The following is a 72089-nucleotide window of genomic DNA, read 5'->3' as shown; positions in this document are numbered from 1 at the left end:
AGCAGTGGCTGTTTATGTACTTCCATACTTTTTACGTGAATTTCGTGATTGCGAACATGGCAGATATGCATTCAAGAATTAAGCGTAATGCTCACAGCCAGACCCAGAGTATTGCCATTTTGTCCGCGGACCGTGTACCTTGAGGCTCGCAACAAGCGGTGTATATATTGACCTTAGAATTATCGGAGTATTACAGCCACTGTTGGACACTTTTTATTTCCTCTGAAATCTTGAATAGATGCCCTTTCAGAGCACGTTCAGAGGAAATAGAACGATCAATGCCATTTGAAAAAAGTTCGCTGTTTCAGTGAAGTAATAGAAGAAAGGCCCTTTCGTCATTGCCAAGTTGAGTCAGTAGGATCAGAGGAACTGCAGCCTATTTCTGTCATAAACCCAATTGAATCCTCTTCCGTTTTCCTTACAAATCACCGAAGGATGACACGTTCGAGCTTTTCATCGAACTTTGTATTCAGTGAAGTTAAGCTCGTATGGAGAATATGAGGAAGGTTCTATTTTAGGCCGTAATTAACACGGAACTCGTGTTTGCAGACGATGAAAGTAATCGAATCTAATGTTACGCAGGACGCTGCGCGGACCGTGCAGAAACTATGACATCACGGCACAATGTCAACAGAACCGCTTGACTTGCTGTGCGTGTAATGCTGCGTCATCCCCGAGTCCGACTCGTCGATCAAGCCAATCCATGCGTTCAAATACCATGTACCCGTTCAGATATGTAGTGTAAAGTAAAAATACGGCAAGCCAAATCACTAAATTAATTAATCATCACGAAATCTGGAGACACCGATAAAGAGGTGGGGGTGGTGGTGGGGCGGGAGGAGGGGTGGGGCATGCCGCAATCCGACCTTGTCAACTGACGAGAAATGGCAACATGGCGTATCGGAGTTCTTGTTGTACTTTCCAGTTAGGGGAAAACGTGACCCACGGAAATATAATAGCCGAGTCAATATCAATTAATATTTGTCATGAATAAAAGAATTCTATATTTAGATTCAATTTGGTAGACGCCAGCGGCCGTGCCATATGCGTAAAATTAAACACTTCCCCACCCAAAGTACCAACAATTTTCTTTATGAGCCAGGAAGATATTTAAGTTTTCTCACTTTCATGACGTTGAAAACTCGAAGTTCGCGAAATCATGTTAAATATGTAGACGGGTTTTACCCACGTCGCCGGGGTTTGGCGCTTGAGTCACCGAAAACACTCATTTTGGTCATGAGAAATTGAGATCAGCCCCCCCCCCCCCCCCGCCAAATTCATGTGCTTCCGTTCAAATGCCTCTAGGAAGTGTGTCAGTTTATAGGCTGTTTCGAAATTTTTTTATTTTGTTTTGTTTTGTCTGTAGATGAGACCCATCACACCCGCGAATTTGGCTACACGTGTGATTTGTAAATGCGACAAATAGGTTAATGTTGTTAGGTTTTAAATGGTTTGGTCGGGTAACCGGGAACGCGCTGTTTTATGTGGCCTGGTGGAATAGTTTTATTGTATAAAATTAAATGATCGATGAAAAACAATCCAATAGTCGGCATCGAACGAAGCGAAGCAGCTTTCATGTCTCATTAGGCAGTTTCTCATTTCCTATTCTTTAATGGCACGTTTTCTACTCCCGGTGACATCTGGCGAACAGCCTCGTGATTACATGCTTTAATTTTCTTCAATGGAGTCGGGGATTTAGTAATATACGCTCATTGTGTGTAACCAGCTATTTTGACGTGCTAGACGTATATCAACATCAATTGCCCTTCAATCATAGACAATGGAGCGCTGTCTATGCTTGATATTGACGCTCCTACTGTCGTGTCAAATTCACCTTCACGGGATATCTATTTAATATACATTTCAATTTAGAACAACATGCTGACATAGTGTCAACGAGACCTTCACACATCCAATAAAGCGAGAACCGGGGATTTGGAAGGGCACCTTTAATGCCTCGGAGCAATTACCTTTACAAGGCTAATTTACTTGTAATAAGTGATATGTGTGCACAACACGTGCACTTGAAGTGGCTCATTTTCACAGGTGGTTGCACTCGCATTGCCCTATACGTGTTATTATCTTATGATCAGTTTTCATTTTTACTAGCTCCTATAATTAGATAAACATATTTACATAGATAAAAATCTTTTTGTGTATATGTATATATCTGTCTGCCTCAAAACTTCCTTTCTCAGAAACTGTTTAGCTGATAGCTTTTAAACTTGGTTCATTACTGTGGAGTGAGTTCATTCAGATTTGTCAAAATGACGATCACATTTGCATATATAATATTTTTAGTCAATTCTCTTCCTGTAGTGAAAATGTATTGTCCAAAATCGGCTGAGTGATAACCACACGGTGTATTTTACTTTGCGCATGCGCACCATTTAGATTTGTCAAAATGATGATCAAATTTGTATATATAATGTTTTTAGTCAATTCTCTTCCTGTGGTGAAAATGTATTGTCCAAAATCGGCTGAGTGATAGCCACACGGTATATTTTACTTTGCGCATGCGCACTAACATATTGAAAAGCTTCAGGCAGTTTCCCACTATTCAGACACACAAATAGGCTTTTGTCGGGAGCTAGCCTTGTGCCACAGTTGCTATGTACAGGCACCTCAGCGCGGAACACGCCACGGCAAAAGAAAGGCTCTCCAAAAAACGTCGTCTGGCGGTAGTACGCCATTGTGTGACGTGACTATGATCTTTGTGAAAAATCACAAAGCACCGAAAACAAAGCTGGGTTTGCCTTTAGGAAGAATTCGATCAATGTAAATGAATTTTATTTTTAAACTGGAAAAGTTTTCCTGTCACCGTGGTGCTGTATTTACTTCAGCTTTGTAATGCATTGCAATTTGTTTGAATACCATAGATCATTAGCCGTGGCCAATAAATCTTTCATGTCCTGCCAGGAGGGAATTCAAATCCAAATGTCGGTTCTCATGTGATCATTGACAGTGAACTTCATTGGCTTGCTCCGAAGTTGAACTGTGAAATGCGCCTCGCGGGGACAGACATTCGGACTCTCAAACTGTAACAAAATTCTTTAGATCTAACACTTGTAGGGTCACTTTTTCCAGCTTACGGCATTAGAAAAGTTTTTACCGGCTTATTTTTTGTGAAAATCAAAAATTTAACTTGACCCCTTCGACTAAACACAGGGATGGCGGCCATTTTGAATTTCAAAAATAGGTAGATATTGAGTATTTTGTTTCAGTCGTACCAAAGTTTGCACGGTGACCCTGATTTTGGTTCTTGATTTTGAAAGGGAATGTTTAAAGTTTTCTTACAGAAAGTTTGAGTAAACATTTTTCAATTTCCAGGACCAGTCGCTGCAAATTTTATTTTTTCATTTTATTTGAATTTCGACCATACTTTCTTGTACCGCAAGGCATGTTTACATACACACAGTTGTGCTTGTTATCTAAGTCTGTACATGCGTAAAGTGCATTGTTATTGATGACGAGTGAATTCCGGTCCGGACTATTATTCAGTGGAAACAACATGAATGCATAGACTGTGTATTGACAAGCTAAATAGAGTGTGGTTCGGTATGCTTTATGGTAGCACTCGAACATGCAATAGCCACTTCACAAAATACTGGAAAAATCACCACAAGTTACAGCTTATAGGTCCTTAACATCCCTCAGGGAACAGAGGAAGATAGATTTTGTCGATATACGGAGCAATTGTTAAAATGTCCACGCGAATAGCCCATACATTCAGACGGCTAAAACATAAACATGTGGTCACCATTTGTTTAAAACCTGTGTTGGGCACAAAAGTAATAAAATTACTTCCGCATATTTCATCCTTTTGCCGATTGCGAAACGAGGGCGCTCTTCATACATTTTACTTCATGTACACTTATATAATATAGATGACATCAAACATGGTCTATTTTTGTCACTATAAGATTTTATGCGCTGACACAATGTGTAAATTTCTTAGGGGCAACAAACAGTCATGAACTTTACGGACACTTGCCGAACGTTTTGTCGCCAATTTGCGCCGCAAAAGCTCGTCCCATTACCAAAGCGACTTTACTTTCAAATATAGGCCAGAACCGGTCGTCCGTGAACGTTATGACATATACAGTAGAGGGGAAGGCTGCCTGTAGTTGGGATAAAATTATGCTTAGCCAGTGACCCCGCTTTCGAATAGTTTAGCTTGCGGGTAGTGAGCTGCCACCGGCCGAACAAACACACGTCCTCTCAGATTCGCTCGCCCAAGTGGTTCGCTTTGCGCCAACACACTTGATTTGCCATTTTGTTTTCATTATCTTTTAACATAAATATGAAACCGTAAAGGTTCATAGCGGGAGAATAGTTGTCAGTTTCATAAATTTTCATGATTATTTGTGTCCAAGAAAACAAGTACTTGTTCTAGTTCTACAGCTGATATCGAAACAAAGCATCAGTGTTGACATCTGAACGCATGTTGTACAATACGAAGTGTTTTATATTGACAAGTGATTCTAGTTCGGTCTAAAATTTAGTTGTTGTCGTTGGACACTGCATTGTACACTGCAAACCTACAGGCAGTGTTAACGAGCTGAACACTAGGCATTTGGGCATCCTTCTTGAGTTGAACAACAAACTATGTTCCACAAACAGAACTAAACGAAACAATAATATCAAAAGTTATTCACACACCACATACTGCAAGCATATACGGATCTCTTGTACGTTTACATGAATAAAGCTGTAGGTAGATATTGTCCGGCCTATGCTAGAAGAAGAAATCATACCAGGTATTTGTTGTTTAGGGATTATTTCAGAGACAAGACAGACAAATGGAGAAAACTCAATCAAGGTGTCAAGTATTTGCATGGTGCATACTCAGTGAAAACTTTCACTACATAAAATTTGTGTATCTGGCCCGACAAAATCTATCGGCCTAGCTGGGCATGTATACTACGATAAAAATCTTTGACACAAACTTTTGAACATAAAATCACCTTTGCATATCCCAACATTTCTGGTGTTTTCCCTCCTTTAGACTGTTGACCTAGCAGAAGTAACAACTCAACCCACGGCTCCACCGCCACGCCAGCAGAGACCGAGCAAAGGGCGTCGCTGTTGCCTGACCGTGACCTTCATCCTCTTGGTGTTGGCAGCGTTGGCCGTTGGCGGCTGGCTGCTGCTCCAACACTACGGGGGAAATGTGAGTAGCATTGCTTGTCAGTCTCGTCCCCATTTCGCCACTATGTCGTTTGCTGTGAAATTTGCCCATGCATAAAAAGACTGATTATACTGTTTTCTACTATTTTTCTTTCGCTGAAGACTTTCAAGTGTGGCCTTAAGTATCGCGAGCCCCACCGAGGAGGACATCGTGGATCGTCGGTAAGTGTGAGAACCGTTGACAGTGTTTTGACCAGGGGAAGGGGAGTTATGATAGCGTTAATCAAGTAGGACAGTCTCGAAAGCATCCGAGTCTTCGTATAGACGGCAGGCGTTAATATTACATTGACAATGATGATGATGATGATGATGCCGATGATAATGATTTCGTTGGTGCGTGTGCGGTGATGATGATATCAACGACCTATAATACCTAAAAATGCCCAACCAGTTATTTCACATGAATTACTGTACCACGAGGTACAGTTTTGCTTTGCTAGGGAACTCTGTTCACATGTCCACACCAGCCAAAATATTGTAGAGAAATATACCTTCGGGTAGCGTTTTGGTCGCAATAACTGTCCATCGGGACAAAAACATTGGCTTGTACCTCGACAGTGATAGTTCAAAAGCTTTCAATTGCAGAAAGAGCTTCCCTCCAAATTCTTTTCGACCAGCGAAGCAACTTACAGTTGCCGATGTTTGAATTCAAAATGGCCGTCATTCTCTGCGTGAGCTCTATAAACACAATATTTTATTTTTTTTAAACCAAGATGATGGAAAGGCAATGTCCTCCAAAAGTTTCTAAAAGAGTCAAAACAAACTAGAGAACAACGAAGAATTGTATGATTTGTATGAGAATTCTGATATCAGTACCGAGATGTGCGTGCTATAGTGGATGATTGTTCGGTATTTCATTTCGCAGAGCAGCGAAAACTCTGAAGAACACGACATGAAAGAAGAGTTGGATATTGACCCCGAGAAGCTGTACGAGAGAATTGAACAGCCTGAAAATGATCAGTGTGAACGCATCACTATCATGCACGACTACAACATCAATGTGGTAAGTGTACAACACGATCGTGGACGTTGAATATATGCCTGTGCACCCTGGGACCTTTGATGTAGTGCGGCTCTGTGCTTGGGTCCACTGGGCCTAAGTCAATCGCAAGGTAGAGCGCGACCATACTGACAAATGCGCTCACGTACATATGTCTGATTTTTATCCACTTGAAGGAAAACACGTACATAACAAGAAATATTTGAAACTGCCATGATGTGCAGGCAGGTGTTTAGGAAAGAAATACAAGTTCACAGATGAAGCATATTTACACTCAAACTCTGCGCAACATACACCATACGTGTGTTCAACTCTACGGCACTCTCAGCGCCCTCGGCTTAAAAGTCAGCCATCAGCAAACATACACTTTCTGTACACCAAACACCAGTTCCACGAACACTCAGGGAAGATACCTGATAATTAAAGCTGTGCGCACGTTTTTATTTCCTCCACTGCTAGCAACTGTCAGCGTACAGGATGTGGTCCTCCGGTAGATGCTACGTGAAGAAACTGAACCAGACAACAAGCCTGAACCCACGGGAATTCTGGGAAAAACTGAGGGTGAGTAGTGGTAAGGAGGGAGGAGGTTTCGATGTGTAAAGTACGTTAGCACTCTTGTCGTCAACGTAATAGCACGGAAATACGAAATGTTTTGCTCAGCAATATCGCAATGGACGTGCCTAGGGTTAACATGAATTCCAAATTTTTGAATTCGATCTAAAAAATCCGAGTAAATAAATGCTCAATGCGACACGGTCTCCATGTTATAATCATTTCAGTATTCTTCAAAATGCTTTGCCTTGTTCTGGACCCACTATGCCGTCAAAGTGCACAAGATTTTAGGGGTGCACGTGGGGGCCCGGATGGGGTGGGATAGAGACTAGTTGGCTGCTTGTTTTCCGATTAGAAGTGTACTTTCGTCCCCAACGCATAATAGCATGTAAGACAGAATCGCGCATTTCGAGGCGTTGTTCCACCAATAGTTTGGAAAAGTACAATCGGAAATTGTTGGTTCTCTCAGTAGGGGCTTCTCAAGAACGGTGAGAAGCGTGTAATGATAGGATAGGGCACAGACAAGGAGCTGTGGATAGGGTTGTGAATCCCACGGATTGAATTTTGTTTCATCAACTAGAAGGTAAAGAGCAATACTAAATATTGCTGTTAATAATATTTCTTTATTCAGGACCCTGCTTTCTTCGACCAGCATTTCCAGACCTTAGTCGAAACTTACCGTGTCGTCCTTCCCCCACTTGATCATTTTGGCGGTCTGGGGACCTACATTCCGTTGCTGTGCCGGGGCGTGCCCACATACTGGCTAGAGAAAGTGCCCGAAGACCTGCTCGACAGCTGGCTGGACGAGGAAGAGGAGATCCTTGATATGGTTGAGGAATACATTGACGAGGTGATGGAAGAAGTGGACGAAATGATGGATGACGTCTTCGACGGCGACGAAAACCCGCTCGGTGATCTCCGTAAACGTCGTGGTAAGGGTTTGGGTCGACCGTTGCATTGTACATTTGCTGAAATTCACTTTTGTGATATCTCCTGATCTTATTTTCAACAAGTACGACCAAGTACCGTCCCCACCAAAATGTTTGTTATAGTACCAAGCCAGTTTGGCATTTTATCAAAACTGCAGAGGAAATTTATTTTCTAGAAGAGGTGATAGTTCACAAACACATGGTTAACCATAGACCATACTGCGTGGCTGATTGCAGGATACCGCATGTGTTGGGTGTAAGCGCTAGAGCCGCTTACGGTTGACAGCACTACTGCTTTCGTTTTTAGTTACCAGGTAGTTGTTGGGTTTGGACACTCTTTTCATCGTGGAGGGCGACAAAATTTCACGGGGTTACTTGTCATCAAGGGAGATTCCTAGCTAACCTCACATCATCACCTCACTCATTTCCCTGTTTCTCTCTCATCAGATGCAAAGACTAGCGACATCGTTGACAACGTCATCAATTGGACAGGCAAGACATTCATAGACATGGCAGTTGTCAAACCAGAGGCCACCAAGGCACTCCAGAAAATGGGAAAGCTTCAGCTAAAACTACCAGAGAAGACGTTCTAGACAGAGAAGCGCGGCCACACAAAGAAGCGCATTAGGGCAGCAATTGCATGCGTGTTCCTGTTTTGCACTTTTACCCTGAAACATGGCAACAGAATATCCAGTATATACTACGTGCGTTTTATACAAGTTTTTTTATAAATGTTGATGAAAATATTCGTAGACAATTTGTATTCAAGAAAAGTTAGTGGCTACATCACTTTTGCAAAATATGCAAATTGTCCCCTCAACAAGTTAAAAGTATTTTGTTACATTTGGTTGTTGATTTTACTTAGTTTTTGGCCGCATGTATGAAATTTTCGTATCAGCGCTTTTAAAAAAAATTCTTGCTCTACTAGCAAACTGCAAGATATGGTTAAAACTACTGGGGATGTAAGATATTCGCAACGCTTTCTGTTAGGCAAACTTCAAATCATTTACATAAAGTTATCTTTAGATAAATAATATCTCTTGATATATCGACGTATAGGTAAAATTTGTATACGGATTTTGACTATGCAAAATAATGGGCCTGGCCGAATTAGAGTGCACAAAGTGATATTTTCTGACCACGGGTGTTTGAGTCGCGAGTTTGTTCATAATCTCCAGGATGACGTGATTATCGTTGTATATATGGAGTTGTAATAGAAGACACAGAGTGCGTGTAGCATCGCTGAGATACGTGGTCGAGGGCGAGGAAGTCCGACAAACGAGTCCAGAGGCGATGACAGGGGTATCGCGAATCTACATCCAGCATCGCCAACGCCCGCTTCTCCCAGCAATGCTACTAGCGCCCGCTATCGGAAAGATTAGGCGAAAGTTCATCGATATTTCCGTCAGCCAAACATTGTCGCCAATATTTTTGCTCAAAACTGAAGTGGTTCTTAATATCACTTACAATGAATGAACCGTACAATCACCGTAGAATCTTATCAGTTTATCGTTGGTTTATAAGTTGTAAGAGATTATTATTTTCATTTCATTTGGTGACTGATAGCCAAGGTAAGGGCCTTTCCGGGATTGTCAATAATTATGTTTATATTATTCATACTATGTCAATAACAATAATAAAACGAAATGAAAAGGCGATTCGTTGTCTATATTAGTTGCAATCGGGTCATGATTGGGAAACATGGCGCTTGCGTCGTTACAGCTATTTGTTGTGAAGGCTAGGGTAGACTGACGAATGTACCTACGTGCCCGTATATAGTAATAGCCAGGTGTTTGTGTACGTATATTTGCCGAGGGCGTCCCGAAAGAAGAGGGTATACTCAAACGAGTCGTGACAGGACACGGGAAATTTTGACTGACCCCCTCTGCTACCGAAAGAAAGGAATATTCTAAGCTAAAGCTAGCTTTTTTGCCTTTGACCTTGTTTCCTGTGTATAATTGACAACCGCTTGACGAATAAATTCCATATAAGATCAACTTCGATCACTGGATTCATCAACGTTAAACATTAGGCCACAGGAGTAAAATCTCTGTTTTTCAGGGGGGAACCACAGGACATTTTTCGCACAATTGACCACTATTGGCGATATTCTGTCTCTCAGCCAAGCCGTGATTTTACATTGCTGCAAAGTACATCCAAAGTACATCCGACTATAACATTGAAGAATACCATGACATAAAACAGGTGCCTCCAGAATCATATAGGTAAAAGGAATGTGCGAATTGCACAAGATAACCGTCATTGAAATCAGGGGAATTATTTCGTCTTAATTTCTTGGTCTTTTTTACCCACCCACTGTTTTTGAATTTTGAATGGACCCAAAACACCCAAAACAAAGACTTTACTTACTTACACCCTTCAGCTGGGTACTACGTGACAGTAATCAGAGCCAGCCCTGCAGAACGATTCTACCATATGACGTAATTTATCCTACTGCTGATTGGTTCATTTATGCAGCACCTGCGACGTATTGTGATGACCTTTGTTTCGGTCATTGATTAACCAATCAGCAGTATGGTAGAATCGTTCTGCAGACCGTGTTTCACTATGTTTGGCCTCAAAACACGGCTGATTTCGTCAAGACGATGCAAGTAACACGTTCATCGCCGAGATGTACGAGAAGATGGTTGAACTTGTGATCCAACGAGGTATATGGGAGTGTAGTTTTGAATGTTTTGAGTGAGCGCACGCCCAGTCGAAAACCCGGGTCGCATGTTTTTTGAGTGGTTCTAATGCACACCTTGTGAGATATAGGTTGTAGTGGCGGGCATATCGACTATGGGATCGATAGCTCGAGCAGAAAATCGATCGATCTAGCAGATTACCGAGCTAATGAGCGTCTGTGGGTCAAACAGTATTGTAAGTTTTTAGAGTCCGGATATCTGTCCTCGAGGCGCACTCTACCGTAATGCCCTCCCTTCATAGGGGAGTGTCTTCTAAATATTCGCATAGGTTGGACAACACAGTTGTACTTTTCGTTAAACTATTGGTCTTGTACAGCAACTGGTACAGTTTACCTCGAGCTGAAATAATGTCTCTGACTTAAAGAGAGTGAGTTTGACCTTGTCTTTCTCACAACTCGTATCTCTTCCTGAATTTTCCTGAACTTTTAAAGTCCAAGGTCAGTGTTCAAATTCGATGTGATGGCGAACAATCGTTCAAGCGTATATTCTTCCATGACTGCCAGCGTCATGAAACTCTTGTAAAGAAGGGCTGGGGTGTGTGAGGGTGTTTGTAATGTCGAACACGATTTGAACTAATTTGGGATTATTGGATGATGAAGTAACGTCGGTTTAATCTGCAAATGTAAGCTCATTTGCTTTTCTTATTTAGTTATACCCTTGTTTTATGATTAATTTGTAATATTGCGACATTAAGATATATGGCACCTAAGACTTCTGAGAATTCTAAAAATATGAAGATCAAATTATCCTAAGTTAGTTCCAATCGTTATGAGCGTTATTAGGGAGTATGGGAAATCTGCCAAACCTGTAGCGTATGGGTTAGATTTAGAAGAACCGCCAAAATGGGGTAATTTATTTAACATGACCCGCACGTACCCGTCCTTGAAGGAATGCAGGCAGTCTACAGCGCCATCTTGCGCCCAGCACCATCTTGCGCGCAAGGGCGTTTTTTAGCTACTATAGACTATAGTCTATAGAAGCTATTGGGATGGGTATCCGTCCGGCGTCCGTCGTCAGTCTGTATGTATGTATGTATGTATGTATGTATGTATGTATGTATGTATGTATGTATGTATGTATGTATGTATGTATGTATGTATGTATGTCCGTTTGTGAGGCGTCCGTCCACTCAAATATCTTGAGAACCGCAGTACTTACTGATTTGATATTTGTTGTGTAGATGAAAAATATGATTTTGAGAAACTATTTTTTTTGATTTTTTGATATTGTTGAAAATAGGCAAATTAATGCCAAAAAAGGTGTTTTTGGTAAAAAATCTTCTTCTTCATAACCGCTGGTCAGACAGCTTTGTTATTTGGTATACAGGTCCCTAAGGATAACCCAACTTAGATTTGTTCAAATTGTGATGAAATATGCAAATGTGTATTTTTAAGGAATTTTTTTGTCATTTTTGGTTAAAGTTGACTTACATTGTATGTAATTCTTGTACTGTATAAACCCTATCAATTCACCCAGAAAAAAAAATATATATATGTTTTTAAATAATTGAATTAATTAGGAAATCATCAAAGCCAAAATAATTTTAGTGTGGAATTATCAGAAAGTTCAACTTTTTTCGACAGTTCATAGTGAATTGAGGATTAAAACATGTAAAGGCAACTTTCCTGAATCCCAACTTTGATATATTCTGAACCACCATTTATGTTATCTAAAAGAAATTGTTCATAATAGTTTGTCATGATAGGGTGGTCAAATAAATAGAGATAGAGAAAGTTCTAATTTCCATTTATGGTTGACTTGGTAAGGATAAAATAAGATTACTTTTTAAGGAAAAAATAGAGTGGTCCATTAAAAGAGTGGTCAAAGTGATAGGGTTTTTATGGTGAAACTGGGCTGTAAGATTCCTCATGTGCTATTTATAGCAATTATGCAATCTGTGTAAACAGTGCAATGAAAGTGTAACATGATTCCTTATGATGCTTTTGATGACCTTGAACTTCTTAAGTTTCAAACATTTGTCTCTTCAGTGTGCTTTCTCTGAGTACGTAAAGTCTCAACTTATTCAACAGAACTTACAATGTTAATTTGAAAGTTAAAATGTGCTTGGTTAATAGAATGAAAATACTGATATTAAAAGATAACCAGCTCAAGATTCTTTATAAACTGACAGATATGCTGTTTTTTTATGACGTAAATCTTGATTTAAGCAAGTCTTGTTTACTTTAATTAGAATGTAATTAACTCTCGTTTATTTGCTATTATAGACTAATATACTGGTATTCTGTTGAAATATGCAAGTCTGTATTTTTACGGAATTTTTTTCCATTTTTGGTCAGGTCATCCTGAAATGAGCTATCAAAGATATATCCACCTTCTTCATCAATACATGTGTCACAAAAGGTTACTCTCTACATAACACAGCAGAGCTCTGTCAACTGTTGAGTCGCTTGTTTTTTCAAAACCGCTGGTCAGACAGCTTTAATATTTGGTTTACATGTCCCTAGGAATACCTTAGTGAGATAATTTCATACAGACAGGAAATACTTAATTTTGTATCCATGTCTATAGTAGCTTCAGGGACTTTGGCCCTATGTTTATTTGGTCAACCAGAAGGAGAAAGAATCCTTTAAATCTGCTCCTTATCCTGCTACCCGCTTCTAATGAGCCATTTTAATGAATGTGAACGTGGTTGTGGAACATTTCGTTCAGGCACCGTCGGGTATCACGAGGTTAAAGAGACAGTATAGCTGTCATTCTTGGAGATCATTTAACTATTTTCGGTTCAAACGACGTCAACTTCAAGGTCTTGTTCTACTTTCAAAAGCAACATGAAGCACCAGCTGTTAAGTTTTTTCAAAACAGTGTATTGTATAGAATGCGCTGATATTGTTTGTATTTAAATTCTTGTCCGTACCGGAATTCAAAAGTTAGAAATAACAGTATAGTGTACACCGAACACTCGCTCATGTATTTTGGGTTTCGCTCGAGCTCATTTAGTTTCTCTCGAGCCATTTAACGTTGAAAAGAAAAATGACGTAAACGGTATATTTGCTTGACTTATTGATAAGTGTACCCCTCCTGCAAAATACTCGTTTTTATTCTTTTCTCTAATTATCAAATTTTGACCATGATGACAAGCAGAAACTAAATGAGAGAAACTAAAAATACATCGGCATATATTACCTGTGAAGTCTGAGTTGACAAGCTGGATACTATGTATATCTCAACATGCCCCGGAGTGGATAACAATCTGTAGTTGACATTAAAAACAAAAAACTGTGAAAACATCTTCAAAATTTACAGCGACTACCCATTATAAGGGTTGATCGAAGGACATCATGCTCGTCTGCATCACCTGAGACATATCTCTTCCTGTTCTTTGTTTCTCATTCCTGATACGTGAAGTTCATCCCTTTTGAAAATGGCAAAATAATAATACCGATATCCATAATCAAGCTACTCTTTAAAAAAACATCGTGCTACTTCGTGATGTTTTTGTCAACAGCGCAGTACCGAGAGTTTTAAATGACGAGTAGACGTTGCTATGACGATTGTCAGACATCTTTATACATAAACTACTCCATTAAAGGTATATTGTCACCTGTTCCAATTTTGCCACAGTTATCATGGAAAGAGAAAATCTAACCAATCACAGATTTTAAGCGGGTGGCCGCTTGTTAAAACAGCGCCCTCACATGGGTATTTTGGATACCAAGGAACGCCCCTTTGACCATATATGGGCATACTTAGATTACAGATGACTGTATAACTTTAATTGCAGTTATGACAGTAACCTTGCACGGGAACGGCGAATAAGAATGAGCATGGGTTAACGATCCAGTGGTGTTCGCCCACGTCCTCATAAAATTAGGGTGAAAGACCGCTTTGGTGATATTAACACCGTCAGACCGTCAAACCCACCACTTAAAATAAATGAAGTTGAGAAAAGAAAAGCATTAGGCGGAACAAGAGGGACGTAACACGTGATTTTGAGTGCATAAAATGTTCTCGCCCCCGATATGCTGTAAAAAATATGACACTTTTATTGGTTTGTCGTCATAGTCACTCAGGGACAGATATTTGAACTCTCAAATTATCTTTATAATAATTTTCTAGTCTGTCGTATGTTGGGACTCAGTTTTAAGCCCATGGAGTAATAAAGTTTCCATCGTCTCAGTTTGAGTTAACAGAGGGATGCCGGTCGTATTGAATACAAAATATCAGTAAATGTTGGATAATATTATTCTCCGAAACCATAATCTGCTCGTTGACCCCTGGTTTCTATATGGTTGAACGTTTTCTTGTGGAAACTTTGAATAAAACTTTCAGTTTGAAAGTTCGAGCAAAACTTTCACTTTCAAGGCGCGTGTACTACTTAAGTTACGGGAGAAGTAAAACCAAAGCCTTGTTATTTCCTTATCCGCTATCGAACTCATTTGGTTTGGCGCAGAATCGGGTAGTGTTTTGTCTTAGAATAAGATAGACAACGTTTGCGTCGTGAAAGACCTGTCCAGTAACATATCGAATTATCGAATAAATTAAAACGCTTCGTGGCAAACACCCAAATGCAATGTTAATTTCATGATTCTATTTCAATAACTACCGTCGGCAACATTCACGGATAGACTCTCTCGTAGTACAAAAATGTCGTCATGGTGTAAATGTTGCGTGATGGAGTGGCAACTTCTGAATTCGAATTAGGTGTTTTTGCCAGCTGATTTCAAATTTTCCCGACGGGTATTTAAAGGAGACAAGAACCGCTTATCATTTTGCAAAGTAGGGGCTTGCAAAGTGGAATTCTTCGATGTAAACCGATAAGAAGAAAATAAATATCTCAAAGAATTTCTGATTTTCCGCCGAAGAGGATTGCCACGGGTATACATAAAAAGGGGGGGAAAGAGAAGTGGATGTTGAGGTACGATTTGTATGAGATATAATGTATAATTGTTTTATTGTATGTAACAAATAGTTTGTACTCGCAAAGTCTACAAGTCCATATAAATACACATTTTACCGAAAATAATGAAATATATCTAATACTCAAGTAAGTTAATGCATGGGTGTTTGTACCCATCAAGCCCAAAAGTAAGAAAATGATCAATTATCTTTAAAAACCACCAGATTTGATTGATATTTTGCCTAATTATTGGAATTATTAAATTCTTTAAAAAAATGTCTGCCTAAATCTTGACGAGTTGAGTCACGTGACCAAATCTGATATTTTCCCGCCAAAATTTACGTCTTTATTAATTTTAATATTCCAACCGTAAACCGTTAAATTTTCTTGATTTTCTTTGCACTTTTGGAAACAACATCTATCACATTCTTTCAAAAATACATGGCACTCATGAAACTCTATCTATACTTCTTTCTGATATTCAAAATATTCATGTAAAACGTCAAAAATATTATATTTGTTGTTTTTTGTGAAGAAATAATATTCAAAATTCAATAATTTTGCATCTGCCACTAGTTCTAACACAAGTTCCCATCCCATTTTACATTAATTGGTCACAATATTTTAAATATTTTGATGTTTAGCGGTTGGAATATTCAGTTATTTGCTATATACAATTTTGGCGGGAAAATAACGGATTATGGTCACGTGACCTCACTTAGGTAATATATTATGATAAATTTCAACTTAATCAAATGCGAAACATATTTTTGGCAATTTTCACAATTTTCTGACCAGGTCTGATTAAAAAGTATGTTAAAACTGATTTTACATGTATGTAAGCCTATGCCCATGCATTAACATACCTGAGTAATCTTATCTTGTAATTCTTGGTCGGCACTTACTGATGAGACGTATAATAATGTTTAAGTGGCCAGAATAATGCGTGATTTTGAATTCTTACATGAATTTCGCTGAAAACGTTTGAGAGGGACGTAACAAGGTGTATGTCGGTCAGTTTGATGTTTGGTTCTTCGGTTTAGAAAACAATATTTTTGCGAATATTTTTCAAGTCACTTATCTGATATTTATAATATTAGCTTAAACAACAATGGACTAATGCAGAAATGCATGACCTGGTCCTGGGGAACAGAGTTATTTGCCGCCCTTTGCACTCTTAAGGCTATGAGAAAAACATCTCTCTTTAACGACCCTGTTTTAGTGGTTTGGTCAACTTTGAGTCAAGTATTATTTTCAACAATGGTCCGCGCAAATATCGTCTCGTAACTTTAATTACATCTGAAAATATGGGCAGCCTTATCATACACCCCCGTCCGTCGCTACCATATTAAATTTATCTTTTCACCACGAGCAAACTTTCCAAAGTTCTGCGATTCAAATCTAGAACCCCGTGAAATGAAGGAAGATATATTGTGTCAAAACATTGCAACCTTGGATTCACCTTGTCAGAAAGAACAGTCATTCGCAATCATAAAATGTTTGTGTATCATCATGCCATTGGTTTCTGGTAGGGTATCTTTGTGTTGTGCTCAGTCAAATGACATAAACATAACACCTCTTTAGTGACGAGCAACTTGGGCTAATATATGAAGTAGGCGTTGAGCTACGAGATAGGTCGACAGTCTGCCCAGGGATGTGGGGTCTGTATTTTGCTCGATGCAAAACACACAATGGTAGCATTTTGATTATAGTCAGCACAAAATCCCGAATAGTGGATTTGTTTAAAATGCAGTTCACTTTGAAGACACGTCGCAATGTGCGATATCGTACATACAATTTGAGTGTAGACATTTGACACATAAATGATACACGGCTAGAGGGGACTTAAGGTAGTATGCGCCTCGAAACTGAGATATTTAAACTATTGCTCAAACTTTCCTTAACGAATCTTTCAACCGTCCTCTTTCAAAATCAAGAATAAAAATCAGGGGTCACCGTGCAAACGCTAGTACTAGGGAAACAAATTACCCAGGAATTACCGATATTTGAAATCCAAAATGGCCACCATCCCTGTGTTAACTCTATGGAGAAAAATATAAAATTTTCGAATTTCGAGAAACTAAGCCGATGAAAAGTTTTCTTTCACCAAGAGTTTTAAAATGAACCCCCACATGTGGTATATCAGAAAAGAATTGTAAAAGTTTGAGAGTCCAAATATTTGTCCCCGAGGTGCGATCTACCTTAACGGGGCAAGCGGTGAGATGTTTTGGAGTTCGAGCAAAATTTCTGTCAGCACATGGCTGACAACGTTATAGGTTGCTTCACTCCTGTGGACAACAATGACGCACGGACAGCCGCTGTACTTAAAAAATAGGGCTTTATTGGAACACATGCTGCCAAACATGGAGTGACATCTTAGAACCCACCCATTCTTAGAACATGTGACTGAACTTGCGAACTCAAAGTTAAGGAAAAATTCACATAGCATAGGTGGTAAACGGATATTAATTGGAGTGTTGACCATGGGAGAGTGGAAAAGTCATTTTGGTATTTTCTACCCGGATATCGTAAACGAGATAGGGGTTATACATGCTTCAGGCTCGACTATAGTCACTCAGTACATCGCAGATATTAATACTGTAAAAACAGTCTTGTAATTCTAAGGCTGCGCATATCTGGCATCCGTCCCTTGGCCATCGTCGGTGTAAAGGCCGAGCTCACCAGCTTCAGCGGACCGTTTCCTGAGCCGATGTTTAATGCACTTAAAGACACAGCACGAGCGACACACGGGTTTGCAACACGGACCGCATCCTCTGACATACACGCAATTCGACTGGCGCCCTCTGCTCTCTCGTAGCTCATACGGGCTCCTTTTGTCTTCGGAGAAGTAGCCGTCTTCAAGTTCCGCTGATTCGTCGTCAAGTGCGTTGAGGGCGCTGCACTGCTGCAGGTCAACGATGACGACTGCCAGCACTATCGCAAGTGTGAGTATATGCAGAGTGATAGACATTTCGACCTGTAACAAAGGAAGTGATAATTAAAGTCATTAAACTGCATTTGACAAGAATAAGAGAAATGTGACTCGACCCGTAATAAGTAAATAATAGCGCACTGTCGCAAGGGCAAGATTACGATTTGTTGCCCGCCCAAGGGATGGATCTTAAGACAGTAATATTGATGATACAGGGAGTCATTTTACATCAAGTGGGTAATTCTCAGCCAATTACGATAATTGGATAAAACGTGAGGTGTAATAAATTGGAAATGGTGTTCATGACTTTGGCTCACCTACTCAAGGGGCGTCAGCTTGCACAATTTCACCTGTACACATTTAGATTTTATGACAACATAAATTGGGAAGAGAAGAAGAACAAGCGTGGGGTCTTCGCCAAGAACACTGGTTTGTAGATCTGCCTGACCCCTTTTTTTAAAATTTCAGTGTGACGCAGTGAAAATGACACCATTTCCTTAATGAACCCTCACTTGTTTGTCGATATCGACCCATCTTGAGGGCTCATAATCGTCGCGCTACTTTGGGAGGATCCACACTGTGGACGATTAGCCAGAAGGGAAAATATCGCTCTTGTTGTTACACACCGTTCTGTGAAAGGGTTATTGCGCTCAGAGAAGACTCGCATCTATCGGAAATAATTAAGATGGATTTGAGGATGGCTGTAGAGTTCATTAACATGGCAACGACTCGAATGAGTTGATGAAAAGGAGTGCCACGCCGCTTTGAGTAGCCGACACTGAAAGTGTTGCCGCACTTCGGCTGCAGTGTACATCTGACGTACATATGTGCTTGACACAGCATCATAACCGAGCAAGCTGTTGCAAAATTTGTGAATTCTGACGGACCCACGTCTCCCTTACGAGCAGTTTCAGTTTTTGCCCGTCTCTCAGTTTTTTTACTTCGTCTGTCTATATTAAAGCATGCTTCCGTGTCTTCAGCAGGATCCAGCACAGCGACCGCTTACAATGAGAAAAGGAAAAACTCAATTAAAGGTTTCCTATGTCTCTAAGAAGCGTCTTGAGTAGGGTGTTTGGAGTGCATGGAAACTTAGCAGAATAGTGAAAGTTATTAGACTGAATGTGGCCCACCTAAGTAGTATGTACGCAGTTTCCTTCGTCAATTGACTTCCTAATGACGCTTCAAGTACGTTCGTGAGGGGGCTGAAGAAAATTTTCTAAGATTTCTTTAAATGTTAAACGAGTGGACAACATGACTTAAGTGTTCTGTCAATGACGTCGTTTGAGCACGAATTCGTGCATGGCTTCTCTTCCCGAAAACGTTTCAATTGGCTTTGTTTGCGATGTGTCTGTGGCCCTACCGTGTGACATGAAAATGCATGTGTATGTATGTATATAGGTAGATTACAGTGACTTTTGATACTTTCATACCCTTGATCTGATCACACAGACAAGTTTGATACTTTCCTACAGGAAAAAAAGTGCAGCGCCGTGACAAATTATAGTTGTTCACACAGAGAGTATTAATGTTGAAGGCGGGAGTGCCAGAAGGAGGTACCCGGGGGTCGAAGTTATATCCTACAGCTTCAAAGCGGTTTGCCGAGACCACCTTCGTATGTCAAGGAAATTGACAGTCACTTTAGACGTATAAAGAGAGAGGAATCCGGAAATTTGTTAGTTTTTTATCGTTGTAAACTGAAGAGTTTGACATATAAGACGAGTTTGATATAAAAAGGGCAAGAGATTCAACGCTACTCGCATGCTGACAACATTCTTTACTGAAGCAATTCGTGGCAACTGCGCATGCGTCCTTCGGCACCCCGAGCACAAACTCTGATCTTAACTCACTCGTGGATAAACGTTATCTGATCATCGACGGTATAGTTACATTTCCCTGTCATCTCTTCATTAATTCAGGGCCGATCGTACGAAATGGCAAAAGTCGGAGCTGAGTTGAAAGGTTTTGAACACACTGAAAATGTTCAAATGGTAATGACCTTGAATATATCGTCTTATTTGCAAATCGTTGAGATGGGCATCAGTAACAAAATAAAGTAATAACGAGTCGCACACGGCTCTCACATTACTGACTCAATTTATGTAACTCAAGCATGCACGAACGGATTGATACAGTTGCTCTTGGTGTAATCGAGTGTGTAGCTTACACAATTGATTGGCAGTTATGCAAATTATGAAAATTTGCGTCATGGCGTTCTCCGCTGACAAGCTAAGGAAAGGCAACGCCACATTTCTTTCGCAATGTGCGGCCGTTACTATGAAGGCTTTGCATCGTGGTGAAGATTAATTGAAACAATCGTGGCGTAGACTGATAAGCTAATTCTATCCTGTAACAGAGCAACAAATAACCGAACATCCTCCATGAAATTGACAAGTCGATTGACCGCTGAAGAGAAAACGGTGCGACCGTTCCGGAACTTGGCGCCAAGTGTGCAGAGGTTCACGTCTGAAAATTAATAGCTAAACCAATAAAACAACAACATTATAGCAAGTGTTTCTTTTGCCAAGGTACATGCAAGATTGGGGACTGTTTTGTGAGGACAAGCTACATCACAACTCGATATAATAGCAAGGGTTATACTTGCCTTTAATTCATATGAGAGGATTGTTCAGAAAAACAAGTTACTACTAACGGCAGAGAGGACGAATTTCTTTATGTCCGCTCATGCGCGCCACACTACGAGCCAGGAAACGTTTCTAATTAAGAGACTCAGTACTCACCTATAACAAGCAATGTATTGCCAAAAAGATGTAACATATTACCCACCTCTTCTCAGCCATTACATAATTAATTATGAATTACCCAAAGATTCTTTCTCGTGCAATGGGTCACTCTAAAACCCCAACTAAGCATGGGATTATTGGAACATAACACTCAAAGGATGGGCGGGGGAGAGGGGAGGGGGAGGGGGGCGGGATCCGCACCAAAGCGTTATGACGTGAGTTCAGCCATCCGAGTAATTACTCTAAAAGGTTTCCGTGAGCGTAGAGGTCCCCCTACGAGTGTTAATTCTCCCAGGTTATTCCGCGGAGGACATGCAGATCAATTTCCCGCGAGAGGATGGTTGTTTTGAGATTGGTTGATACAGAGCTGACCGACCGAGGCGCAATTGTTGTGTAAGTATAGGTCACGGAAAACATGACAAGACTTCCCTTTTAATCAGGGGGGAGAGGCGACCGCGACCGCTTTGCAAAATTACAGGAGGTAATCATTATATTGCCCCAACATCTTTAGTGTATCATTAAATGCGAAAATCCATTAAAAATACATTTGTTTAATCAATAACCGTGTCGGCTGTGCCGTCGGACAGAGTCCATATTAGACCCAAGCAAGTTTGGCTGTAAAGGAGAGCTTCAATAGCACAGAATGCAAGATAATTTAGTGTTGACTTGAGTTGCCGTGGCAGACAGTTCACAATGAGGAATTTTTTGTAACATTTTCGTGTGTCCACAAAAGACATTGATGCCCTAACAAAGCTTTGAGAGTAGCTCATTTTATCGATAACAGATCGTCAGCTGCAATATCGCCCCAAACTCAACGATCGTTTTGTCGAGATATAAACCGGTCGTTCTCAAAGATTGTGTCGCAAATCGTTTTTCATCAATATATATGTCCTGTACTTGAACACCTTTCGAAGTAAGTATTTTGACCACGTATCCCAAACCATTTATAAACGATAAAATTATCGGTTAATTCCTCTGTCATTGATGCAAGTCAACTTGTAGTACGCTTTTTCTCTTTTGTTGTTGTTTTTGATGTTTTTGCGAGTAAAACTCAAAAAGAGGTTGCAGTTGCAACAAACCTTACATCTAGTCAAAAAGGGTTCTAGGTACCCTGAAAAGCAGCTGCTGTAAAGTTAATCGTGGCCGCTGTAGTAGTATTAGCGACTAGTCACACCCGTGGCGAGAACACGATGACAGTGGCTTACACGTTTTGCGGAGATTCAAATTTGCCACGCACCGACGACTGACGTCACACGTGGCAGTCACGCTGGCTTTGCATCGATGTTGGTTGGGACGAGGTGATGAAAACTTGAAATTCGATTCTGAAATGTTAATTTACGGTCTATGAGTCAAACAAAGTGATGGAGAGGTCACCCGTCAATGTTGATTTCGCACAAAAGTTAAACATTTCGGAAAATCACGATGTGAAAAAAAGTTCGTACTGGATAGCGAATAGCTCATATAGTATTCCACCATTACTGTTAAAATTGCACAAGATTAAAGTAAGGCTACACTCCCCTAGGGATTGCTGTAAAATTATTAATGTCGCTTTTACCTCCGCATTCGTATTGTATTCCTCAACATCTACGATCTCATTGTCGATACATCTGTTTATGGTAAGAAACTACAGCAATTCTACGACAGCAAAAGCCGGCACAGCTATTGCATGCATAACAGAAATGTGTTTACCTTATCATATTATACTGATGGCGAAAGTACAGCTGTCTATATTTGGAAATTAACAGTTTATTTATTTATTTATTTATTTATAATTTATTTATTTATTTATTTATTTATTTATTTATTTCAAGGAAGAGCAATGGGATCATTTCCCAATGACACGCTCCATAACAGTGCTATATCGTGATTTAGCACTATTGGAACACGCACGACCTCTCACTTCAAGAAAAATGCTCTTTTTTAAGTTTCATGCCAGAATTTAAATACACTGGCATGGCATAAAGGTGATAAACCACCCCGGGTAACGGGTACACTGATTCACTCGCCATCAATCGTACATATATGCAGTGTACTGGTCAAAAGCTCGTCGCACACCAGTCGCTGGGTTATGATTTATTTCTTAAGTAGATACATTACTATAATGACGGGAAGAGGTTAAGTGCAAAACATACGTATACGCACTGTGATCAAATTAGTCCGCCATGAAACCTTTTTAATTGAGAAATTGATAGACTATACGCGTCACTCCTTTTGAAAACAAAATTCTCTGCTGGTAGACGCAAGGAACCTATCAAGAAGCAGGATGTGAACTGTGAAACCGTTTTAGCGTAAGATTATGACGGATTCCCACATGGAAAATACATGTGTGTAAGTGTAGGCATAGTAGAAAGTGTTCTTTTAAGCTTTCCTTCGGAACAACGTATTAAGGTTTTCGGACGAGAAGATCTATGCCTTGGAAAGTGTGTGACAGACTTAAATATCAAAATAAGAACAATGAAGTTAAATATAAATAAAATTAAGGAATTATGGGTATATTATGAAAATCGTGAGGATTTATCACCTATTTGAAGAACATCAAAAAGTGACGTCAATATGATCAGCTGCAAAACATTTCGGATAAAAAATACTTTCTTGTTTCCGGTTTTTTTCCTAATCACAATATTTCACCGTAGACGCGGCACCCTGCTCATTGACAACTGAGGGCGAAATATGTCATCAACTCGAAATAACGGCGAACCTTGGGTGCCCACGCGCTTTATACAAAGTGTCATCCTCGACACACGATGGAACTCCTTAACAAGCGCGATGGATGTGCTATCAGCGCTTAGCCCCTTTGGCAAGAACTTGAAAGAGGCCATTCAAGAGGCATACTGAGTGGTATACTGCAAAATAACGCACGGCGCCTTAACACGTCGTTCTCCCTAAGTATCTCGGTGTAAAATATAACTGTTATGGATATAGAGAAATATGAGAAGGTCATATAAGCAGTGTGGATGATATACGCGCTATCTTTGTAGTTAATTTTACTTGTACCAGCCTCTGAAAGGACTAGCTATAATTTCCTTTTATAATATTAACACCACTTTTGTTCATGAGGACAAGTGCAGAATCTTCTTCCTTTCACAAAAAAATATGTCGAAATATAAGTTATTAGCCGCAACGCACTGTGTTTACAACATGGGATGCCATTATTGACATGAAATGAATTCCAGGTCGTCCTGAAATTAAGCTGTCAATAATAACATTGGACATAATGTCGACATACATACACGCTGTGTCGACCGATTGAACTCGAAGCGTTTCACATGATTTTTGGAGGAGAACATACAACTCTGTTTTAAGACAGAACAAAAACACGGGAAGTCACAGGCAGTGGAGCTTTAATTTACGTGGATGTATAGCAGACAATATACCGCGCATGCGTACCGATTATCCAATTCTTGGACACCTGAGCGGGTAGAAATCTCGTGTCGCAGCTTCTCAAGAGAAAAATCCTCTATTACATCACCTTCAACACTGCCACACTGTGTAACTCAGGCACAAGTAAAAAGTGGCGCCGCGCCCTCTTGTATTAGAATTGGTTCTTTTCAAAGAATGTCCAGAAACCTACCGAAACAATGTCAGACTGCAACGTAGCTCAGTATGGGCAAACAATGATTCTACAATCTTGCTAAAACGCTATTCATTCACCATTTGCAGTTTTGTTTTCTATAATAATAATTGCAGAAGAATGGACGTGCTCTGTCTGTGTGTGTTAACTTCGATGTATGCGCGTAATCTGCTGTGCGCAAAATAAATCATACTGGCCTAGTGGGCACGAATTCTGTTGATATTAATTATTGATGAGCACGCTGTCGAAAAAGATCTTCACGATGGTGTTTCGTCTTATATTTACCATCACGAATTCGTCAGTCAGATTTTGCACTTTTCTTATGATGTACAATGTATTGAATTTATTCATGAAGGGGAATGGAGTCGACGCAAATTCAGGGCATAACCTCTGTTATAGCTTTATATGAGCTGTGTTACTCATTTGCATAATTGCCTCCGAAAAATCGGGGTCATGTGTGCGGATTAGAGCTAGGCTGCGGTTTTGTGATCGCGTTCCACAGAACGACAAGTCGCGCCCACGCTCGGCCGCACGTCTGAAAACCACAGCCGGGAGTCAGGCTAACTTCAGCCGTAACCCGGCATTTGTTGCAATAGTTACTGCGCGGTAGCATTGTGTCATTCAGTGCTGCCTGTGTCTGGAAGATACTCTCGTGGGCAAGGGAGCTGGAATTGAAAAATTGTAATCAACCCACACACGGTACTTATATGATTCTGAGGAAAATTGACACAATATTAGGCGAGCATGAGATTGTTTTGAATATTTACACATCTAGTTCAGTCGTTATCCAAACTTGACTTGAATCATTCCTCGAGCATAAACAACTTCTATATTATTTTTTTATGTTGAAACTTTGGAAGTGTAATACACTTGGCCCGGTACTTCGTTTCTTACGAAAACGCCGGAGAGAATATGAGATGTTCACTTTTATGTACAACGACATGAAAACACATCCACATAGCCGTCAGCTAAAGATCGAAATTGAACATATGCTATTATAAGAGACCATTCTTACCGGTACACTCCCAAGTGTAGAGTCGCCGGACACATTTCGCAAAGCCCGCGGATTTATTAGAATTGTGGCTTTGTAAAGTTCCGAAAATGGTAATTTTAAACTACCCATACCGCAGATGTGTTAACACTGTGATATCTCATACTGAAACGGTGTCATTGGTTTTTCGTGCGATTACAAGAAAAAGAAATCATGATCATTTTACAGCTCCGCTGTGATGAAACTTTACTCATTTTGTTGTCTTGGCAACCAGATATTGTGCCTTTGTGGAAGGTGTAGAGATCTGAAGCTGTTTACAAGAAGATTGAGGGACAATGGCAAGAGGGCATCTGTTTTTTCAGTTACTGTTTTAAATTAAAGAGATCATCTTCGACGAATAAGCATTACTGAAAGTTCTCTTATTCTCGCTGGGTAGCTGATGTTACGGTAGCGACGGGTCCCATGCAGTGATTTATTACGACCAAGCACACGACATTTACGATGCTCCTCACTGTTCTTTCGACAAACGACAATCCGTCAGTTAAAAGTACTAAAACATAAAATTTGAGCCTTCGCATGTTATGGAATTGTGTAGAGATTGCTATTAGGCAGCAATTGTATTTTGATACGGAAATGCCGTGTTGATGAAAATTGTGAAGCGCCGTTCTTCAAAACAAAACTGACATTAATCTAGTAAATGAAATGAAAGATCAAAAAATGTCATACCAAACCCTCAGCATAATTTGACTAAATTCCTGATTTTAACAATCATTCCGTGGCACGGTGTTTTCAATAAGACTTTTTTTTTTAATTTCAAGATTCTCATCGTTTTAGCGTAAAATAGACATGCTTGCTAACTCTTCATCGAACCCTGGGATGAGACCATCCTCTATCCAAGATGTTGCTTCGTGAGATTTTACAATATGATGGACTGCTGAGGTCGATGTAGTAATTATCTGATCCGGCGTTTAATTGGTTGATTGACTGAATCATCGTTAGACGGAATGTTTCGATCTGGTTACTCGACCCCATAACAGCGATTCGATCATCGCCCTGTCGTGCACGATGGATATTCTACAGCTGACGCCAAAGTGGAGAGCGCATTTTGTGTTGTGTCAATCATCAGCTTCGTCAGTTAAAAATATGAGCATTCGTTTACGGAATAGCATGGAGACGCGATGAAGCACCAATCACGTTTTGAAAAGGAAATACAATGATCATCGTTGTTTCAGGGTTCGACTCTTTGAAATAAGCGCTATTCTTCAAAATAAAACAGGAATTCCACCAGGAAATGAAATCGAAATATTAAACATAGATGTCATAATAAAACGCTTTTGGTCGATTGTAACACCGTCCCTACGGTGATTGTAATAAACCTTTGTCATTTTCACTGAGATTTTTCTTAAATGTCAAGTGTCTAATCATTTTAGTGCTAAACAGATGAAGAGCAGATATGCTGGGTAACTCTCCATCTAACCATTAAACAGATTGACACCATCCTCTTCAAAAATGTTGCTTCGTGAGATCTCACAATATGGCGGACCACTCAGGCCAATATCGTCATTAACTGACCAGCAATTTAATTGGTCGACTGACTGAGACATTGTTTGAATGATTGATAGGCTCGCCACGCTGCCGTGCACGATGCCATTTGACTGCGATCGACGAACTCGAGGGGGCGTTTCGAAAGTGTCAATCAGGAAGTGAATTGATCGTTTCTAATTGCTCTGATAAGCTTATGTCTTCTGCGGCTGTCCTTGGGGATCATACATGAGATGGCATACAGAGTAGGCAATTGCTAAAGAGGCACGTTCATCAATAGAACAAGACTCTTTTTGTTCGACTGATTTCCGCATTGCTTTAAAACTTAATTAGCAGTAGCTTTTGATATAGCGTATTTGTACCCAACATCATTAGATAACTTTTTGTTTTTGTGTATTCAAGTATTTTTTGTTCTGTCATGGAAAACAGAACTTGTTATGTTCCAAAAATCGTGACCAAATGCCGCGTGTTCAATTGACGATACAGGCTGTGTAGATTAGACAAGACAGACAATTATTGAGCTAAACTGTAGTACAATTCAACATCAGCTTAGGGAGTATGCTGGTATTTATTTACTGTTCAAGGGAGCCCATGACGAGCTCTGATTTCAAGTGACCATTTTAAGCTTATGAAAGATATGACTCAGAGTAAACAGTTCTAACGGTGTTAACAGGTGGTATGGGCTGTGAAAGTGAAAAACAAACTTTTGATAAAACTTTCCTCAATGAAACTTTCAACCATCATCTTACAAAATCAAGAATAAAAGTCAGGGGTCACTTTGCAAAGTTTTGTACTCGAGAAACAAATTACCTAACATTTCACGACATTTAAAAATCAAATAGCGGTCATCGCCGTGTTAACTCTATGGGGAAAATAACGTTTCCTGTTTTCAAAACACTACGCCGGTGAATTTTTTTCTTACTCCAAGAGCTTTAAAATGAGCGCCTACAAATGGTAATTTAGAAAAGTATTGGAAAAATTCGAGTGCCTGAATATCTGTCCCCGAGGGGGCGTTGTATTACAGGTAGGGATCATCGGAACCAAAGGTCGTATGAGACCCATGCGACCGAAGTAAACACTGTATCCAAGGTACGTTGGCGATTGATGAAAGTAAAAATATAGTTTTCGTAAAACTTTAATGTATCGGCTATGTTGACTTGATGCATCAGACAACGCGCAAGAAAGAAATTGTTTGCCGCGCAGTTTCGACGACCCCCTCGCTAGAGGGATACATAACTCTTGACGTGATACCAGCCCCGATGTGTATACGACATAACTCACCCTTTGCAAATATTTTCTTGAATTTCAAACGGGTTACAACAGTTTGCTTTTTCTTATATTTCATCCGTCAGTAAGCTTCTCTTAAAGTGTGCCCATTGTGTGTACAACACCCGCTCATGTATTTGGGTTTCGCCCACTTGGTGTTTGCCGATTCATCACAGTCAAACTTCGATCATTAGAGGAAAAGAATAAAGAAATTTACTGCAGTACGTGTACACCTACCAATAAGTCAAGCAAATATACCGCTAGAACGTTATTTTACACTATTTTTTCTGTTTTAATTCTGACTTTTACGTTCAATGCCTCAGCAAAGACTATATTAGCGAAAGACAACATTCACGAGCGGGTGTGCGGTATTAAAAGTTCTCGTTGACAAGTGAATTTCATTTCTCAACGATAGCACACTGTATATTGTATATAATGCGTTTTGTCGGCAAGGCTGACGGTAGCACAAGAAATACAAGCAGGATCAAAAGCTCAGTATTTAACCCTTTCAACTTGGGTGGTATTTCAAGTCTTCCATTATGTATACACTCAGCACGACATCATTAAGATGGAGAACCTTGTTGCCCTTTAAAATCTTCTGTTTATTTTAATAAAGGAGAAAATTTCGGAGCATGCGCAGTATTGTAATCAGCCAAGGATGTGCATGGTTTGTGAAATTGAATAATGTCTTATTAATTATCCTATTATTCCTTGAGTGGGCAGAAGTCATATAAATGTCCATACTGAGTTAAGATTAATATGATTTTGGAACCTAATTAATTGTATGATTGTAAACATAATCTAATCACGCGGGAAATCGTCAGGTTTTTTAACGCACGTAGGTAGATATTTCAATTGCGTCAACTAAAAGCGCTCAAAATCTCATTGTCAACTCAACGTGGCTGTAATGCGATCGCACGATAACTTTAACCGCAGAACACGGTCTAAAAGAGTGGGATCGGGGCTGCCGGACGGCATGATAATCTTGATTGATTGTGTTCGACAATTATCATGAATCAAAATAATAAAAAAATGTTCATGATTAGACATGTCATTACTCGTCGAATTGACCAAGTCACGAAGTCCATACGGTATTTGCACAGGAAATATGTTATCAAGGGGAATCTGTACTGACAAGTTTTCCCATGTTGAAATGCCAAGCATCAAATCGTCAAACGTGGTAAGTCTCTCGGCGTTTGTCGCGAGCAGGGCCAAACCTCCTGCGAGAAGTCCAGGTCGACGTTGACAGACGAAGAAAACGAATGAACCGGCTTCTCTGAGAGACGCTGACTATCACCGCACAGAAGATGAGTACCACGGGAGTATAACCTTAACCAATCTACAGGTTATCAACATCATCAAAAACATTAAGGAGAAAAGTCTCAGTAGGTTAGGGTTTTGAAAAATACGCATTTTTATCAGTCAGAACATTCGGCTCTGAAAGGGTTGAATTCTCAGTCGCTGAGTTTTACACAAGTTTCAGATTTTGAAAAAGGAAGATTAATATCCTTATGGCTTAAACGGTAAATCTGATACAAGCTGTTACAGCGACGGTTTTGTGACTCTAATTCGAGCATCACTCTTTGTAAATGGCTTGTACAGTGAGCTTCAGAGTTGAATTTGAGTTGTTTATGCCTATTTCGATGATGTAGGCTTTGGTGGAGTGGGTCTCTTCCATGTTTGTGTCAACTGTCAGCTTTTCTGGAATCCAACACGACACAACACAACACGACACAACTCAACACGACACAACACAACACGACACAACACAACACGACACAACACAACACAACACAACAAAACAAAATAAAATAAAACAAAACACGACACAACACAACACAACAAAACAAAACAAAACAAAATAAAACAAAACACGACACAACACAACAAAACAACAAAACATAACAACATAAGACAGCACAACATGACACAACAAAATACAACAAAATAAAACAAAAAACAAAATACGACACAACACAACAGAATAAAACAAAACAAAACACGACACAATACAACACGACACGACACAACACATCAAAACACAGCACAACACGGCTTGCGTCTTATCGCTATCATCAAATATGCACAATACTGGGAAGATAAAACGTCCATCATAACAAAATCTTAAACTTACAGGGAACATTCATAAAGTTACCATCAAACTGCCGCTTGTCAAAACGATACGTTTCAAGTTGGATTCACAACAAATACTTTATTCGTTGAAAACATTGCGCCGAGGGATTAGACAGCAAAGACCACAAGCAGCAGCAGCATACACGTGGGGGATTGACTTGACCGACTGTTGGAAGCAATCCAATAAAACTTTTAAAGATTGCTCTCGGCTTGCTTATTCCACCAACCATCAACACAGGGACGCACACGCGCCCCCACGAGCAGAGTGAATGAACGATTAAGGAGTCAAAGGAAGCATACCGTTATGATATTAATGTTTTATATCGCATGGGCCAGACTAAAGTCTGACTCTCTGGGGTATGGGGTGCATTACCAGCGAAGTGTGAAAGCTGGTACGGGTGCTCTGAGGCATTTCTCTGAAACATTGAAATACGGCTGTGTTGATTAAAACTGAGAATGCTAAAAAGATTAAAACTGAGATTGAAAAAAAAGACCTAAAACATGCATGTATAATACAAGGGTATGTGGAACTGAAAAATCCTACTTTTTGCTTTGACAATGACAGATAGTTTCAAACAGGTATCCTTGTCGACAGCCCATGCCTTCATAGCATGATCACAGAACACAGATAACAGTGAGCTCACACAAGCTTTCACATTTGTTTCATTGACCACAATTTTACACTTGCAGCTTAACGATCTAAACTATCATTCGCGCAATCATCCCAAACAGTCCCAATCGTGTTAGGTGATACTCTTGATAAATCAAAGAGCCCCTAAAAGTCGTCCACGTGTGCTTCCCCATTGCTCCCAAACCACGTTATATATATAAGTACGCAATTCTGTGATAATATCCGGGATTATGTACAGATTCGAAATCCTCATTCCCGAAGTATATAATTGCCACAAGCAGCTACCTCAGCAGAAACACCCAGCCGAGTCAACAAAAAGTCATCAACGAGTCCCCATGCCTAATATATAATGCCTGTATTTATATTTGCCAAATTAATGATGTCATACGTGACTGTCAATCTTTGTGCCCAATGCTGCGGTTTAAGAGTTTCAACGTGCCACATCGTTATATAGCGCGTCGGCTGCGCAAGCCGTTGACAAATCCGCGGTTATTTGTAAGTGCGGCACAGGAGAAGAAAGAAAATGTCTTCAAAATCACAAAAGAGTAATTAAAAATCACACAACCGTAGCGAAAGTTACTCTGAGATTTACCGTGATCTGTGGGAGCTGTTCCTGCTTTCAACAATGTAATTTGCACTGAAAGGAAAAAGGTCCCAAGGTCATTTTGTGATATTTGACGACTGAAGTTCGTGAATCCCATTGTTTCCTAGGGGTCCAATTTATCATAATTAAGCGATTAAAACGTTTCCTTGACAACCCCTTCCAGCTTCCCGGGACGCAAGACCGAATCAAAAAGTTCAATATGCTAAGCTAGGAGATCAGACAAGACTCGTCAGAGGATTGCAAAGCGGTATACTATCTTGTCTGTTCTGACAGCAAAACGCATTTCTCGCAGTTTCTAGCAGAAGCGACGATATAACGCACGGTTTTTTTTCCGATGCTTGACGTGGCTCTGCGGGGGATCCTGCCCACACAACAATACGTCGGCGAAAACTGCAGAGCTCCTTTGTACAGTGCTGCACGCAGTCAATGCAGGCTCGTGCATATATCCCAGTACTTGCATACACAACATCACGATACTACAGTCTTACGTCGGATCAGCGGTCTAGTCCCATTGGTTCTAACTGCACCTACAACCGCCTTGAGACTTAGTGAAATTCTACATATATCTCTCTTATTTCTTCCTTGCGGCAATAAATTTGAAAGGTAAAGACAAACGAGACCGAAGGTTGGGCTTAAACAGGTCAGGAAAAAACAAGCTGGCCGACGACAGAAAAACTAAGTGGATGGACTCTTCTAATTTATTGCGGTTCTTTTTTCTGTTTTAGATCGCAAATTTACGTATTGCTCTGCTAGAATTTGAAAAAAAGGAAACAAAAACTAGAATAAAGGATTGTCTGAAAAAATCCGGCGGAGTAGTACCTCAAAATGTGTCGTTCACGTCGTCGTACTATGGGCAATGTCACGATACTGAGAAATGTAGAGTTTCAGAAACGAAAAATGATTTGTAATGCGACAGATGTCACAGAGAAAGTTTTAAGTGAGCTCCACCATGAATCAAATGAACTCCGAAAAGCCCGCGGATCACCGATTTGTCACGACGGGATATCGAGATGGGCACCGCCGGGACCGCCCATCGTATCAATCGACATTTCCTGAGAAGGGAGAAATCCCGTCTGAAGGGATCACCCGAGCCAACACGAGTGGATTTTATTCCGACACAGTGTTTAGGGATTTCCATGCATGCACCGTCGACTATGAATCAATACAAATGAAAGCTATAGGTCAGTATGTTTCTCTGTTTAGCTTAGCGTAATCAAGGAGCGAAAGTTAGCGAATAAGCCTAGATATCCATAATTTCGTGGTTTGAACGAACAAAAAGGATAGAAGTTCGCTCTCTTTATCCGACAACTTCGAGAAGATGAACTTGATCAAGATTTTGTTTTCGCACGAGTTTTCTTCACGGCGGGTTGATTTGCTTACGGCACATATTACAAGAAAAGTAGACATTACCTGTAAATGCGAACCGCCCTATGTGTGACTCCGTTGTTCAGCGTAGAATTCTTCTAAGACCACCCCTGGAAACTGTGTCGAGATGTTGCAGGCAACTGGCAAGCGAAAGAGCCATGCATTGACTTTCATGGCACTTAGTGATTTACATAACATTTACATACTCAACTCAAAGTCTGCGCAAGCGCAGTCGGCCTTGCTTTTTAATCTATTCAAGAAGGTAGAAGCGAGACATTCTACCACATGGTATTATTACTTTACCCTCTCTATCTCTGTATAGTATTTCAAAGAAAATAGTACATATCTGTTCATTGCCCTAATCCCCTTCATTAATTTGTTCTGCCGATCACCAACGGGGGCGTAACCAAATAACTCGTTAGCAGCTCATAAGGTGAAAGAGCTGCTAACTAGTTATTTGGTCACGGTGATTAGCCCCCGCGTTATTACTTCGCTTTATTATACTTTATCTCCCTGTCTCTCCACCCTTCTTTATGTCTATCTACCTGTCTGTTTGTCTGTCTGTCGGCCTATCTGTCTGTCTGTCGGCCTGTCTGTCCATGTGCCCTCGTCCGCTCTCTCTCCCCTATCTCTCTAAGACTCTTGAGTTCGCGCTTTATTTGTCGCCTCCCCTCTTCTCAGACTGTCAAGTCGTGAACGCACGTCACTTTATGCAGCGCATCCCGTGCTACCGATAGGTCCCGAAACCGTCGCTTTCTCACCCGTGACGAACAGGCTGTGAATTTCAAATAATATGAGTCTTCGCTAACCATTCTCTCCTCATTGCAGGCAACTTGTGCGTTCCCTATACTGTGAGCGTCCTCGACGAGTCGACTTGGTTGTCACCGCAACAGCCGATGTTGTGCCACCATAGAGATTCAACAGTTTTCTTTCGAATGTTTATGCTACTATTTTAACGGATATGCTGTCTAGCTGACATGCGACTCAACAGAGAAATATCTCCCTTCAAATAGCCATCCATGCAAGTGTATGTCTGTAAAAAAGTTTCATGATAAAATATTTTCAATACTGTAAGAGCAATTTCGATGCCCGAACCACTTTCTGCCTTCAGATTCTCGTCGTTCCCTCAATGCGATCCAAAAAACTATTTACTCGGAAATTATCATGCCACCCAATATTAAACATAATTTGCGAATCCACTGTTGCCGTTGTTAGTTTAATCTCTGCAGACAGCACACAGGTTGGTCCAGTATCATATAGTATTGCATCAGGCCTTAATCACAAGTCACGTGACTTTTTGTCGACAGAAAAGAGCGACTTTTTGAATTTGCGTGACGTTCAAAGAAGCTTTGATGAAAACGTCAATATCTGGCATCCCTATAGGCGTTGTACTTTCATTCTTGATTAGTAGCAAAGATGTGGGTCAAATATTGATAGCGCTGAGCGATTATACAAAACGGCACTCCACTCAACGTTGACGATTTCCGATCGACTCGCTGACGTTGCCGCTGGTGGATGCACCACGAACATCTTGATTAAAATCTCTGCAGGTAGGAGGGTTTTCCGCGATTCTATAAACACGTTCTTCACCGTCACTTTTCCCATCGGAAACAAAATGACACGCAGGAAAGCAAATGTCAGACAGACAGAGAGACAGGCAATATTACTGTGTAAGACAGAGATATGGCAATTCTTTATAATACATTACATAGGCGTACTGATTGCAAAAAAATTATAATGTAGTCTATATAAAGCAGTGGTGTATTGTGATGACATACAGGTCTTTAAAGTCTATTAAAAATGATTTAGTTTCCGAGCATTTCCTTATCATTCGCCATTCATGGTATGTTTCGTGTACAGATTTGCGCTATGCTGTCATCCTTTCTACGATTTGTGGGGTACTAGTGACACGTGTGTGTATGTATGTATGTATGTATGTATGTATGTATGTATGTATGTATGTATGTATGTATGTATGTATGTATGTATGTATGTATGTATGTATGTATGTATGTATGTATGTATGTATGTATGTATGTATGTATGTATGTATGTATGTATGTATGTATGTATGTATGTATGTATGTATGTACGTATGTATTTATGTATGTATGTATATATGTATGTATGTATGTATGTATGTATGTATGTATGTATGTATGTATGTATGTATGTATGTATGTATGTATGTATGTATGTATGTATGTATGTATGTATGTATGTATGTATGTATGTATCTATGTATCTATGTATCTGTCTGTCTATCTATCTATCTATCTATCTATCTATCTATCTATCTATCTATCTATCTATCTATCTATCTATCTATCTATCTATCTATGGAAGTACGTACGGAAGTAGGTACGTATGTACGGAAGTACGTACGGAAGTAGGTACGTATGTACGGAAGTACGCACGCATCCATTCATGTATGGAGCTATATTTTCGATAATATGGCATGTTTTGTAACAAAGGTTTCCATCGGCATGCACGTTGCCACTTACGAGTTTGAAAGATACACAAGGTAAGGTAGGGATCACACAAGTTGACGTTCGAGCCTTGCACATGAACAATACGCTTTCCCTGTTCTGTTACCATGGAAACTGCCACATGGGAGGTGTGGAGGAGGCGTGTAGGAGTCTACTCATTACTCCACCCACGATGTTGCAGAGAGCCGATCGTTAAAAAAACCCTAATTATTCACGCTAAATTGTCCTTTTGAAATTGGTATATGTCATCATTAGTAATTTCTGGTGAAGCTAATCAAATATTTATCATGTAAGTTTTACGGGGTGATACAACTTATATTTGAAAGCACTATGTCCTTTGGAATGCATGTCAATGGCTATAACTTAAAGATGGCTGACCATAAATTACCATTATCTTCTGGGGCCTTACGGCTCTTAAAGCATCCTTCACGAAATCATCAATTACAGGCCTTATCTTTTTCCAGGGGAATAAACGATTATGATCAAAGCGACAAAAATGATGAAGATCAACACTTGAAATTTTTTCCAATTTCCGTGAATCGAAAACCTGTGGTGGGTGTAAAATGTATGGAGTTAAACATACTGTGTATATCGTAAGGGGCACTTTAGACGACCAGCGACCCTCATCCATTGGTTTTGTTCGACCGCTCAAGGTATGTACGTGTATTGTTGTATATATCAATGCAGACGTAGATGAGTATGGTGACATATGGGTTGCAAGTTTCGCGCACCCGCGCGCCAGACAGACAAGACGGAAAGATCGGCCGAAATATATGTATATCAAAGACAACATCCTGCATGTGTGAGGCAGCGAGGTTTATTTTGAACCACTGGCAACTACTTGTACCAATGAGTGTCCGCGTAGCCCCTATCCATCATAAGGTGAAATAGAAACATGTACACACTTTAAGGAATCCATGCATGCGTGGTGTGGTTTATCGTTTCAGAGTATTTTTTCGATGTACCGAACTCAACGTTTAATGTTACAAATTCTCACGGACACAAGTATAGGCAGCGTGTTCCACATCGAACCCGCCGTCACACATTTCGATACACTTCCCGCTGGAATAAAGGGAAGAAATGACGTGCATCTTTTAAAAAAAAGATCCACATGTGTGCTTCTTAAAAAATAGATCCACATGTGGGCATCTAGACGTCTACAATAACAGTCTATATACGGTGGGTACAAAGGATTATACTTGATCAATGTTTAGTAAGCGTTAGGGTTTGAAAATCACAGACCTGAGCGCCTTGTCATATTCTTATACTTTTAATTAATGTAACAATAATTCATTAATGATCAATAACAACGCCACACAAAACGCCAGGTAAAAAAAACAATAATAACTACTAAAACAGAATTTATGACGAAATTAATGTCATAAAATACGTACTAAAAAAGTTTGAAAGGAAAACAATTGAAGAAAAATGTCAATTATAAACCAACATTCAAGGATGTATATATATTTATAAGGTCGCATGGTAGGCCACATGAAAGGTTATCTCCAAATGGAAGATTACAGCAGATGAAAGAGACATCAATCCTAAAAGTACATATTATATGCAGTCTGAATTGATCGGCGGACTCAAGGCTACTATGGGGAACATACACAATAATCATATCTTAGGGAAGATAGCTTAGGCTGATCATGAGGTAATGGATATGTTATTTGTAAACTAAGAAGATGTGTTGATCTTTATATTCGCGTAATGAATATTAGATCTTGGTTTAGCGGCGTTTTCCTGCATACTAATAGCATACATGTTTGATTCAAAACCTCACAAACCGCAATCGTTTTTATTTTCAGTTCACACTGTTTACCAGCTACAGCGGTGGCGGAAGGCTTTTGCAACCATTTCGAAACTAACCCACAATAACCCTTATATACGCAAGTTAATGCATTCATCAAAAATTGAAGATTTAAACTAGCAAACAACCACTTTAATCGTAAATAGTATAAATTCATCTAAGATCACAGAGCACTTATGTCATTATGGAAGACCATTACTTTCAATTCACTGATGTTTCAATCATAAATTATTTCCATTGTCCTTGTGAAATCTTCTCGGGAAAAGTTGGTGAATTGTTGCTGTCTGAAAAGCAACTTACTTCTGTAGACCAGCGAAGTGATTCTAGCTCTTGAGAGGATGGATGATATTTACAGGATCAAAAGTTAAGAAATTATATAAGCCTCCGAAGAACTGAAACAGCAATTACACTTTCAGAGAACACACCGAGAAACAGCACCACAGAGAACGTATACTTCAGGGAACAATGGGGGCGTTATCAAGGAAGAAAAACACGTACGATGGAAAGCTTGTAAATATAGCTATAGTTACAAGATGATTGGAAAAAGACGACAGCCGCCGAACACGGGTTTCCAGTGCACCGTGTAGGTGTGGGTTAATGAGGGAATATCTCATTCTGAACGCTCTGAAGCAATTCCGGGGACTGGCCTATGAAATAGAACTCCCGCCCCACCCACCATCACGCGTGTTCTGCATTTGTTTTTAACGAGGACTCGACCACTTGATTCTAATCCCATGATAATGTTCGAAAAGAATAATACAATAACAGGACTATTGTGTTGCATTTGACTCATTGCGCAAGCAAGCTGATATTCAAGTCTCGTCCGATGCGACTTCTGAACAAATTAGTATGTATTAACAGTAGCTAACTTATTTACGCGTATATTTATTTATTTATTCGTTCATTTTTCTGATGATTGTTATTTCATTGGTGATGTATATGCTTGCTCAGATGTATGTTACATATTTTTTATGGGTTCTATGATTCCCAGTATGTGGTTTAATCAACGTGACTGTCGCATGATGCGGCTTAGCCATGGCATTTAATGCAATTGCCTGATTGAAAGACTTCTACATTCTTCGCTATAGGTACGGCCTCCACGTGTTAACTTTTAAGGACCATTAAGGCCGAAGATGAGTCATTTGGCTGATTGCTTGGCCCTAATATCCCCGATCAAAGCTATACTTGGGTCTGGTCTCAGAATGGCTGCAGCACATTAACTACTAACGCGTTACACAAGCTCACATTCAGTGATGTTACCCACAATTCTCCTTGATCTGTACACACTGATATCACTTATTAAACTGAAGCAAATTTCTTCTGTACAAATATTTCAAAAAATTGACAGCATCGTTTTGAAGATCATTTCGTTCTTATTACCTTTATTATCTTTGAATGAGGAGACCAACCTCTTTCCCACAAAGGAGATGGGCTAGCAATTTTGTAATTTTGCCAACAGATATTTTTGACAGCCATACACAATATTTTCAAGGAAATTAAGGGAATAAGTTTCATCTGTGTTGGCAAAAGTAAGGGCATTGATTTTTGTAATGTTCGTGACAAAGGATATTTGCATGTCTAACAGGTGGTATGATAAGATCATCTCAGTTCTGACAACTTTACCTTGAAGAGCGTGCAATTTTTAGCACCGACAAACATCGCCTTCTCATTCAGTTTACTCCACAACTTAAAAACATAATCAAGAATTTTGGAGTATATTTTTAACAGATAATCTTGAAATTAAGTGGTAAGTTTCAAACTGTTCGGAAATTAATGACATTGAATAAACCCTTTAGCAAACAATGTCTGAGTGCACAAATCAAGGAGATGTGTGGGTAACCTCGCTTACTGTGAGGATGTCACGCTTGAATGGTGCCATGACGGCATTTGTAGTTTACGGCGATAATTGCCCTAGATTCTGGTGACTTTCGATAACAAACTGTTTTATGATCCCTAAAAAAATGTGAGAATCAAAACCATGAGATTTCTCTCAGCCCTAAACTCAAACTAAAGATTATAATGGCCAGGAGATAAGGAGTGACGCGTTTAAGACGATCTCCGGATATCAGCTACATCAGCACTTGTATCTGCCAGCGCTTACTGTGGTATAGGTAACAGGGTCATTCATTTTAATAGAAGACATATTAATTACAGGATCTCATATCTTTGGATTGCCTTCACGTTGAAATAAACCAACGAAGTAAATTTGAACAAAGTATTAATAACATTCTAAAAACGACTGCTTGTCTAAGTACGATCTCAAAACCAGAATATCCCATAAGTGACTGGTAATTGTGTGCCATACTTTTGGTCATTTTTGTAATCATAAAAATTCTGAATAGGAGTTAAGAATATGAAGAAGTGAAACTCAAATTGAAACCAAAATTGTTTCGGGAACTATTGAGATAGCTGATGCCCACTCTATGAGGGAAAGTTTTGTAACTTAATCTATACCGTTAAATGGTTTTTACCGTTATGGAATCCTTGAAACTGGATCTCATTGGTTGAGCCTTACGCATACCGCATCTCTGTATTCACTGAAACCTATCATCGAAGTAAGGTTGACAATGCTGTCGGCTTTCCTTGACGAAAGCGTTCACTGAATCCCAAGCAAATTTTCCAAAATTATGAATGTGGCGTGTGATATAATTTGGTCGAATCCGACTGACGAGCTTAAAAAATCGGAGCTTATTGTTGAAGAATTGAAAAGACTACAGCATAAGAAATCAATTAACTTGTCGATAGTCGATAAATCAAATATGAATTGTGAACGTAAATGCGAGCTGTCAGCACAGGAATTCACTTTAAAACGCACAATAATACGAATCGCATAATTCATTGCCAATGGAGCACAAAGAATTATGCAACATTCTTTCGACAGAACAGTGCCCCGTTGAGAATAAAATCCTTTGGGATAAATTAAGAAATGTATGATTTCTTATAACATATTGCACGATGTGGATGGACAGATTAGTCATGCGTATAGATAAGACATGATACGTTGAAAAGAAACGCTTAATTGAAAATTAATATCAATTGAGAAGAGTTAACAGTGTGACGATAAAGAAAATTACAGAATCAACTACAACAGTAAACGTATCCACATAACATGATTGTGGATTGCATCACTGCGAGTTTGGAATAATCTTACTACAATACAGATCACACTGCAATTAGTTTACAAATAAACGAGGAAAGATGGGTTTGTGCTACAGTACATGGTTTGAAGGGGTTTTGACACCGTCTTCGGCTCTTTAGGGATTGCAAGTATTGTTCTTCGTCGAACATATCTGGCTTTGAGACCTGACTCAAATCGCGTTTGATTTGAGTGTTATGATCTGCTGCATTCATAATCTCAACGTTGCATAGGCTAACAATGAATATCTAACTCTGGTTTTTTTTTCTTCGAACGCGTGAGTTTTTCAGAGCTATTCAGAGCTATACATGGCGGAATGAAAAAGCAGAAGTTTAAAACTTTTGACTGGACAGCATGGCGGATAATTAGAACACCTCGGTCTTCAAGAAATTCGTATACTTGAATAGTTATACAAAGTTAGTTATCGTTTTGTATTAAACCACACAGAATACACTGATAAAGGGGATCTAGTAGCAGTATCATAGGCTTCGAACGATGAAACCCGCTGCGGCTGTGAAAACATCCAAGTTCAATGAAAGTTTCTTGTTTGCCTTTTAAAAGGAACAAATACTCGTTCGTCACGTGCCAATGAAAACATTCAAGTTCAATAAAAGTTCCTTGTTTGCCTATTAAAAGGAACAGAATACTCGTTCGTCACTTTCCAATGTCATGTTGGCATCTTGGTGACCCCAAAGGGACTTTTTAACTTGAGGCGGTGAATAGTAAACTTTTGTGGAAAAGAACAGCTGTACTAGGAAAATTGGTTTATTGCGCTGTTCGACTGCAAGGTATAGACCGACCTCTGAAGGTACAATCGGCCGAAACGTGTATTCCTTGCATTTAACATGCAGGTGAATAGGTTGGTTATGTATCAAATGTTGTATTGGATTATTTTAAAACGTTTTCCGATCACTGCCTTCCGTGATTTAATATCCAAAAAAACCTTCGCTTTCTTTGCTCTGTTAAAATCACCGAACAAGCGTGTTTGCCAAATCTAATAATGTGCATTAACTGAGTTACAAAGTTGAATGTTGCCAGTGGTTGAATACCGTTAACTTCCGTTCTCCACCTAGGGTCGAATTAAATGAGAATTTTAACACATCAAGTTGTTAGTGTAAAGTTAATTGGCTGTTTTACTTCAATGCCCAATCCCTCTTTCTCAATTCTCACTTTTCTAAAATGTGTACATGTGTCGGTTGTCACGGCACCACTAGAAGCACTTTCGACGCTTCATTAAATAAATTATTCCGCAAGTTTGCCTTCAACCAGGGAACGCTACAGTCAGTCGAGATTTAAGTGAGCTCTAGAGCATGAATCTGAGAAAAAAAGATTCAAACAGGTGAAGCAAGTACGATACTTGACGAAAAATCTCAAATTAACGGCCATTGCTGTTTGATTTACGTACAAAATACAACTGTAGCAAAAAGTGAAAAATCGTAAAAAGGAGGCACATTATAAAAGACAAGGAAACATAAGCATCATCTTCAAAAAAAAAAGAATGTTAAGAGATCATAGATAACTAAAGTTTCACAGAATCCAGAGATTTTTTTGTAATGCATAAATTATGGATTTCGGTTATCATACATACACACACATTTAAATGTTCTTTTCAATACGTTATTTAATGCCGGACCGTTTCTAATAGGTTGGATGAAGGCAATTATAGTGGCTTTGAAAAGAAGGGCCAGGTATTCTGTCCAGAAAACCATTGGAACACGATTGGAACTGATTTGGGATAACTAGATAGTGACGTAATGTTGGTTTAATCTGCAAATGTAAGCTCATCTGCATATCTTTTCTTGCGATAAACTTGTTTCTATGAGTAATTTGCTATATGGCACCCAACATTTTTGAGAAATTTTAAAAACATAAAGATTTAATGGTCAATTCTCCTAAATTAGTTCCAATCGTGTCTTTTGTTTGCTGATGACGTTGTACTTTTTCCTGTACCTTTTTCCTTTTTTTGGTAATTGGTTTTCAGCGATTATATATAGTCTTAAGTTTATATTTTAAGAAGTAGAAGTTAAGTGTAAATTTAGAAAAAAAAACAAGATCCTTGTTTTTAAATCTGGTGGGCATTTATCAAAAACGGAAAAATGGATTTCCAATTGAACATGTTCAAGGTGTATCATACTTTAAGTATCTAGGTATTCTACTTTCTTGTAGATTACAGTGGTAAATGACAACAAAAACTCTTGCCAAACAGGCAAGAAATGCCCGCCACAGTATTCTTAGGACCATAAAAAGGGGAGAATTTGTCCATATCATGTTTATTCCGATGTGTTTGACACTATGATATTGCCAATATTAACATATACATTGGAGATTTAGGGTTACAAACGCTGTGATTACTTATAAAGAATGCAGTATTTTGTATGTCGTGTCTTTTAGGGTGTCACCAGCAAATCTACGAACGTCGTTGTTTGAGGAGAATGTTGAAGACACCCGACACTTTTGTAAACTGCTAAACGTTGTGATAAGTACCGGACAAAGCTAAAAAATATGCCCACAAGAAGATACCGAAGAAAATGTTACGATATGTTGTACAACATCGAAATGTCCAGGACTACGAAAAAGCGATGATGGGCGCGTCATGTGAAAGATCTTCTATTGTTTTGCGATTTCAAGATGTTTGGAAACATCAGACGGTTCAAGATATTGGTAGATTTGTAAAACATTTTGTTATTAACTTAAAATGTTTTTGTTTGCTAATTGGAAAAGTGAAATATGAACATTGAATAAGCTTCTATTGTAATATTATTATAGTTTTGTATTGCAACTTTAAATGCACGCTTGACCCCGAAAATATCTCTTTTAGGTGAAAATATCAGTCTATATGCAAATGCTTGAACGTTTCCGTTGCTCCGCTTATATTCTAAACTTTTAAAGAGAAAGACAATATGGGATTGGTCGAGACCTATGATGGTGTACATTTTGTGAACTGAATAAGGGAGAAGATCAGTATCATTTGCTATTAAAGGTATACAGTCACCTGTAATCTAAATACGCCCATATATGGTCAAAGGGGCGTTCCTTGGTATTCAAAATGCCCATGCGAGGGCGCTGTTTTTAAAAAGTGGCCACCCGCTTAAACTATGTGATTGGTTAGATTTTCTCTTTCAATGGCAACCGTGGCAAAATTGGAACAGGTGAAAGTATACCTTTAAAGCGTGCTCTTTCTTTGACAATTTGAGAACAAATACATTCAGAAATATTGTTATTGTTATTGTTATTGTTATTGTTATCTTTGAATAAGTTCAGTGAGTTTATTGATTTTCTCTCTCATTAAGAAGTATGTATATTACAAGGTTTAGTTACTTGTACACGTTTTATGCATTGAAATTACATAACGACGTACATGAGATATGACTAATCGTGACTTTTTTCTTTAATTATAAGCTGTAAACATACATACATACATATGCATGCATGCACGCACGCACGCACGCACATACCTACATACATAGATACATAGATACATAGATAGATACATACATAGATACATACATAGATACATACAAAAATACATACATACATACATACATACATACATACATACATACATACATACATACATACATACATACATACATACATACATACATACATACATACATACATACATACATACATACATACATACATACATACATACATGTACGCACATAAACACATGGATTTCGGCTATTAATGTATCTGCCTGTGTTTAGACGCACCATTTAAGGATGTCGGTGAGTCAGAAGTTTGACAGGAAAACTTTGCTCTCGTTTCAGAATCTTGAGACAAATTCAGACCCGTCAAGGGTTTTGAACACTTAGAGCCACAAATGGTACAGGCAGGTTCATTGGTTGGTTGGTAGATAACTTTGAAAGCTGCTCTGAGAGAGCATTGTCTTCGCGCACTGCCGGTGAGTCGGTGAGTGGAGTTGAGAGATTAACGGCGTTAGTTATCAGGTACGCATATGCCATACTTAAGTGGCGGTCGACGTTTCCGTGAATGTCTTCAAGTAAACCTGTGCCCGGTAGTCAGTTGCGAGAGGACGCCCCTGTCGGATATGTCTGCCCTTATATGACAAAGGTAAAGAACAAACTGTTTTTCAGGACGGAGAGACAAAATGTTGACAAATCTTGTCAAGACATGTAAACATAAATTATTCATGGTAACTAAATGCCTAGTTGGTTGTCTCTGTCAGTGGATATGTCAGGGGGTTGTAGGTAAACAGAAATCTTAAGCATACACACCTTGCGATATAGACTCTTAAGTAGTATAATTCTATATTGCGCGAGGGTGTTTCAAAATGTCAGTCTTGATGGATGGTAAACCGCATGATGTATTTTTAATGAGATGGCTTCAATTTAAGCTTCCTGGCAGCGAATTTCAGGAATACAGGTATACCGCTAAGCCATGAGTACAGAGAGTTTGGTATAAATAGTTAATTAAAAAGTTCCCCGACTTGTTCTTGCCGGTCTGTTGAATAACAATATCATGTGACATTTTGAAGCATTTGTGTTGACTATGATACTAACATTAAGTCGTTTATTCGAATTTAAATGACAGACTGTCGTTGATTACATTTGGGATGGTTACGGAGAAATGGCATAACAGAGTGAGCATCTCGATATTATTTAATTAAGTGCAATTTGATGAATCTATTTGAAAATGATACATACATACATACATACATACATACATACATACATACATACATACATACATACATACATACATACATACATACATACATACATACATACATACATACATACATACATACATACATACATACATACATACATACATACAATACATACACATACATACATACATACATGTTTGTTTTTTCTCCTCAATAAAACAATTATTGTCATATCAGGTTTGTTTTGGCGTTTCATCTGTAAGTGAACTGTTAGAAGTTTTAAGTCCCTTTCAATAAACAACAAAACAGTTGAGCATTTATTAAACGAAACAAATGTAGAATCAAGTTACATTTTCAAACACCTTTTTCTATTTTCGAGTTGCAAAATCTCCTGTTAATTTCATTGTTTTGTAAAACTAGTCATAGACACATTTGCTGTTACATCTCTTGATGACTATATTCAGCTTTACATAACACAGCAACTATTGCTTGTAGTGCATGCATTAATTTTATATTTTTAAACCGTCAAATTTCTTGTCAATAAAATTTATGTCCAAGCAAAAGTGTTTTCCATGTTATTTGAATATTAACGCTACCTAAACCTTATCTGGCTTTCCGAGAAGTATGTTAGCCTTCGACATTGAAAATACATCCCAAGTTAAAATGCATTTATCCTACTCGGATACATACATACATACATACATACATACATACATACATACATACATATATACATATATATATATATATATATATATATATATATATATATATATATATATATATGTATGTATGTATCCGAGTAGGATTTTTTCTCATTTATATTATTGGGAAATATATTATTGGGAAAAAACTAGTCTGAAGATTGCTAGATGTATGAAACTTAAATAACAAATATAGTTACTTTGTTCTTGAAGAAGTAATTTGTTTGAATATTATAACGATATATATATATATATATATATATATATATATATATATATATATATATATATATATATATATATATATATATATATATATATATAACTTTTGCGGATGGTAATATCAAAGAGCAAGCTTCTTTATATTGCTTTTCTTTTCCTGTTTCGGGAGGTGTAGGCGAATTTATGCCTGCGCTATGTGTAAGTTCCTTTCGCTCTTGAAATGACGCACTTATAGTCGCGAAATAAAAGAGGCAAAAAGGTTTCTCCTTTTCGTTATTACCAGTAAACCATTATCAATTTGCACTTTCACACCGCAAGGCAGAGAATGACAAACGAAGCATCAGGCACATTCATATAAGTCTCCTCGTTACCTCCCAAAGTTGAAGATTATTTGATTCTTTGGCATTAACGATGGAGGTAAATGAATGTAATAGTGAAATAACGGTTGAATTGTCGGTGGGGATGGTACCACTGGGGATGATCCAATCAGAGGTGTATTAATCCGGCGGGATTGTGACGTCGCATGAGTTTGATGCACACCGGCTATGATCACTACTTTGATCTTCATCTCGACGCCTGAAACTGATTTTCAGCCTTCTTTTGTTTAGGATTCAAGACATATAACCGATGATTAACTGTAAATGATCCCTTTAATAAGCTTGCGATCAAGTTTACGGGCGATTAAAGTACATTAGTGGAGATGAATTCGGTAAGCAGTAAAGCTAATCAATGCTAAAAGTACCGAAACGAGTTAATTTCCGGATTTTAAGTTAGAAGTGCTTATCACGTAGCACTTTCATTGTCGTCCTCACGGGTAGCAGAGCTGACGCCGGGTTGCACGTTTCAAACGACCATCTCGTGAAAATACTCGAATTACGTGATTGCCGGTAAACTGCAGCAAAGGAAAATTTATGTAGTTGAAGGGTAAAATCGTCTTACATGTAGGCCCTGAAGAAAACGCTTTAAGGCATTATGCGTCTCGAAAATGAATGACAAACGTGTAATCAAACTTTCCTCAAAGAATCTTTCAGCTATCCTCTTTCAAACTCACGAATAAAAAATGGGGTTACCATGCAAATTTTGCTAATAGAGAAACAAGTTAGCCATGATTTTATCGATGTCTGAAATTCAAAATGGCCGCCACTCCCGAGTTCACTCTATGGAGAAAAATGAAAATTTTCGAGTTTTGAAAAAACTAAGACGATGAAAAGTTTTTCATACACAGAGAGCTTTATAATGAACCCACACAAGTGATAGATCAGAAAAAGAATTGTAGAAGTTTTGGAGTCTGAATATCTGTCCCTGAGGCACATTCTACCTCAAAGAGTAGTATGCCTGGCACAGCACGGGCTTCTTTACATTTTATTCTATTTCGTTTAAAGCGGACAAATTTGTAATTGGGTGAGTATCATTCCGAGTAATCGGGGTCGTTAGCTGGTGTAGATCATATCACCTGCCTTCGTCAGATACGATGATGTTTATTATTCATTTCCTCGACCTTATCAGTTTCAGTAGAACCTTTCGCTAGTAAGAAATTTAAATATCAACGTGACAAAAGGACCAAATACGTTAAGGGTAACACCGGTAATTTTCGACCATATTGTCATCAGTATTATTCCAGAAGGCAATGACATTTTCTTCTTCCTTGAAGTTTATTGAAATCAAAAGTATTGGCCTTGCCAACATAATGCGCTGTGTTCTATCTTTTTGGCAAAGCTCAAATTCATCAGTGAAATAAATATCATTGGAAATTGAAGAAACACGGGCTGTGTCGACAAGTTGAAAAGTAGGCACTACTTGGCATTAAATATAGGGGTAGAACAAGGAACAGTATCTTAAAAAACAATAATGGAAGATTCACAGTTTACAGCTGAGGGATCTTCGAAGAGTAAAAGCAACATAAAGCTGGTGAATATAACAAACCTGCGTAATGCCATTCTCATTTATTGTTGTTGATAATGTGACAGCTATCTTAAAGTTCCATAAGCTGAATCTTTCGGCTATTTTTTTCAGAACTTTTGTTTGGTGGTTTCCCACGGGCCTACGCTATCTGCATTGAATCCCTAAACTGTAATTTAATGCCAAGTATTTAGCGTATTAACACAACCTATATGAGCATAATCTACATTGTTATTGTCGAAAATTGCATTCAAGTCCGGACTAGAATTCATTTGTAAACAATAAACAATGATCACTACACACATACAAGCTGTGTTGACAAAACGAATACTCAATATAGCAGCATGACAAACGGATTGGGTCAGACAAGGTAGTTGATATAGAGAAGCAGAATACTGAAAAACTTGCCACAAGTTAATTCAGGTATTTATAATAACTCGTTGATTAAAATGTGTGACGTCACTTCGCTATACTGTTGATTTGACATTATTCGTCCAACCGATATTTCATTAGAGATTACAAAAAAAGCCGGTCGGGGTCGAGTAGGTGTAATGAGTTCAACTTCAAAAGCGGTCGGGGAGATCAACGAAACCGGGTTAATCTGTTGATATCCCGGTTTGCAGAGCTTCGTTGGATTCTCGCTGTGCTCCTAAAAGGTTCTCGTCAAATGGGGTAGCACCAACAGTTTCTGGATGCGGAGTTCATCAAATCTGAGAGGTTTCGACAAAGAGCATCGGTAATTTGTCAGTGAGGTGACATTTCAATGGGCATGTTTTACCGTGAACGATGTCGTCTCGCATTGCTATTATTGAAAATTCTCCTTCAGGAAAAATAACCCCTCTTGGAGGGTGCTAATCCCCGGTAATAAACTGCCAGGCTGGGTTTTCAAATCAATTTGAGACAGATTCGTATCGTGTGACCAGAAGTAACCTGCTGCTGTGATATTCTATAGCGTATCAGCGTGGTTCCCAATACGGTAAGGTATCATTTTACATCGGTTTCTTGGAAAAGATTTAGAAAGCAAAGGAAAACCCGTATCCTTAAATATGAAAGATTAACACCGCCATCTAGGTTACTTTCAGGACTGAAAAGGCACCTTAACAGACAGATTTTGTGAAAAAGGGAACTCCTCTTCTGCAATTTGATTTTACCTGGTCTAATCACAAACTGCTGGATTGGTATGTAGAAGCTAAACTGGCATTTTGAAATCTACCGACGCGTTTATCATTGAGCGTAAAATTGTGCGCGAATAGGGCAGTCATTGCATATTGACTTTTAGTGATGACTGAAATGTACAAAATGTTGCGTTGGAAGGTGTTTGACTAACTAGTGCTGTAATTTTTCCCACCCAAATTTTAGTGCAACATTTTACCAATTTTTATGAATTTTTAATGTAACTGTTTTTATAATTTTGGACCAAAGGGACAATATTTCTCATTGGCTACAATTTTTAATCAAAATTTCGGGAAAATTTTGAAAAGACGTTGTCTTGATCTGAAAAAAGTTGTCTGCGTTACATTTGATAAAAGTGACGAAAGATGACTTTGGCGCTCTAACGGTTAACTTGGAACTTGGACCCTCATGCGAAAATCGGTTTTCTTCATGTTGCAACTTTAGTCTACGAGCGTTATGAAAATTGTTCTCTTTGTGTATGTCTGTTTTTCAAAACTTAGTGAATGGAGACAGGGACTCTTTCTTACCATCAGTAAACAAAATATATAAATCCATTTTCAATACAAAGACATGGGAAATTATAATATCCTACTACGCTGAATCGAAAGCCGATATGAAGGCATTAGGGAAAATCAATATCATGGATTAAGGCGAAATGAGCGTTTTCTAAACACAGTTCAGGAAAGTCACTGAAAATGATATTTAAAAGTATAAACATATACTTAGTTTGCTTGTTAAATGACTTCCAGGCTCAAGAGGGGTGGATGTGAGCCACATTAATCAATGATAAATGGTAGAACAGGCTTTGGGACATTATCAAAATTTATCAGCTGCCTGAATAAAATATACGTCCCTGGCGTATAACATGTTGCCCTGCACATTTCAGGGGTTGATTTATTTATGCGAAGGGTAACGGCGCGATTTGATTTTCCTGAACCGAGGGCAAAAACGTGGAGTCAAAACATGTTATGTGTTGTCCGTCGATTTTGATAAGATTGTACATGCACTATTTCCAAGATTCTACCACCCATCCGACGTATGGGTCATAACACGCGTTGGAATTACCCACGACTTGCATCAACACTTGTCACAACATTCTTGGGTATATTTGCTGTCATGAGCACTTGTAGAAAGTACTAGTTCGTTTCGAACGAAAGGTTTATCCAAGACAAGTAATTAAACGCTATTGTTGGCTGAGAAATATGTCTAGAAACTACAAGGTTGAGTAGATTGTTATTTTACATTTCTCAAGAATACAGATTTCAAGAATTGTCCAAGGGGAACTATATCCTCGAGCCAGGCATTCAAAAGATATCATCATCATCATATTTGCTGAAGAAAATCCTCCGATATTCATTATTCGTAATTCACATTTCGTGACATTTAAATCAGACTGTATTATACAACATCCGACTCCTAGCTGATCTTGTGCTCAGTTACCCATACAGCCGACATAAGTCAAACTTCAACGGAGGACAGCCGCCGTCAACGCTCCAGCCTGCAGTCAAGTCCAGGTATGTACTGTCAAGGCAAAGAACTTTTAAATATTTGAACAACACCTGCACATGATAACGTGGAACCAACCGGACTGTCCCAGTCAAATTATTGATAGCACCCCGACATCGCTCAATATCTCTAAGTGAGCTGTGTACTTTTTTGAAGTTTACTTGCAAGTATAATTTAAGTTTATTTTGATTGTACATTATTGGCCTCAGACCAGTTTATCAGTATACTATTCGTCTCTATTCTCATCACTTTACTACAATCTTTAAGCTTGCTTTCTATTAATTTGACTCGTTTTTCCCTTGCAAATTCAGATACTGTCCCTAGGCCAACTTGTGACCCCAGAGACTACAGAAAGGTCAGTTTATAATATGCCTTTTACGTTTTTTCACTGAGTAGGTATTATAAAAAAGGCCAGATTTTATATACAGCAGTATACAGGCAGTCATATTCTGCGATAGGGCCTAATATTCTTTGTACTTTCACATTTACCTCTATGTCACAAAAGCGATACCCAGGAGACATACACCTATTAATAAACACAACAACACGGCATAAGTTTACATTCAAATAAAAAGTCATGAAAATTTCGCGAAAATGCGCGGATAATACAGTTATGAAAGGGTAGTCTCTGCCTGCATATGGCTTTGCACCGAATTCTGTTGCTAAGCCTTTCATGGAGAATGGTTTCAGGAGAATGGTTCATGAGCTGTACATTTCTTTGCCTCCTGTCTCCATAACTAAGGAATTCGCGTTTGACACTAAAGTGTACCTATCATCTCAATCCAATGTATTCAATGACACATTTTAATGATCATTTCGCCGTTCCCAATACGTCTGGAGAGAAATAGCAAGTAACAGGTTTCATTTAAAAAAGCTGGCCATTACTTATTAACCAACACTGACCTTCCCCATGCGAGAGTAAAAAGAGAAACATGTTACTTATTGATGAAACAACTGGATTTTTGGATTCACGAATTATTGATTGCATATCTGATGACATAAGGCGCTGTTTTCTGTTTCTCTCATGTGTTCTTGCCGGCTGTTGAATGGCAAACTTTAGTACGGTCATCATCATCATCATCATCATCATCATCATCATCATCATCATCATCATCATCATCATCATAATTATCATCATCATCTTCTTCATCGTCATCATCATTATCATCATCATCACCATTATCATCGTCGTCACCATCATCATCATCATCATCATCATCATCATCATCATCATCATCATCATCATCATCATAATCTATGATGTATTTGCGGTGGGACTCTACTCTAGCCTAAGTGATTTTGAACACCATAAGTGTATATATATATATATAATATATATATATATATATATATATATATATATATATATATATATATATATATATATATATATATATATATATATATATATATACACTGCAATACTGCAATATTGTCTGTCACTTGAGTTCCATGTAAATTGCAATCTTCAGACTGATCTCTCTGAAAATTGCAGGGGGCATGAAACTTAAGTAATAGATATTAATACTTTGTACTTGAAGTAATTTATGGTATTTTTATGATATATATATATATATATATATATATATATATATATATATATATATATATATATATATATATTTATATATATGTATAATATATATATATACAGTAAGATTGAATTGTCTAAATCTTTTGTAGGGAAGCCAAGACGAACTTCTATATGTCAATTGCTCTCAAACAGATATTACTCAAGGTGCGCTTATTGACATATATTGACAAAATGCCACTATATGTGATTGTCAGTTTCCTACTTGATTTCAACCTTGAAGTGCGTAAAGAGCAGTTATCCATTTCGATAGAAAATGGACACAAGCACCAAATAAACGGCCTTATACGCGGTCCTCAAACAAGTTTTGAAGAGTGCTGTCAAAGATGTAGAATGTAAAAGGCTATTGAATGATATTGACGTCCACGCATCACCTTCTTTGCGGCACGTTGTTTGAGTTTCAATGACTTTTTAAATTCACGAGATCATTGCAAAGATGTGAAGTACGCCATCCGGTGAGAATGGCATTAGCATTTGTTATGGTTATGTGTCTTATACTGATCCATGAAGCATATGCGCAGACGTTTATAGGGAGATATTTTACTAATACATGTTTAGCGGGGTCGTAAAAAAATAAAGCAATGTATGCAAAAATGAGCGTACTTACGTGGTTTGTGCCGAGTGGAGAAAAACCCGATGCCTTCTGCCGCTATGTGTTAAGCAATGAGACGTTGGTTGTTGAGATGACCGTTGACGGCATGCACCGACCTTCTCCTCGTCAAATTCAGTTATTAGGACTCGAAATGAAGACACTGCGGCGCGGACTTATGGCGATGGCGATAGGTGAAAGTTTCCCCGTCGTAGTCTTTTCAGCACGATCGAATACAATACTTATAGCGAAATGGATCCATAATTTGCGAATGCAAAATTGCAGAAGACACTGAGTGATTGGTTTATTCCTGCCGAAGATGAACATCGTTGATGACGTAGCTGTCGGTCATTGGCCGGATCTAATGCGTGGCCGCGTCCGTGAATCACGTGGTACGCCACAGACACTACCTATCAATTTTTCTCGTGACATTCTAATATGGCAATGGCGGTGGAAGACATTTTCTGCGTCACGGAAGATATCTAGGGCGGCCGATCTCTTTTCTTCCGCTCGGACGAATATGACGAGTTTCGAAGGTGATCCGTGCTCAGACCTATCCGCTAACATTTTAGCACAAGCAAATTTACACGGGGATGATTCTGAAAATAAGGCTTGCAAGGATGGAACGTGGGTGTAATATGCCTGTCATATCATATAAATAGAAGTGCCACAGCGGGACCATTTAGCTTATATAAAATGAAGAGTTGTTCAGACGTTTTGTGGTGAAACTTGCTTACCACGAGCCAAACTCCGAAAATTATTGAACATCCCATGTTAGTGATACCTTAAATACTCATCTATTACCATTTTATCCATGTGCCATATTTTATGTAAAGACTTTTTAGGACGATTTTCTATATTATGAGAGTCCATAGGGAAGCTACAGACACACCCTAACTGCGTGGGCGTTCACTATTTAATATGAGTGGCACACGAAAGCAACGTAAGTCACTGATCCCGAAAATTTGGATTTTCTATGAAGCACACCATAAATGAAAGCACTATACTTTTAACATCAACTTGCTGCTGAAATTCTCATAATATTATATTTTTTTTAAATCGGTTTGATGCAAAACCTGCTTCGGTGCTATGTAAGGAGCATTCAAAGAACGATAAGCTTAGATGATTTCATTCAAATTGCTGACAATCACGAAGGGAGTCAAGAAACGCGGGGATGTGAAAAGGATCAAACATTTTGCCGTGTACATAAGGGCCAATTACGATGTACACATCGGGTAAACGATTCTGGCTACCGGGCAAAACACTTGGTGAGTTACTGCGCATGAGTCCCAGGTGATTTGGATACAAGCGCAGCTTCCTAGTTTCAACATGCCCCGTTATGCCACTCCCTGTTTGTCAGCCTGTGTGCACCGGTGTATGTGGATGGTGTTACGTGTGTTTGACTTGCAGGCTAGTATCTATACTATATTTCTCTTTTGGAAGTACCGTGGAGGGACCTCCATCGATGAGCAGACTATTCAAACTAACGTAATAAGGGTCAAATATTAGAATTGTCAATCCTCGATCTACTGTACAGACTAAGTACTGAAACTATGGACATTCGCAGGTATTGGTTGGTTAAATTGGAGTACTTCCAGCGTGACTTGTTCTTGTATATCTAGTGACACAGTGACCTTAAACATTCGACAAATCGACGTTACTCAGTGTATGGATGTATAGGTGGCGGGAGTATACTCCTAGTTCGACGCCGTGGGCCTACAAAATACAAAGTCTTGTTGGATCAACGTGCGAAGATCGTTGCCACCGTTTAAATCCTCTATGGTTTCTAAAAATAAATCAGTAAGAACAGCGGCCAGTTCTTCGCATTATCTGCATCCCCGTCTTGAGGTTATTTCCATAAATACGGTTAAAATATTCACTAATGGTACATGCGTGTAAAGTTGTCACATTTATTTAGCGTACTGTTTGCGTGTTTTGTCAAACGGCAGTCATCGTATATTTACCATAAACTATTAGTACAACTTGCGACTCCATCCCGGCCATACGAACTTCACTCTGTTTTCCGTATAAATTACTGACCTGAAATAATTGCTATATACTAACAGCATGACTGGTAGTTATATGTCTGCGTGTTCAACAGGCGCCCCCTCAGTACCCCTCGCTATTACGAGCTACGTACAAAGTGCGACTGTCTGCTACCGGAATTTTCAAATACGAGAAAAGACATTACACCTCATATTGTTAGGCTAAAACTATAAAACTAGCACCTGTTCGCTATTGAGCTTGTTTGTATGCGTGTAAACTGCTTTCTTATTGTTGAAAAGTAACTTCTGGACCAGGTCCGGACTAAAATTCAAATATAAACAATAATATTGCGCTGTACATATACTCGCTTAGTTGACAAGTTAAATATTAGGTGTTTCAACATACTTTGGGGAGTAGAATGAGTATTTGCAGTTGATATAAAAAATAAAAATAATGCAAAAATCATCATAAGTTAGCATTACTGGGCCTTTAATTTTGGTCCGGACTAGAATTCAAAAGATAACTCAAATGTAAACGTCAACATTACAGTCCATATAGCATTATATGCTCTGCTGACTATTAGTTAAATAATGGGTATTTCAACATTATTTGGGGAGAAGTGCAAGAACTCGCAATTGAAACAAAAAACAAAAAAATAGTGAAAAAAAATTATCAAAAGTTACAGCTACTGTCAGCGTAACGTGAAAAAGATAAATCGTGCTTGTAGTTAGATAATTGATAGAGCATGTTTCGGAGACTCCACAAGAGTCGGTGCTGACAATGTATACGGCAACGTGTATGCTCAAATTTGTAACCAAACCCCTCGATTCATCGATATATTTGCACAATTACACGTTATAGCATTGTGGGGGGGAAATGAACCCCTGAACACAGCTTGAGCCAAATCTTTCAAAATCAGCCCCAGGGCCTCGATCTGAAATCCGAATACTTAACGGTTTCTACCATCAAGGCTGTTATCCTCGTGCCCCTGACCAACGGGATTAAGTCACACAGTGCGTGCAACTAGCCGAAATGGTGGGGCACATCTAGTGAACTGGTTATCAAAGCAGAAAAATAAACACATTCCATTATTCAGCTGCAATTTCTAAATAAAAATCACCAACAAATTATATCTGCAAAGTACCCTTGACATTTATTTTGAACGGGTTGCAATTATACGTATCAAGAACATTTTTGACATCGACTACAATTTTATGCATCATCCCATACAAACAATTCTGAAAATACGTTGATGTTACGTAGGTTTTGCCATAAATACGTTTTAGCCATAGAAACAGATTGCCATTTGATGCGTTTGGTTTACTTTGCTTGAGCTTGCTATCCTTTGGGACAAGTCTGAGGGATAACACGAGATTGTGGCGCGTCAAATAGGAAGAAGTTGTAAGTGATTACTTCCGGAGGTCCGAAAGATACAAACAATCTATCTCTGGGGACACAGATGATGTCCCAATTGCTTTTGCACATAGACGGCATACAGATATCTAAACACACAGTCGAGGCACGTGACGTTGAATTTTGAGCCGCTGTCTGACAATGTACATGTGATGTTCTATAGACGGCGTCTTCGAAATAGCTCAAAATATGTGGCCTAGACAATTCTATCGTTGTATCACGGACATTCCTTTTGTTAGACAATGCCACTTATTTGAGATTAATTAGGAAGACTGGTACAGAGAAACGGTGTGAATATCAAGAGCAGGAAAGGTTGAAATCCAGGAAAAGATCCCCTAAACATTTGCCGTCTAACGTTGAAACAAAGTATAATCTCCTCCTTGTATTTTAATTTGCAAACTTAAAGCTAGATTTTGACAGCATTTTGAATTCTGAAAAGATCATCACAAGCTGGGTTCTTCTTCCTATTTGCTTTCGATTGAAAAAAAAAGGTGGGTGGACGATTTTAAAACTGTTCAAATTTCAAAAGCGAAATTCGTCCATGTATCCATTGCATGTCAATAGCAACGCGTCCGAGTTTAAGGAAATCCAAGATTCCTTTGACCTCGGAGTTCCCTTAAGGATCGATGTTGACGATATGACCTTGTTTTAACCATCCCTTCAATAACGTCACGTAGAGAGCAGTTTGGTACACATGCTGACGCGTGGTTTTACATCTGTGTCTGTGTTATTTTACCTGGGGTTCAAACTCTCGACTCGCAAATTGCGCAGCAGACGTCGACATTTTTAAAGAAGAACATCAATAAGCAAACCAAATGCACCTATCTTGTCGCTCTCTTCGACGGCATATCCGTCTGTCTTCCTAGCTATCCCTGTCTCGCTGTCTGTCTATCCAGCGATGTTTCTGATTGTTTCTATTTCTCTCCTTCCATCTGGCCGCTCTCTGTCTCTGTCTCCATGTCTTGCTCTCTATCTCTTTGTCTGTCTCTGTCTGTCTGTCTGTCTGCCTGCCCCCCCCCCTCTCTCTCTCTCTCTCTCTCTCTCTCTCCTCTCTCTCTCTCTCTCTCTCTCTCTCTCTCTCTCTCTCTCTCTCTCTCTCAGTGTGGTGTCGGCGTGACGATAGTATTGCTAAGCAATAAAGAACAAAACAATGCATAACATCGGTCAGCCAGGCGGTATAAAAACATCACAACATCTGAGAAAAGGGTAGACTTTTCTAAAGTGGAAGATTTAGTGTTGTAAATGAGACTAAGGCCATAGTTTAGTGTTTACATTGACACAGTACATATGCTACTTTCATCGTTGTTATCGGGTAATGAATTCCAACGAGTCCCTTGGGAACTAGCTCCCTTTCAGCGATGATGTCGGTGATCCATGATAAAAGTTCACAGACTGGCACGCTGTTCTCTATCTATCACGGATGAAAAGATTTCACAACCGGTCGGACCTAAATAATTTACCCTCTTCACTATGCGGACTGAGAGAGATATACAATCTGTTGCAGATACCTGATGATGAATTACGTATGATAAGTTTGGAAATCGTAAAATTTGTTATGTTACGTGGTAACACGGATATTATTGAAGTCTGGTGACCATGGAGACCTGAACACCAAGGAAACATCGAATCAATTGATGCCATGGGAACATCGGTGGTATGGTTACCTGTATGCCCTGGATACCAAGATACTGTGGACGTATACATATCTTGGTATCGTTGGAATCGATATCATGGTTTCCAATGCACCATGGTAACAGGGCTCCCAGTATAACAAGGAAACTGGCATACTACAGATACCTGCATACCGTGTACACACACCCGTATCCTGTGCATGCAAACCATCTCTGATAACCATAAATAGCTGTAAGCAAATCTGGGCAATCGGTCAAAGTGACGCTTAGTTACCACTAGTACTAGCTTCGAATTCGAGCACAATATATAATACTTCTGCACGGACATGCTAAAAGTTTCTTTGACGAGGGTTTTCATAGGCTTGTCCAGCATGTAAAGATCTTGTTGCGGTTTTATACAATGGATTTCTTCTCGAAGGTCGTCGGTATTTTCCAGTTCTCCATCCGGCAGATAATTGGTCGTGTAGGTATTCTTCAAAAATAATCAATCTTCGTGAGAAATGAGTAAACACTGAGGACTATTTCAAAATAATGTCGGTCGCTATACTTCATCTTGGGTCGTCACACGTCATAGAGAAACCCCTTTTCCTATCTAAAATACTCGAAGACTCAATATTTTTTTAACACAGCAACTTTGATTTTCCCTGAAACTTTGGATCGGTGACTCTGTCATAAATAGTTTCTCAATAAAATTTTCCACCACAGTTTTTAGTTACGTACAGAGAAGCGATTGAGTGCACATGACGAGCCATAATTCAGGGAACAGGGTACTTGGGAGAATACCAGGTCTTTAAGGGGGTATTTGTATCGTATTATAGATCATTTGTCTCTTCACATGTAAGTCGTCAGTTTGACATTAAGCAGAGCATATGAAGCATGGAATCTCCTCAGGGTAGCTCAGGCGCTCCGCTTAAGCGCTTCTCAGCGGTAAACGGAGTGTGTTTCGGTCTCAACTGCTAGGTAGAAGACGGGATAATTGATACTCAGAAAGATGCGCGGAAAGTTTCGGGTTTCTTTCATTTCCGTAACACGATTTGAGTTCCAACGTCTATATATAGCGTTATCGGAGGACAGGCACGATATCACGTCCCAGAAAGCATCTGCAGAAATGTCGATGGCACCAGGGTGACGAATTTTTGAAAGATGAGCACAGTTTGTCGAGTGATCGAGTTTCATTTTAACAAGGTGTCAACCGAGTGACTTCGTTACTGCGTGCGGTAAAAGCGAGTTCTGTGACTTGATACGAGGTAACCCAAAAGCGACATCGTGTTCGCCCTGCAAGCGATATCGTATGCGCAAGTAATATTTTACACAGCATTGCAACTTGCCCCTCTTTCATTGAACCTTTAAGAATTTCATAAGCCGCGCAATTGAAATTATCTCTAAATACTTCAAATACTTCCCATTTTTATGTTTAAAATCATGTGAATCATGTGAATCCCAGGGATCTTCAAATCCAATCTGAATAATTTTTGGGTAAGCTGATTCATGCAAAGGCATGCTTATGACCAAACGAGAAAATCGGCCTTAAATGTATTACGATATGCAAATTAGGTTTGGTTTGAAGTAATCTGCATGGGGCATCCGTCCCTAGCAATATTGCAATATATACACGTACAGAATATCAAAATAATCGAACCCGCTGTACCTTTGGGGAAGTTTTGTTTTCTTTACTTTGTCAATTTTTGGCCATGTTCATAGGTGTTAGTATTCATTAAAAAGGGTTGATCATCTCCACTATAAGAAACAACGACGATGTTTAGAATTGCCAAACTTGCTAGAGTATCCTGCCTGCCCCATCTCTTAAATAACATTAATATAACATAAAGCTATCGTCACAGACAAGAGTCTATTGGGGACCATACATCATATTATATCTACACATGAATGATTAACAAAAACTGACGTGTTATCACGTTGTTCATGAAATTACAACATCGTGACGGCCAGCAGTCAAGATAGGCATTCCGCAATGCAAGAATACACAGGGCAATATTCGATCATCGCGCACTTGAGTGTGATAGTAAAATCCAATCTGTGACGCATATTTCTTGTATTTCAACAGACACGGTCGGGCCTACGGCAAATATGTTATCTGCGAACGAAAGTTAGTATGGGCTAACGCTCCTTTGGCATTTTCCGAGGCAAATACTAAATTAACCACTTACCTCAACGTCTTATAAACAAGTGTAATAATTTATCGCCCGAGATTATGTCATGGATGGTTATGAAAAGATAATTGGATTTTGAAGTAAACCAACAAACTGTTCAGATGATATTAAGCCGGCACATTAATCAAGAAATTGACCTGGATATCGTTCGCAGCGATGAATCCAGATCCCAAGATAAAGGTTTAGACATTTTTTGATAACATTACTTGCGATTTTGATGTTCTTTGGAGTAGACGTGCAGTGCATAACATTGAGTACAAAAGTTGACACCTTGATGTCAAGCGCTGTGAACGGGAGCGTCCAGGTTGAATAATTGGCTGTGTCAGATTTTCGGCTTGCGGGCTTCAAATTTCTCCAGCGGGAAGGATACATACTTGAACACAGGCAGTAGTGGAAAGCAAGCAAACATATGCTGGTTCCGGTGGATAGTTTCTAGACCGAGTGAGACGAACGGGATAGTTTTGTTCAATAAAAAGAGAAAAAGAGATATGACTGTGGAAAAACAATTAGCAAATTTCACAATTTTCTTGTCATCAACTTTTTAAGGGCTGTGTTGTTCGAGAGAAAAATATTTTCCTCTGTGGCGAGGAGAGGTTTCTGGGATTCGACATTGATGCGGGAATCAGGGGCAGATTCCAGGAATTCACAGCTTTATTCCCTCGTCCTTTTGCGATGCTATTATAGCAAGTGTTACCTACACCAAGCGGGTTGTTACCTTAATATGTCAAAACGAGGCCCGGAATAGATATCAGTTATCACGTTGTAGTCATCGTCCTTTGCGAGAGTGCCTTTAACCAGTTTCATCTTTCAATAACTGATGACTCACCGACTCCTTTGAAAAACTGGTGAAAAAAGTGAACTTTTTATTCACATTTTACCCATAATGCACACCAGTGTACGCAGCCTTAATCGATTCGGGCAAGGACTTTTTAACAAATTTTCCCTTGTGTGAAAACAAAGCAATCAGTCATTTTGTGAGATTAAACCGTTAGCAAAGCCATCAAGTTGAGTAAACAACGACAAGATGCGATGTATCACTTGTATAGACCCTCCCCCGTCCTGTGAGCGCATTCTACCAAAATCCCCCTGAGTGTCATCCACGGGATAGCAGGACTCCCGACACGCATGAATGGGTCAGAAGAAATTACTTCAGTGTTTGAGCGGATCGCATTCCTGCTGAGCGTATCGTCCACCTCTCCCTGGGGTGCACATCAGCCAGGGAAACGCTTCAAACACAGTCTATTTAGCATCGAAGGAAATATCGCTGTATCCCCGGGCCACTGTGGCGTCACGTGCGGAGCTCTCGAGTCCCTTCGTGGGTAATATGGCTTCGCATACGAGCACAGTCTCAGTTCCTGTCGCTCTAAATAGGTAGCTCCCAGGACTGACTCTCCTTTACGCCTGATTACAAGTAATCGTACGCTACCTCTTATTTAGGATACACGATACTTTTGGCATTAAGAATATGTCTCATATATCCAGATATCCCTTCTTAATATCTAGATTTGGTTCACCGTGAATATAAAAAAAAAAACAGGATTAGAATCAAATAGTCGCAGATGAGCTAGATCTCTTTACATTGGAGCCACATCATTGTAATGAAGTGAGATCTTTTCAGTGGGAAATATTGAACCTCTTGAGACTCACGTCCATGACTTTTGTTCGTTATCATTTTTGCACAGGTGCACAAATGTATTGATATATCCATTGCACCATACATGCATGTGCAGAAATAAGTACATATATAGTGATACTTGCATACTAGTACGCTCACACATACATACATACATACATACATACATACATACATACATACATACATACATACATACATACATACATACATACATACATACATACATACATACATACATACATACATACATACATACATACATACATACATACATACATACATACATTGTAACATTGTTGTTTCTACTTAGGCAGAAATTTCAATCATCCTAAGAGAGGGTGGATGTGTTGTGTGTGTGTATATATATATATATATATATATATATATATATATATATATAATATATATATATATATATATATATTATATATATATATATATATATATATATATATATATATATATATATATATATATTATATATATATATATATATATATATATATATATATATATTTACACACGATGTATCCTCTCCTTCACCATTGCATCATCTTCAAAAAGGAAGCTGTTGCCCATTATCAAACGCGAACATAGGAAACGTTGAAATGAACCATTCAATCATGTCAACGCGTTTTTGTCGTGTTTTCCGCTAAGTGATTACCCATCGACGGATGAAAATCAATCTGAGGAGCACATATATCTCGCCCGACTAACCTGGATAAACTGGAGTTGTTTTCTCTTTGCGCGGACAGTGTCATCCCGTGCATGATGTTTTGCTGATTAGAAAGACCGCAACGGTGGAATTTATATCGTAGAAATGTGATCACGGGCAATTGGTTTTCTAGCCTTTTTTCTGCAGTATGGGTGCTGCATTTGTTGGCTTCACGCGAAATGCACTATCCATTTCGCTGATTTGCTAGGTGCGGTGTCAAAGACTTACTTGGAGCAATGTTGACAATGTCATCTATAACGCCTCTTGTAATCTGCAGTATTAATGATGGAGAAAAAAAACGCCCTCAAAGAAATTTCTACAACCAGCACAGAAAAGTTTATAATTCAAGTAGGACTTTCCGTCGACCTTGTGAAAACAAGTATATTAGATGAAGATGTCTTCATTTACATACTATTATTATATTAATATTGACCTGCTGAGAAATCTAAAATGCGGGTACCGCCTCGCGAGATACCACTTGCAGTTATGGTTCCGCGAAACACAGCCCAGAAACATGCCCGTCCTGTAACGTGTTGAAGTAAAAAAATGTCTGAATGATCTAAATAGAGGTGTGACTGAAACGTCGAAAAGAACGGTCTAAGGTGCACAGTCATTCACATTGGTGCACAAAGGCAAGTAGGGCCATATCTGGTGTCATTTCCTTCAGTTATGGTCATCCCTTAGCTTGGAAATAAAACTGGGCCCTCTCAATCGGTGTGAGTAAAACCAACAGGTGTACTACTACATCGACGAATGATCTATTTTGCCCACTACATCGACGAATGATCTATTTTGACTACTGATACGGCAGAAATCCTCCAGGGAGGGGAATCAAAATGCATTTTGTTTCAAATACTTTATTATGGTTATATTAATATAACAGTTTCTCAAAATTCGGTCAGTAGTTTAATTGTCTTCATATACGAGTCTGTGACATCGTGTGAGTTGTTCTCATGTTACGTATAAACTTTTTGTTTGATAATGTTTTCGCGATTTTAGGAAATAAAACTGCGATTAAACTAGAATTTTCCTCTGGTGAGATTTTAAATAATGTAAAGCATCCACCGAAAGGTGAGAATTCGTGGTGCTTGTTATTGCAATATGATTATTTTTCATGAATATTTATTATGGTGGTAATTCCGCGAATCCTTCGGCTTACGGCGCCGAGTTACGCGTGCATCATGGGATGTACACTGAGGACACCTTGAGGACTTTGAGGTATATGCAAAATATCTGCCATTTTCTCACGACCAGCTTCTTTGTGAAAACGTTGCATATTTTTATTGAGTCGACGTTATGTCGATTATTTTAGTTAATTATTGAACCATTCAAATAATGCCTTCAAAAATCAGCAATAATAATTTTGTGCTATAAAATGTTGAGCAAATTATGCCTCATAAAGCGCAATAATCGCCTAACGTATTAGAGTGTCACAAATTTATACTTTTGCAAAACCGGGATTTTCATAACCTTTCGGGGTAAAAACGTCTCTCCCCGACAGAGAAACCGCCGACGTGGCACCTACGTATTCTTTTCATCGACGGAGCACGTGTACTCGGGCAACCAAACTCATCAATTTATCGCTTGTTCTTAGAACTGCAGCTTGTATGTAACGCTTCCGCCTCAAGCTGAGTCCGCGCTGAGTTCTTTTTTTTCCTGGTTTATGATGCGATCGACGGCACTCACCGGGGACAGCGGAAAGCGAATGTCTTCCGATCGGCTGCACTTTGCAAGATTCCCCTCGATAGCGCGATCTAGTCATCGATGTAACCCCCGAGGCGGCGAGGAAGACCCACACTGTTTCTGATCTGAAACGCCCGGATTACTTCCTATATGAGTGAACTCCCGCTTGTCTTCACGTATCTCGATTAAATGTCTCGCGTTCACTTGATAAGTCTCTCTCTCGACTTTAGGTACCATTTGTTTATGCCGATTTTCTGCTTGATTGGTTTATCGCTGAGTACATTTGATTTTATTCGACGTATGTGCAACCTATATGTCATACCTTCTCAAATTTAAATAGCTCCTCCGTTGCATTTTCAAACTTTAAATACTGGCTTTAAGATCCATGTCGCATTTTCGCAATTTAAATGGCCACTTAGAAAGGTAAAGAAAATTAGACATGGCGTTTTATATCTCACACTATAAGCTCGTTTCAATGAGCTAATTATGCAGTGAGATACTGTCATCTGAAAAAACCGTCTCAGCAAATTCACGTAAACAACAGGTGTATCAGAAAAATAAACTTAATCTTGTAATAGTAGATTTTATTTGTTAAAATGAAACATAAGCCTTATTGTAATCAATATTCGACGATCTCACATAAAGAGTTTACTTAATTTGAATTTTGCCCCTTGTGGCTAGTCATTACAACTGATTTTTAAGAAATATTCAACGAAACTGTCAGCTTATAGGAAACTTCATGCAGCCACGCGGTAAACTCATGCTTTTTCTATAGCACAACTGGTTGTGTACATCATAGCTGAGGAAAACAATCCTCTTGAACGCACTGCTCTAGCAACAGAAAAGTCAATAAAATAAGTCGTTGTAAAAGCAAAACTTTATCACAAACATTTTCTTTACTGCTATTAAAGAGATCTATCTGTCCACACACCTAGTACAAGAGTTATCACAAATATTGACAACTTTATGTATAAAACATCTTTATTCAGGGAATCTCAATAAGCCGAGCACACTAGATTAGTCAGCTTCTTTCCATTGAGGCCCTCACAGAATAAAAACACAAACACTCTAGTTAATAAACATTTACAGACAAATCACAAAACAAACTAAAAAAGAAATACAAACCTGTCATAAAATACTGTAGCAGCACGTTGTGAACTACACACAAGAATCTCCGTAAGAGGTTTTAAAATGTCTAAAACTTTAGGCCTGCTTTACATATTCTGGCGCTTAGTTCCATATGTTTTCACCTCTGTAGGTGAATTTACGTGTTGCATAATTATTATGAACTGGTTGAATGTATACACTGTTAGCATTGCTGAAACATGTACTTGTGAATATTGGAAACCCGTGTAAAGCAATCTAACAAATATAGTCGGGCTATGCCGTGGTAACATTTATACACTATCGAAAAGATATGAAAATCTCTCTACTAGACAATACCAATCTACGACTGACTTTCATCTGGGCTATACAATACAATACAATACAATACAATACAATACAATACAATACAATACAATACAATACAATACAATACAATACAATACAATACAATACAATACAATGCTTTTATTAATCTCTGCGGAGAAATTACAATGTTTGCTACAAAACATCAAGCAACAAACAATAAATAATCAAGCTTGTTCACACACAAACATAAAAGGTGTCATAAACAAAGTGTTAAAAATCTGCCCTCTGCTTGATTAAAAATTGTAATCTAAAATAGCTCTTGGGTCAAAAGAATGCTTAAAACGCTGTGCGCACACAAAGGGCACTCTAATCTATTTCTTCTTTCGATGCGACGACTATTAAATTCTTTGTTTAATGTATGTAAGAGAGAAGAATAATGAAATCTATTTGTTTTGTCAAACCAAAATAATAGAAACGTCTTCAAACGTTAAATATAATTTTTATTTTATTTTTCTTCATTTATTTTTTTTATTATTTCATTTCATTTCATTTGTATATTTTTATTCCAGCCATGAAAAGAAATTAACGGTGGCATTGATTTCGAGCAAAAATCTAAAAGTAAACAACACTAAGTTACAGCTTTCGCTCATCTAACTTTCAACGACCAACAAACGATAACAGGAAATGATCTTGGTAACTTCAAAGTTTGAACCGCGGATGTGGGTCAATTCTTACGATGGATGGCAAAACACAATTACGTTTTTAAAAGAAATTACACTGTTAATCCGGGACATATTCTTAAAACGTTCTGGAAATTTACAGTTGTCGACAGAAAAATTACTCGAAAAGTTGAGGTTCCAAGTCAAATTTGGTAAACTTTCTAATTAATCCACTTTCTCCGCCAACAAGTGAACATGCACGACGCAAAATTGGCCTTGATAAGATGTTGATTTGTACAACACACGTCATTTGTCGAAAACGTGCGTTACCATGGTCGCAAACTCGTAGGCAGTGCCTCACTTGTGAGAGATCTCCAGCGCGTGGAAGCTGCACTAGGCGACCGTGCCGATAAGGTTCAATCAAAATCTGCTTGTACTAAACTCAGTCATCCAAAGTGTCATTCACGAACCAAAATTAATTGGACCAGGCCGGAGAAAATGGTATAATTAGATCACATGGCTTCTAACGCAAGGCTAGGTAGTCAACTCTTGACAGCAAATCGGAGAACATTTTAATTCTTGTTTAAAAATGAACGACTGTACGGAAGTTTGCACAGCACCAATTAAAAAAGTTACACTTTTAAATGATAGGAGTATTATGATTGGACAGAGCTTGACATTTTCCTGTAATTAATACGCATACACACAAGCGTCTTCAACGCCGAATGAAAGATTGTCACCGATACCTCCAGATAAGGAAATAAAGTACACGCAACAGGATACATCTTAAGACTGATGTTTAACATAAAATAAGAAAAAGCATCGGAAATGACGGTCGTCACAACAAGGAAACACAGTTTTGTATTTGGAAACACTTGCTAAGCAAGAAATATGTGGGAGGTGCTTGTTGCTGCAAACAACTACATTTTAATTACATTTAATTTAACTTAATTCAATTCAATTCCTAATTCAATTTTGTTTAAAATGAAGACATGCATTGAACACTTTGAATTGAAAAATACTTAATTCGATAAAACATCCAAAAAAAGTGGTATAAATGGAGATTTACCAACTGTTACAGTAGAGTGACCAGAAGAACGACTAAACTCAAAGGCATGGGGTACGGGGTTCTTTGCAGAAAGTCACCCGTGTTCTTCTGTTATTTACAGGGCTGAGTGGATACATTCAGCAAAACAAGAATTACCCAAAATCCTATGCAAATCCCCTCGCAATGCTTTGCCCGGTGTTATTTAAAATTGCAAGGTGAACACGCTTCAAACGGTCTTCTAAAGCGCGGCTTCTGAACACAAGCCAAGCTCTCCGTTTGCCGGAAGGACAGAAGATTCTGAGTCTCAATAAATTTTAATTATTGACGTCAGAGAACCAGTTCATCAGCTGGAGCAAAAGGTTCAGTAACCGATAAAGGACACATAGCAGAGGGCAGTCGAAATCAATGATGTCACATGATGCATTTTATCGTTACTTATATGATCATGTATCAATTCAAAAAAATCTGAATGCAAATTTATACTATATGACATACATACATACATACATACATACATCATACATACATACATACATACATACATACATACATACATACATACATACATACATACATACATACATACATAATACAGAGTGACAAGTGTTCTGAAATGAGCGAGCGTGGTCATTTCAATCAAGTCATGGTGTCACAAGATTCATTTTATGGTTAGTTATATCATCTCGCATTAGGAAACAATATGAATTCAAATTAGTACTAAATGACGGGCATATGTGTATGTTATCGTGAACTTGTCACAATGGATTGTTGCGGTGCAAAATATCAAAACACATTAAAAACTATAACATAATACAACATGAGCGTGTGGTGTGTTATAAAACACCTATAACCTGGTCTTTTTCGGGCTGTAACACCCGTTTATTACCCTTCGTGGCCTTGTGTTACCAGAAACACACCGCTATGCCCCTCAGCCTACGGCTTCGGGTAATAAACGGGCGCTATAGCCCTCATGACCAGGTAATGGGTGTTTAATATATACTGAGCCTGGTCGTTTCCATGAAACATATAGCACTTTTTATCAATCGATTTGTAATCTCTCTGTCACTCTCTCTGTCTCTGTCTCCTTCTCTCTGTCTCTCTATCTCTCCACCGATGGATTGATCGATCGATTGATCAATAGATAGATAGATAGATAGATAGATAGATAGATAGATAGATAGATAGATAGATAGATAGATAGATAGATAGACCCGCTATTCTCCGAGTTGAGCACTCCTCATCGCTTCATTGGCTAGTGGGGAAAGGACATCGCATCTTATAATGGCGCTTCTGCCTGTTGGGTGATGAATTAACACATTTTAAAAATGACATGATGGGGGAAAATGCCAGTGACGAGATATGAATTAGAATCACCGTTGGTAAGTTAAGCCGTAAATTAACATCTCGAATTACACTAGATTCAATCGGAAATCAATAGAAAAGAAAAGATGATACTTAATGTGTGTCGTTAAAGCATTTTACCTCGGAATATGAAATGACCTCGGCGTCAAACTTCCAAACAATTTTTGTCTCTATTTCCATGGAAAACGTGTCACTTGCAACGAGAAAGTGTCTGAACAGCGAGCATTCCTAAATTCGCTTTAAATTAACTCCTGTCGCACGTTGATATCGTAGCAGAGGTTGTACTGCATAAATTATCGAGAATTTCTCGCGCTGGTAGCTTGCTAGCAAATTTCTGGGCTAAGATCAAAGGTTCATTCAAAAACTCGAGCCAATACGGGATATTTCAAGGAGAAAAGAACAAGAAAGAAAAAAGATATAAGGAGATGTTGGATTTTCTGCCTTAATCAGGTCTGAATGCTCGAACCACTGCATAGCACACTCTTGTCAGAGGCATGAATACGCAGTCGTCTCTCCCAAATTTGGTGTTGAAATACAGCATGACGTAGACATACCACACGCGAAGAGGTGTTGGCAATAAAAACATGTCCTTATAAATACTTTAAAGTGGCGGTATAAATAATACATCTCTGTGAACTTGGGTCGCCATAAATTATTTTGATTTAGGTTCAAAGTTAAATCACTTCAGATATGTGCCACAGGTGATTTTGGGGGGTGTCTTAAATACAAGAGCTCTGCACTTGAAATACGAGGGCTTGCGTCGACTTTATGACCGGCTATTGCACGTATCTACGCATACACGCCGACTATAGCTAGGTGGAAGACCGATAGTTTTACTCTTCCCCAAGGATTAAAACTGGAGTTGCTTGGAAATCCTCTTCTATAATGGTTCAGTTATTTTTATATGCTTTGACGTAAGTAAGACAAGAGAATTTACATCCAGTGGGCTGATAATACTTTATCTGGTGAGAATCTTCGCTAAACGTTTGTGCCGGTAGGTAAACCATTGGTGAGATAATTCTGGCCCCTGCATCTTTTATCGACTACTCCAGTCAGAAGTCACCACCTTATCATATTAGCCAGCACGGTAGCCGCTATATTTAATACGGACTTTGACTAATTTTAATTATGATCTTGCTTGATGATGCGAAATCAAGTGCTGAAAAATGACCTCAATTTCATCTTTACCGATCGTGCGTCTCTGAGGGCGACATGTGACTCGCGACGTCATCACTCCAGCAAACGAGTCTGAGATGCCCCAAAACAGTCTGTTGCAGGAGGGCGTGGGCAGAGGGAAACAGACTGTTTTGGGCGACTCTCAGAACCAAACGCACGCTGTTACCCGAATATAGCCATTCAATATGTGTTTTGTAACCTCATCCAATTTTCTTCTCAAAAATCGAGAAATTCCTCATCTTCTTTTCGAGTTCAGGAATATGTGCATGCGCAGACGGCACTTTCAAATTTCCCCATTCGACATTTTTTCCGAACCGTTCACCTGTTCAAAGGTTTGAAAAATTTTGACTTGTACCACGTGGCCTTGAATTAACCAATCGCAGTGGAGAGTTGGACGAGATGCGTTACGATCAGAACTATGGACGGAAACGCTATATAGCATCTTAATAAGATTACTGTCTCACACGTTCAAAGTTTGGAATGGTAAAGCCCAGGAATTACGTAGAACTGTCTTGACGAAACACATAAACAGAAACAAAAAAGAGCAGTTTCCAAAAGTCGCAACGTTTTGCTATCTTATAATGTCACTGAATAAGTACTTGTAGTTGGATTACCTAATATGTTTATCAGATATATGCAAATTTGCATATCCGTTCCTTCATATCCAAAACTGAAACTTTTTGGAGCGGAAAATTAGACATCTTGATAAACGACAGTAAGGGGGTAGATGGGAAGAGATAGGTATATATCAATCAGCAATTATTGTAATTGCGGATGGAAAGGTCAGAGGATAAGATAAATCAATTTTATGAGTGATTTCCCGAGAAAAACATCAACTAAGCTTCGAGTGATTCTGGAACGGACACAGAAATGTAAGAGTAAAGAGAGGAAAGAGGACGTTGGAACAACGCCTGCCTGAGGAAGAGAAGTCTGCGAAGATCGAAATACTTCAGGGCGGGAGAATTAATTCCTGTAAAATGTCTATGCCTTGTTTTAATTTAATGTTAGATATTCAAAGTTGGGGAAGCCGAGGCAACTCGATCACTCTTAGAATATATCTTCAAAACGTTTCTAACAGGCCTGCAAACACGGGATTCGCATACAGTGTATTTAACTGTATTCATATTTTCAATGATACAACGAATACTGCGCATTTCAACGCTCGACTTCAGGTCGAACGCGCCTCGGGAACAGATATTTAGTCTTTTAAATTTTATCAATTTAATTCTGATCCACCACTTGTGAGGGCTGTTTAAAGCTGTTGGTGTGAGAAAAGTTTTCACCGTCTTAGTTTTTTGAAAATCGAAAATTTTATTTTTCCCCATAGAGTTATCACAGGGATGTCGACCATTTTGAATTTCAAATATCGGTACATGTTAGGAACTTGTTTCTCACGTCCCAAGTGCGCTGGGAGTGTGAGAACACCAGTGTGAGATCAATTTGTTCTCACACTCTGTATTGTTGCGCGAACGAACACCTCGTATGTGAAACGTATGTTGATTGGTCAATTCTGCTCAGCGCCTAGTTCTCTGTACGAATTATTTGACGAATAGAACATCGCGTAATGTACAACTGGCACTATAGCAGACAGACGACTGAACCGCAGAGTGAACAGGTTGTTCTAGATTTGAGTACGGTCAGCGTCGGCAACAAATACACGGAGGATGACCGCTTTTATGTTGTAACGGGAGAATTCAGGCCATTACAAATCTATCGGCTGTTTACGCTCGTCGACATATTTTCTGGAGAAGAACTGACAGCGATACAGTTAGCGAAAGACTTCGATGAGCGAGCCATCTGCACAAGAAGCTGTAGCAGACGACAGCGTCCACGCAATGTCATCAACAGATGGCCACCAGAGTTGTTTCGTAACATTTTCCTCAGATGACCTGGAGAATTTTGTGGCTGACCAACAAAACAAAATTGCCATATCGGTAATATACATGTTAACGTGTTTGATATGCGCATCAATGAAAGGAACTTCATTTTTCTGTGCGGAATGATACAAATGAAACAAGAGCAATCGAGTGCTGGTTTTTGATAGTATAAACCTACCACAATAAAATGCAATTTTCCAAAGATATTGGAGGGACGTGAGAAAAATAATCCCACACCCCAATGGGTTGGGATGTGGGATTCTATTACTCTCTATTACCAAATTTTGCATGGTGAACTGTGATTTTTTATTCAAAATTTGGAAAGAGAATGGTCGAAAGTTTCATTTAGGAAAATTTAAGCAAAGTTTAAGTCCTTCACTTTCGAGACACATACAACCTTAAATTGAGTTCGTTACTGTTTGTCGATATAACTCAGCCAATAGCCACGGGAAAGGCGAAAACTAAATCTATGTCATCAAGTAGGCCGAAACAACGTCTGGATCTTGGCGCGCAGAGAAACTTTAGACAGCCCGAAGGATCATTGAATTAGCAGC

At 38.9% G+C, this 72089-nt stretch overlaps 1 protein-coding gene and 1 long non-coding RNA gene across 2 annotated transcripts in view; one reads left to right on the top strand and one right to left on the bottom strand.

The window, feature by feature from the left end:
- LOC139140190 (integral membrane protein 2C-like) overlaps window positions 1-9329 on the top strand; it is a 10769-nt gene extending 1440 nt beyond the window's left edge. Inside the window, exons 2-7 of the mRNA XM_070709259.1 lie at window positions 5009-5173; window positions 5293-5352; window positions 6056-6193; window positions 6650-6751; window positions 7374-7674; window positions 8119-9329. Of these exons, the coding sequence (XP_070565360.1) occupies window positions 5009-5173; window positions 5293-5352; window positions 6056-6193; window positions 6650-6751; window positions 7374-7674; window positions 8119-8264 (912 nt within the window). The 3' untranslated portion in view covers window positions 8265-9329. The remainder of the gene's footprint in view (window positions 1-5008; window positions 5174-5292; window positions 5353-6055; window positions 6194-6649; window positions 6752-7373; window positions 7675-8118) is intronic.
- Window positions 9330-15258: 5929 nt separating this feature from the next.
- Window positions 15259-53020, bottom strand: LOC139140189 (uncharacterized). The gene is made up of 3 exons (XR_011553960.1): window positions 52784-53020; window positions 16101-18211; window positions 15259-15370 (listed from the first exon to the last, which is right to left on the bottom strand). It is a non-coding gene; the product is annotated as an uncharacterized lncRNA (long non-coding RNA).
- Between the last annotated feature and the right edge of the window lie 19069 nt (window positions 53021-72089).

This window comes from Ptychodera flava, chromosome 9 (genome assembly GCF_041260155.1).
Source record: "Ptychodera flava strain L36383 chromosome 9, AS_Pfla_20210202, whole genome shotgun sequence".
Classification (NCBI taxonomy): Eukaryota; Metazoa; Hemichordata; class Enteropneusta; family Ptychoderidae; genus Ptychodera; species Ptychodera flava.
Note: the sequence above shows the minus strand (reverse complement) of the source record. Positions and strands in the feature narration are given on the sequence as shown.